Below are 72,089 nucleotides of genomic sequence, written 5' to 3'. Positions count from 1 at the left end.
TCTTTAACCACAACACATTAATGCAGATGTATATTAAGTGAAACAAAACCTCTTGACTTTACAGACTAAATGATGAGATATTATTATACATAGTGTGCTGCTCTGAGGTGCACAGATGAGATTGTGGAGACAAATAAAGTCTGCTACAACTTTAAAATTCTCTACTTTTTCTTATAAGCTCAAAAGCATAATGGGGACTGAATCTTGCCCTCAAAGACCAGAAAGGGCATAATAATTATTCAGGGCAGCCCTCTATGTTCTCCACTAGTAGAATGTTTTCCATAAGTTGGAAATTGCATCTAATTCTGCTTTAAGGAAACCATAACTATTCCAACCCTTCCTATAATTCCATGTATTATTTCTAGAAGAATTATCCTAATTTCAATTCCCTGTAATTACTTTGTGTTCTGTTTCCGACTACATGATCCAAAAGCTCAGTTCTGTCAGATATAAGTCCTACATTTAAACACGTATTCTCATTTATCAACCCATCTCTTAAACTTCCCTTCAATACAAAAGATAAAGTTAATTACTTACACTGTAATGCAAGATTCACAGTTCTGAAATCTTGGTTTTGGGGCTGCTGGGTTTTGGTTTGGTTTGTTCAGTTTTTTTGGGGGTTATTTGAGTTTTTCTTGCCAGGGGTGGGAGGAAAGGGAGGTTGGGGGTTCTTGGGGGCTTGGGGGTTTTTTTTGCATATGTTACCCAGCATTTCTCATCTTCATTCCCCTTTATTATCCATTCAAAGTTTTTTGTTAGCTCTCTTTTCACAGGAGCACGGAAAGCTCAAACTGAGGATATGATCTATGGTAATACTTAAAATCTGGTTCTAGTCATTGTTATTTTAAGACATCTTTGGTATTCTGTAGATGCAAAGTGCTTTCATGAATTCATGACATATTCCTCTTCAGTTGAACATATTAAATTAATTTTTAACAACTCAAATCACTTGATTTGGATTACCATAATTGTAACCATCCATTGCATTTCATTAGCCTACAAATCTAATAATTAAATTATTATATATATAATAATTTTCAAACTGTATGCAATATACACTGATAAAGCTAGCTTCTTTTTAGCAACTTTCATAATGTGAACCCCCGAGTTCCCTATTTCCTTGTGGAAATAAGAATTATCATGTAACAAATCCAAACTTTTTTTTTTTTAGTTACTGTTGCATACAATTTATGAAAATATTTTATTTGTTCATGGATCAAGGATCCAAGGATCCAGAAACCAGGGCTATAAAATATAGGTAGAGAGAGGTTAGAACTGGAACAAAGAAAGGTATCCAAAATATCCTAGATATCAATCACAAAACAGTTTCTAATCCTGCTACATCACATTTATCAATTTCATAACATACAAGTATTTGATTCAAAAAACTTTTACCTCATGTAGTAAGTGAATTAAATCTGTTTGCTATCCCATAGCCTAGCCAAAACCAAAACCAAACAGAGAGGTAAGTCACAAAACAAAAAAGGCAAATAAAAAGGACAATCTAGTAGTAATTATAATCTCTAGTTCATTACCAGAAAAGTTACAAATTAATTAATCCATTATATGCCTGAAATGGTGGGTAGGATAGTTAATTTCTTATTCTCTGTTATATCCTTTTCTGGATAATAGGACAATTTTTGCAAATCTCACTCTTTCCCAGTTTTCCAAGACAAGTTAAAAATTGGCAATGATTCATTAATTCCTTTGGGACTTCTGAGCATAAATTACTTAGCTAGTTCATTTGCACCATTCTCATATGGGAGTAGATGTTGTCTTATCAGTGCTTTATTTCAGATAAAAAATGTTGTGTTTCCACCAACATCCAAATAGTTTGGCCCTAAACCAGCCATTATCTCAGCTTCTCTTACTCTAAATGAACTTATAACCTTTCTGAGAAAGACACAACACAATGTTCAACCCTCCTTTTTCCTAGTAGATAATTCTGTAATCTTAGAGTTCAGATGAAGTAAAAACATTCAGTAAGTTGTGTACATGCTTGTTTCTCAAACACAGCTTTCTCTAGGAGTTCCTCTCTCTTTCTCTGCTCTGTCCTGTACAGGACTTTCCTTCCCACCTGAGCTTCTTGGCAAGAAATCAGAGTCCCACTTCTAAAAGAAAAGCTAATCTTATTTTGTGTTCATCTAGTTTTGTCCCAGATAATGCAGAAATAGACACTGAAAAATCTATATTCTATATTGGTCTCTGCCATGCTGATGGCTTCTTATAAGCTGTGACTTGATCAGACAAAAGACTTTATTAATATGTTCAGCTTGGGCTACTTCAGAATGAGAGGCAAAGAAAAGGACTCAGAGAAGCTACTTACTTCATTGGAAATGTTGTCTTGGGAGTAAAAACTGGATGTAATGTTAATGTTTTAGAGCAGTACTTTGGCAGGAAGACACTTTTAGTATGTGATATTTCAAAATCTGGAAAACATTCCTAGATGATATTACATGTTTTAGAGACTCCCTGTGCTGACAGTGTTTTGTTGATACTTTTATATGTATTTGGATGTTTTTGTTGGCATCTGTAAATTCCAGAATTATTTCTGCTATCGAGAGAATAACAATAGAAATGCCTTAAGACTGCTCTTTTTTTTTCCTTATTTTTTTCCTCCCACTAAAATAGATATAAAAACATCACACCATGTTTGGGGAGACAGCTGATTTTTCTAGAAAGTTCCCAGTTTCATAGTGGTTTCTCTGGCTACAATCAATGATCCTTCAAGAATTAACCAACTATACAGGAATTTGCAAATAAAAGCTAAGAAATCTAGTGACTACCTCTGGGAAGAGAAATGTGATCATCTGGGGTAAAGAATTTAGACTGAAGACAGAGCAATAGAGTAAGAAATCTGTGGGATTGGAGAGTGAAAAAGGAGGGAGAGATGGAATGGGTTAGCAAAATGTTGTCAGCAGACCTATAAAATTCTGAAATCAGAGCAAACTGACTTAACTGGACAAAGAGAAAGTGCAGGACAGATTATGCAAAGAAAAAAAGTGGCATTGTAAGACAAATTGGGATGAGAAAACTTTGGAAGGCTTGCTAAAGAAACGGTTAAAGAGATAGGAGTATGAAGACCAGAGCAAGGACAAAAGAAAATGTTTGGATGGAGAAATTAAATAAACAATAATACTAAATAAAGTATTAGTTATTATCAACCTAAGACTTATTGTTACATTTTTCTTAAACCCAAAAAAATGTGTTTTTCTTTGAGTCTTCATTTTTGCAGTTTTATGTTAAGGAAACAAAATTATTTGTATAGGATACAAAATTATTTTTAAAATAATACATTCAAAGGATAGGTTAGATAAGACCTTGAACAACCTGGTGTAGTGATAGGTGTTCCTCTCCATGACAGGGGGTGGGACTAGATGATCCTTAAGGTCCCTTCCAACACTTAAGTCCTATGATTCTATGATATGAGGACAGCAAGATAGAGCACTCAGATCTATAGATCTATATTACAGCTATTCACTATCAAACTTACAAAGTTTACATTTCCCACTCCCCCAAACTAAAATGCTGTGATACCACCTTTGATTAGATTGTGCTCTTCTACTCTTTCCACAGAAAACAACTCAGCCAGATGATCAGGGTATTGCATGTATGAATGAAATTAAACCCTAAAATACATAAAACAAGAGATCACTGAAGATCTTCAGGCCTACAAAGAAGCCCCCAGAAACATAAAATATGAACTAATATACTTAAGGCTTCAACAGTCTCAAATTTACATGTGTTTTTCTAGTTATTTAGACCTAAATTAAATACTAAATTGAAATAAAGTAAAATTAAAGTATCAGAGAACTGTATTTTACACCTAGACTTTTGAAAAATCCAAATAAGAGCAATTTATATTATTTCTTTTCAGAGTTCTTATTTAAAGGCAACACTTTCCACTCTGAATACACTCATTTTATGTAAGATCATTTAAAGTTATTTACATGCGTGTTTTAAATCTCTTCACCCTAATTTCATTCTGGTTTATTGTGATTTTTGCTGATGCATTAAGCTCGTTTAGTCTACTATGTTATGATAAAACTTTAAAAAATATTGACACCAGTCAGTTTGTTCCAAACATCTTAATATGTTTTCTTAAAAAACAAACTTCTTGAAACAATGGCTTCACCTCTCTGCAATGGAATGAAATAATGCATCATTGCTCTGAAGTTAGTATTTTGAATGTCTAATAATACTTAGGATGCACTAAGAGCAAGCTTAATATTCATTTTTCTGACTCAGTTATTTTCCAAAATGGCCAGTTTTAAGTTATTCTAATTTTTAAAATAGAACAGCACCAGGAGAAATTAAAAGGAAAAAATGCATGATACTGTATGTGTAAAAGCAGAAAAGCAGTGAGCAAATAATGATAGACTCACAAGACGTTGGCCCAGATACAGAGGAAGAAATACTTGGTGCAAGCAGTAAGGTTTAATTAGGCTGTAACTTTTAACAATTGAAGTCAGCTGGGACCTGTCCTGCAGTAACTCAGACCACAAGGGTAAGCATTACTTATGCTTCCTCTCACTGGACAGCTGCTGCTAGTATTCACCACTTCACAGCCAATTTCTAGGACCTCACATATGAGAGAGCTGTGAAAGCTGTAAACCTGTTTTCTCTTTAGATATGGCCTTTCTTTTCATCTGCTTTAACTCTATTCAAGCTGCCAAGATGTGACAATGTGTGCAGCGCTGTAACCCACTCCAGCAAGCTGTGGCCATAGGGATGGCAAAAATACCGACCATTTGCATTCTGGAAGCATGAGAAATACTCTATTCCCCTTCCAAAGAAAGTGAAGGTGCAGTGTCCATATAAATGTACATTTTAATTAACATAGTAATTATTATCAACAGTAATTGTAATAATAATTCTATAGTAGCCATATCCAAAAGAAAGGACTCAGTCTGGTGGTGAGGACTTTTGCTGCCTTTTCCTCATGCTGAAGAGATTAAAAACTGAACACTAAAGAAGAGAAAATAAAAGTGTTACATTTGGGCACTTACTCCTTGACAGTTTTCCTAAATATTCTATTCTTATTATTTGAGTGGGCAGATTAATGGCTGCACAGTGCCTACATAAACCCCTGTAATGATGTTCAAAGTCTTTTTCATAGGCTTTCTTCCTATTTCTCTCTCTCTCTGCTGGTACAACTGCCTATGAGATGCTTGAAACACACCATCCATAGTAAACAATGAATAAGAGAAGAAATTCTGTTAAATTCCAAAGAAGAATGCAAATCAAAATTTTCTTATTATTTCTCATTAAAATGTATTAATCTATAGTGTATCTTAAAGAAAGGTTGACAAATTGTTTTAAGAAGTTTATTAGCAGAGGCCTAAGATACAGCTTAGCAATTTTATATATACCTTTAGTTAAGAAATTAGGCTGCAGAATATTAAAAATAATAAATACATCTTTAATCTCTAATGTTTTAAAATTACAATGAACTAAGACGGAATAAAGAAAAATAGTAACCTGTGAAAAAGATCTACAAATTTTTTTCTCTTTGGTCAGAGCATAAATACAGTAGCAGATTTGCCTACTCTTTCCTGAAAGTAAGGTCAAATTATAAGTATTTATAAAAAGCACAAAGTTTGCTATTTGAAATTCTTCAATGGGTAAATCTCATGGTATTTTTATTTTCCCTTTTTCAACATAGGGAATATCTCCTTTTCTCCCTCCTGGAAGGAATTTTCCTCTGCTTTTCTATAAAAATGACTAAAATTGGAACCAGTGAATGTATGAAACAGGAAAAGAAACAGAGTATAAGAAAAGTAAAAAGTTTGAAGGCAACTGGAAATTGACAAACAAGAGTAGAAAACTATGGCAGTTTGCCAACCAGCTGCGAAAACTAATTCAGCTTTAGATAAAGAGATTTTAAAGGGGAAAAGGACAAGAAAACTTCAGAAAAAGGAAGAATAAAGGAGCAAAGAATAAATCCTTAGAGCTGTGTTAAAGAAGAAACATAGGCAGTGCTTTGTTGTTTTAACTGCAGAACTGCAAGAGGGGCTTTTCATTGAGACTTTGAATAGCACCAAAGACAGAATAAAGTGGAAGCACTGAAGTTTTCCTTAATGCAGTAGCTTATAGACAGCCATCCAAAAGGGATTTAAAATAAGCTTTTCTAGACAAATAGAAATTATTAATGTCAGTTAGAGCTTTCTTTGCTAGTCTACATATGGACATAAAAACAACAGTGTTACATATGGTCCTGTGTACAATTTCATGGTGAGAAGTGACAGAGATTGTTAGACAAAGAAAATTAAGTAGCTGAAAATATCAATGGAGGCCACCTTTCGTTGGAAGAGAAAAAGTATTTTATATTATCTGCAAGATTTTTAATTTTTTTTATTTTTTAGGTACATCATGATTTTTATTTCATGGTCAGAGAGCATGTAAAAGAATGAAGTGATGAGTGCTGTCTGGTTACAACAGCAGACCAAAATAGCAAGCTGGCATATAAAATAACGTGAAGGAAGGTGGTCGCAGGCTTGTCTTCTTGTCTGTCACTAGGCCTTTTCATCAAGCTGTGAATAGCAAGTCAGCATGACGTACAGCTGCTGGTTATTGTGTAGAGATCTAATGACTGCATCTACTGTGCCCCACTGCAGCATACTTCGAAGTTCCCTTAGGACAGCATCTCCTGACCAGTCAGACTATGCAGAGCGTGTGGGCCACTCAGGGGCCCTCCAAACACCACCTCAGAGCTCACAAGAGGATTCCCTGAGAGCGCCAGGCCCTGAGAGTGAGCTCACACATGCCCTCTGTATGAACCAGATCCTTTCACCTCCATTATTCATGGCATGACTGCTGCATGAAATTCCCAGGGCAGCATAGCATGACTCTGCAGCTTTCATCTTGCATGGGCAGGAGATACAAGTTCACATTACAGCATGCACCTTAGGTACATAAAAATTCTGGCATTAAGAAGACAAGGACAATTTTGGCTTGCATCAAATAAAAAGACTTGACGTGTAACTGCTATGGAAGTTGAAGTCTCTCATTTCATACAAGCTTAAGCAAATGAGGGATTTAAGCTACATTTTATTTTTTATGGCTACATTTTCCAGCAGTCAGCTGCTTCAGAATAACGATAAAATTCCTAATTATAATTGTTTCTCTTTTGGGAAGTTTCTTTGGCAGTTTTTATATGCTTAATAGTTGTTCTCATCAGTGCTGAAGGCTATACTTTCACTGGGGTATAACAAGTGAGTATGTTGCCTTTGTGCCATCCATGACCTGTAAGTTTCCAAACTTTTTCACCATCCTTATTTTCTGCTGTCTCGTCCCCTTCCTAGTTTTCATTCTATATTTCTACTAATGTTTCACATTATATATTTTGGATTTTCTGAATAGAAATTGCTTTAATAATCTTTTGGCATATTTTTAATAAATATTTATTCCCTTGGGTATGCATATCTTATAATAAGTATGTTATTTGAATATGTCCCGGCTGTGTGAGTTATCCATACCCAATGATGAATTGCAAGAGAAGGAAAATTATTCAAAAAATGTCACTTTTTGTTCACATCCTTCCTGTAACATGGATTTTTTTGCAAAGTCTTTTTGATACATCACCAAAAGATGGGGGGGGGGGGGGGGGGGGCTTGGGGTGGAAGGGAAAGAAGAAACAAGTTATTTGAGACAAATTATTCTTCTCAAATTATTTTGAGATGAAACAAATTATTTGAAACAAATTATTTGAGAAGAAACAATTATTTAATTGATTAATTGATTAATTTACTTTTCTTATTATTTCCTATCTGGGCTGGAAAATCAATCTCACAGGTTTCAAATGGCAATCTTCCCATCAGTGTCAGTGGGTTCATCAGAATGTCTTCCAAATTATTTTCTGCCATTTGTGATGAGGAGTGCAAACTCCTTGGAGTAAAGACAATTTGTATATAGCATTGAGAGCACTTACACCGCTTAGTAATGGAAAGGAATTTTATTATTATCTCTTCTAGCATTTAAGTGCTGTTATTTGTAATTTGTATGGTAAAGATGATGCTAGTAACTAAATGAGAATTTGTGAGTCATGAAAAAATAACACGAAGGCATCTGTTGTGACTTTCCATCCTGTTATTCTAGATATTTAATAATAATTTCTGAAAGTGACCAGGGATATCTGTCATTCCGTTGCTCCATCAGACAAATACCTCCACTGACATTAAGGATTTTACTAATGTGAATAAGATTTTGTGGACACAAACTTTGCTTCTACAACTAAAGACCTTAATCTGGCAGTGACCAAACCACAGCTCTGGTACCACAGGAAGAGGAACAGTTGGAGAAGTGGCTGCCCATGTGTGCATCAAGTTCAAAACATTTTACATGTGTTTCAGGATACTGGGGGTGTTACTGGCAGGCCTGGTATCTCCCAAATGCACAAAAAACACATTTACACCATATGGATTCTGAATTCCTTTTTAATATGGATGTTCATGCATGATTCACTACTGTATTACTTCTGGACTGTTCGTTGAGAAATCGCATGCCATATTGTTATAATAATGTAACCTTATCTCTGACTTTATCAGAGTTCCTTTTTTTTTGTTTAGATTTGTCAGACCATAAAACTGAAATGTTAGTGTTGCCTTTAACAATATCTAATTAGTCAGTGTTCGTATTCAACAACTTTCTTTATTTTTATTGGCTTGAGTTACACTGTGTTTTTTTGAAAGTGTTCCATTAACTGACTTTTTGTACTTTCTTTAAAACTTATATTTTGGATGACACAGTAATTTTCATTTCTATATTTTTAATCTGCTTTTATCTAACTTTTTACTTTGGTTTTTCTCTAGAGAAGTGCATATGTTTACTCATTTATTTAGATAACTTTTAATGGAAACTTGTATTTTCACATGGACATCCTAATACTTTTAGATGAGTTGTGTTTTCTTTCCTAAAAGCCATTTTAAAGGCTGGCCCTCTCCAGTCCCCTTTAAAAGTAATGAAACTCTCCCTCTGGGATATAGCTATGGTCCTAGGAGGTGAACAGATTAGCAAAAAAAAAAAAGAAACACAAATAATTTGCAGCCATGTCAGATAGCTTGGATAGTCTCTGTAAATCATACTGGAGAGTACTCTTCTCCATGACTCAAACAGAGAGCTCAGGTACTGCAAAGATTGGCTTCTTCTTGGAAATATAATTTTTGCGTCTTAAAGTTACAAATAGAAGCTGAAGCCATGTATAAGATGGGCATCTTTATGAGAGTAGTTTGTTAATTTTTTTCTGCCTGTGGAACAGTTTGATAAATTTTTATAACATTTTGCAAACCATTTTGCTCTGTCTGTATTCATGGCCTGTTGTGTCTCCAAATCAGAGCTAGAAATAACTTTGTCCTTTTTTGGATATTTGATGTTTTTCATAAGGGCCTGAATTTTCTGTACCATGGAGAAACCTTTAAAGAATCTCTGTTCAAAATATTTTCTTTCTAGCATGTTTAAGCTTTGAGAACTTTGAAAATGAATGGGTGGCCTTAGAGTTTAGAGCTATCTGTTATAAGGCTTAGAGCTGTCTGGTTAGAAACCAAACAAAAGGTAGCAGAGGCACATGAATTATAAAAGCTCATCAGAGTCCAGAACTGGAAAACTCCTATAGAGAATTTAAAGAAAAAAAAATTAATTACTTTGAGCATGCTAAGATTGCATTTATTGACTTTCCTTAATAATATTACAGTTGAACAACAAGGTTGTTTCATTTAAAAAAAATATTAAATTCTTTTAGATAAGAAAAATTTTTAAATTATGAAAAACCTGATTCCCTTTCAGTTAGTTGAAGGAACTAAATCAAGTGGAAATCTCACCAATAAACTCACTGCTAGCATGTAAGTCTTAATCCATGCCAGTAGAGCACTGCAATATTTAATCTTTTTTTGACAATCTGCATCATTATTTATAAATCAGTAAGTGTGGAGAGCTACAAAGCAAGTGCAAGAAGTATTTTTGATTGCAGCTGTTTTTTGGTAACATATCTTACCTGCATCAGAGGCTTCAGTTAATAAACAGTCATTTAATTTTCTACCCAGTTTTTCTTGCTAATTTTTCCCTCTTTTATACTTCATGGAAGGTAGAGTGCTGCCAGTGTTATACCATTCCAACAATGCATGGAATATCCTGGAATACAAATATATAATAGAAATACTGCTTGTTCAAGTTAAAGTTATTGATTTGTTTCTTTGTCAAATTTAGCGCTTTTTTTTTGTCTCCCAAGTTTTGGTTTATTACCTAAGGCATTAAAGTTATCTGGCCTTTTAATTATTTTTCAAATTTATTTGGCCATTGATAGGATACAGTATTAGTTTTGTAATCTGGAAGTCATTTTTGTCAACTAAATAAAATATTTTTAAAAAAACCTAACTCAATCAGAGAATTCTAATAGGTTTATAACTGTATTAGTTTAGAATTGAACAGGCTGAGAATGTTCATAAAATCCACATGGCTGTTGGAACATGCAAGAAGCATCTTCTCCTCCTTTCTAGTGCATTTCTGTTCAGCACTACCTACAAATCATTGTGTGCCCATCACACTGGTACTGGATGTAGGAGCTTAAAGCCTGCTTAGATCATGCTTTAAAACCTTGCAGTGTCTTATGATCTCTGTTTCTCACTCTTCTGCTCAGTGAGTATCTTGCATGAATATATGTAGATGCAAATTAATAGCAAACCAGCTCATAAGCAGAGCATAATTATTGTATTACAAATTAATACATATTTTCCCCAACATTTAAGTAAATTACTGATTACAACAATTAAAAATTCTTCTTTTCCTGAAAGATGTATTATAAATGGTAACAATATATTAATAAAGATATTTTGCAAATGTGCCTAAAGGTGCCATGCAGCCTGGCTGCTCCCTGGGTGGTTGTAACACTGGGGCTTTCCACAGATGTCTGGCACTCACTGCCTGTTCCAGCCCCTGCTGCTCTCCTCTGGGCAGGGGGACAGCCCCGAGGGCTGGGCTGTGGCAGATGAGGGCAGTCCCAGCTGGGTCCCCCCATGGACTTGGGGGATGCTCAGGGAAGTGCAAGCAATCAGTGCTGTCAGAGCCATTCCAGTTGGAGTGCTATGGTCTTTCTGGTTTTGCTCGCTTGTCAGGTGAAATGTCATCTACAGTAATTGCATAAACGGTATTAGTTGAAATTAATATCTTAGCCTGTCCATGACATTTCAGATAAATAAGTAAGTTTATATACTATCTAAAATTTAGTGCACATATTCACTACTGGTGTTATGGACTTGTACTGAAAAATAACATATCACTTCCACAATTTTTTTAGGATCCTTTAAAATAAAAGTTACATATTGTTGAATTTTTTTCTATGTGTTCATTAGTTATTTTGAATTGATGACTTTATGAATTTCACGTTACAGATGACAAGATAAAGCACTGTTACCATTTTTTTGATCTGTAGACACTTCACAAATCTTAAGAAGTCCTTACATAGATAGAATTATTCACATGAGTTTGCTTCTTTCAGTTGATTTATTAGTCAAATTAATTTGTTACTTAGATGCTGCTTTATCCTTAATTATTTACTAGAGCAACCCCTTTCACTAAATAATCTTTAGAACTGACTACTAAAAAGCAAAAATATAACCTATGTTTCAAGTATTGGATAAAAAAAAAAGGTCTTTGTGTGATAATATTTGTCTCTGCAGAGTAAATAAACAAATTATTTTTAATAGATACATGCAGTTCTTCAATTTGGTAGCTGCTTTTGCCTGCACTACCCTTGCTTTGTGATTCATTGAGTCTAAAAAATTGCTCCCAGAAATCTGATATACTGTTTTTATCCAATTAAGTCAATAATCACAAGGATTTGGAGTTCTCCATTAATACGTTGTGGTACAAAATTGGTTGGTACTAACCTGTCAGCTCAAGTGGATTAAAAGCTGGATGTCATTAGTAGGTTGTGGAAACGCTCTTAATCCATTTTAGAATGAAGCCAGACAGGTTAGTTTAAATCATCTTAGCTGGGTTTCAATTAGCCTAACCCCATACTACATACCAGTATGATGACATCCACATATGTCTTTTTAATCTATATTTACTTCAGCTGTTTCTTTCTCACATGCATTAGTCAGCATCTCTCTTTCGAGCATAAGTGTCCTGCCATGTCTGTCAGCTGAGCTGTTCTGTGTGCTCATATCTGCACGCACTGCAGTCAAGTTATCAAAATGTCATTATGAGTTCAAGTGTTTCTAAAGTTCTTCATAGGGAAGGTACCATAGAGGTTATATGAAATTAAATTTTAAAATATTAATTAAGTATTTGAGCTATGTTAAATTTCCTCCTGGCATCTAAAAAGTTTGACAGAATGAAACTGCATTTGTGTTACAAACTGTAGGGAGAGATCTTTGCTTGGAATCCTTCTGTGTACCTCCATAGATATCAGTGGACCTATACTGATACACATAACTGAAAGTGAAGCAGGAGCATCATAACAATGGACAATGCATCAAAATGCATGTTTCATGTTCTGGATATTTATAGGACAATAAGAATTCTTCTGTCCCCTAATTAAAACTACCCTATAGTAATTGTTGGAAATAATTTGCTAGTCCAGCAATTTTCTGTTGTCCCTTTGGGCAACCTTTGGGCAACTATCCCCTTATTTACTAAAGGAATATGTATTAGATGCATTCTGATCTCCCACAGCTCTATATCATCCCCCCCATAGGGATGTAACACACTTAACATGGTTTGACTCAGAAGGCAGCACTTCAGACAGCTCAACCCTTTTGTTTGGTGATGGATCTCCCCTTCAGGCTCATCTCCTTTTGTGCCCACCACCACTCTCATTCCACTTTCTCTCTGTTATTGTGCAGTGATTCACTCAGTCATTAACTGTGTTATCATTCCAAGTGGGCCTTGGTTACAGCTGCTCTGCAGCTTCTCAGCCACGTACACCTCGAGTCCCGGAAAGTGAAATGGTCACTGAGGAAACATCTCAAGAAATAGCTTAGGCTGAGTCCCAGCTATCTTGTACATTATTAGATATAAACCAGGCATGAAAGGTTACTTTTTGCAAACCCTTTATCACTTGAGGCCCAGCATTAAAACACATCTGATTTTTAGTGTTTGACAGTGTTCAAGCATAAGACAGAAAAGGTAACCAAAGTAATTGGTTTAAGTAACCAAAAAATCCTAAATTGCTAATATAGCACTTAAATTTCATAATAGCTGGCTGTTTTAGAGCAGCAAGGATAGGGTTTGAATGGATTCAGGAGACGGATAGAAAGAATGAGCCAGTAATGTCAGTCTGCTTCATGGACTGATACAAACAGTGGTCCTTAAATTACAACTTGCTGTTGCTAAGTTTCTGTCCTGCTCTTTGCTTTCTGTCCTACTGGAAGGCGATTCCTTTGAATGAACAAATGAACATTTTTGGATTATACGTACATAAACAAAAATTTGGAACTATATCTGCCTTCAGAAGAGAGAGGTTTTTTCACTGGTCATGGCTCTGGAAGCCAACCTAACACTGGTGGTTGTATGGAACTGGACAAGGTAAGACTCCCTTCATTTTTCAATCCATGTGGAAATATATTTCCTCAGCACTGCAGCCTTCACCATGTGATCTAAAACACAATGAAGCCTGATTCATCAGAAGGAAGGATTCTGCAAGTGTCAGCCCTGCAAACATTATCCATCCCTTTTGGTCAGTTGGTAATAAGAGTCAAATTGCAAATCTTTATCAGCCCAACTTACTTTCACCAAGGGGAAATTCAAATTTCTTTTCCTCAGTAAAATGTTTGTGCAACAGTATAAAGTTGTTTTCTGCTCCAATTTCTGTCTTCAATTGCACTGTATCTTCCTCCCTCTTCTTTATTGCAATTGGAAATGAAGAATAATTTTAAGAATCTTCATGATTTATTTTGATCTTGCATAATTTGAAAGTTAGAACAAAATTTTAGTAATTTTAATAACTTTCAGCTATAGAAATGTTTGATTTGTTAAAGAAAGAAAAGAATATACTAAAATGTGTTTATCAGTGCCCTGTTTTACTGCATAATTCTGAAGTACTTTCTTTGAATTAACAGATGGGATGAGTTACATAGTTACAATACAAGATTTCAGAGTGCAAGGCCTCCACACAATACACATTGTTTGAGATATTCTTCATGTCTTGTATTCTATATCTTTTAGAGTGTCCTCCCTTGTAGCATTGAGAAAGTGCTTAGTGGATTTAAAAAAAAGAAGTTCTTGGAAATGAAGTGAAGCAGTACTTATAGTATTTTTAGGGTAGGGATTACTTTTTAGTTACTTCTGAGGAATATAACAAAGTCTAAACAAAAATAATGCTTCATGCTTACTGAGACAGAAACAAATCCAGAGTTAAGATGTTAGATGCTTTTATTCCAACAGTAGTACATCTGGATCTGTTAATCCAAATGACATTGAACTGAACATCACATTTATGTTCTTTAAATGTGTTTTGTTCTTTTGTTCTTTAAGGTTTTCAATACATAAGAATACTATGGAGATTATTTAAAAGCCTGACACGAAAATGAGTACACAGCTTACTTATTTACATGTTTTATTTAATGTAAAAGGTAGGATGTTTTCAATCTCTTGGCATACAGTTAATGTTTATGGTAACATTATTGTGGCTGAGTCAAAAATACAAGAAAACAAAACTTTTGGGGTTTTTGCTACATATTTTTAAGCAGTGTTCAAACAGTGTGATATTTGTCAGTACTGAAGTATAATTATGTTCCAAACAAGGCACAACATGGTTTAGAGCTCAAATAATCTCTTCTCAGTCATTTCTGGCTCTGTGATAGGCCAGCTGGACTCTGGACTATGTTTACTGGGAAACACAAGCCCTAAAGAGCATGATGCTGAGATATCCCTATAGCTTTAGACTATGACAGCAGAATTCAACTTAGATTACTGGTTTGGGCACTTGGCCAACATTACTGGAGCTTCTTGCAACAGTATGAGGGAAAGAAAGAAAGAAAGAAAGAAAGAAAGAAAGAAAGAAAGAAAGAAAGAAAGAAAGAAAGAAAGAAAGAAAGAAAGAAAGAAAGAAAGAAAGAAAGAAAGAAAGAAAGAAAGAAAGAAAGAAAGAAAGAAAGAAAGAAAGAAAGAAAGAAAGAAAGAAAGAAAGAAAGAAAGAAAGAGAGAGAAAGAAAGAAAGAAAGAAAGAAAGAAAGAAAGAAAGAAAGAAAGAAAGAAAGAAAGAAAGAAAGAAAGAAAGAAAGAAAGAAAGAAAGAAAGAAAGAAAGAAAGAAAGAAAGAAAGAAAGAAAGAAAGAAAGAAAGGAGTCAGTAATGAGCCCTGGAGCTGGAGCAAAAACTAGTGACAGCAAATTGTGATTGAAAAAGGAAAGGAAAAACACTACTGAAACACTGCTATGCTACACACTTTGTAAGCGTTTTAAAACTTCTTTATTTCATAGAGAAAAAAAATACATATTTGCAAGCATGCATATTTTTAGGGATGTACACACACACCACACACACATAAATAGAAATATATTGCTGTATAAGCATTAATTTCACATTTAGTGTTCAGAATACCAGGTGAAATTCCAGCAAGAATTTTTTATTAAATTCCCAGAAAGTGTGTTGGTAGACATTTTTGAGAGGAAAACAAAGTAAAATGGATATTCTGAGCTACTGCTGTTTTCCAAGCTGTTCAGTTTTATGGAGGACATCTTAGGAATGTATAAATAAAGACAAAGTGGCAAAATATCCAAGTGCTTTCAGATTTAAGGAAACAACATACATTCTCCCTGCCCCAGAAAGCAATTATTTAATTTAAGAATGCTTACTGGCATCAGTGTTGATTTTGCCGGAAGACAGTGAGTAAACAAGTTATAATGCTGTCTACAATATAAACTCTTAAGCCTAAAGTCTAAGCTTGCTACTGTCAAATTCAAGGGCAAAGCTCCAGTTGACTTCACTGAAGCAGGGATGAATTATGTGACTAAATAAAGTTCAAGCTAGCTTGAAATTTATTGCACAGAGATTCATTTTTATTGTTGTAAATATTTCCTATAAACCCGTTTTCTCTACAAAAAGAGAAAAGTTTCTGAGCATCTGTTTAGCATTTGTACCTTACTCAGTGCAGCAGTTTCTATTTCTACCACCAACCTAATTTTTCAGAATTCATGTAAGTAACTTAATTCTATTTGGTTTGACACTATATTTTGGACTTTTAGCCCCAAATTGCAGATGTTTACAATAAGATATGCATAAGAAGAATGAAAGTTTTAAAAGTCAGTTTCCCTTAGAATATCTGCTAATCTACTTAACTGAATCCTTCTTTCTCTGACAATTTACCTTATTTGTTCATTTTTTCTTCAAGATTTGTGGTGGAGCTTATACAATTTTTTTCTCACCCTATGTATTTTGTCATGTTGAACTAATAGCCTTCAAATTTCTTAGATATGTTAATTCTTGACTAACTTTATATCCAGGGCTGGGTTGCCTTTGAAGTTGCAGTTTTGTTTCTATTGTCACCTATCCCAATGCTAGGCTTTTTTTTTAGAGCTATATCTAAAAAGAAATAGTTTTTATAGCTTTAAATCAAAACTAGAAATAGGAAAGTAAACATACAGCATGATCATAAGTCTATGTCCTCAGGTTCTTATTCAGTTCCTATTTCTTTGTGTTCTGTTTTTTAGCAATTAACTGGTCTTTTTCTTCCTGTAATCCCTCCCTTATAAACTTTCTCTCAAATTAGGAAAAAATTTAAGGATAGCATTGAGTCTAATCCCAGTACTTTAAAAAATGGTACAGTGTGTACACAACCAGCACTTTCTCATGCAGTTTTCCCTGCAGATGGTCCAGAACGACAGTATGAAGCCCACCTTCTTTCCTAGCACTGACTTTACACAGATTTTAAAATCAAAGACCAGTGCATTAAAAAGGTTACTTGGAGTTCCCAACGCAGGTTACCTTGTGACACAGTTACTCTCTGGTAAGGATAAAGCATATCTTTGTAGGGCAGATCTGGATTAAGGTATTATTTTCTCAGAGAGTTAAGAACTACCAATGTAGTCAAGCTCAACTGCAAGGTGAATTGATGTTACTATTTTTCAAGGAGGTTAAATGACCTATTTAAAGAAAATGAAAAAAAACACCCAACAAACCAACAAAGTAAATAAGCAAAAATCCCACCAATCAAAGTAAAAACCCCAAACTAAAACACAAGAGAAACAATACACTCTTCCAATAGAGAATCAGAAAACAAATGTCCCATTCCCTACTACCATACCAAAAGAAGCACACAATTGCTTTGATATACAAACACTTGTGTAAAATAGAATAGTCCTACTATACTGAACTCTCTGATAAATAACAATCTCATAGAAAATCACACAGCTTGCATAATACTTTGGAAATCCCTAATTTTATTTTTTAAACCCACTGTTTTACTGTAAGAAACAATATGTAAATTGCAAATATTCCTAAAATCAATGAGAAATATCTAAAGAGCCTTCACAAGACCCAGGAATTTTAAGTTTTGTATTGTACTAAGACATTAGAATTCTCTGCAACTGTGAACCTCAGTTTCTTTGCCTAAACATTAAGAAAAAAAAAAAAAAGGAACAGTGAGAGAGAGAGCAAGGGTGAAATTAAGAAGAGAGTGTTAGGCAACTATACAGGAAGCATCTTTTTTCCCCTTCAAACTACATAAATTACTTGTCCTTTAGCGTACACTTTTTCAAGTGTTATTTAATTAAAATAAATGAGAAACATTCAAGTTAAATTTAGCATAACAAATTATATTAGCCTCATGATATGATATGAACATATATTACTGTTTCCAACACTTTTTCTGGTGGATTTATTCTGTTGTGTGAACATCATTCTTGCTCTTCATTTTAGGAAAGGAACTTATCTTATTGCTATTTAAATCCTTTTCAGATAAAAGAGAACATTTAGATAAACATATTTTATTATGCTGTCTCTATAATGAATTTTACTACACTGTGCTTTGTCAAGTGCATACATGTAAGGCATTGTATGATTTATAACTTTGGAGAGGTTTTGCATACTTTGATTGGTCACAATTAGAATATATATATATATATCTATATATATATCTATATATATATCTATATATATATCTATCTTCTGATCCTAGGAAACTGGAATCTATGTTCATTTTAAGAATACAAGAAGAAAAACTACCCCCAATTATTACAGAGGTAATTTATCTGGATTATAAATCAGAGTTTTATACATAAATATATGCTTTTGCAAAATAATTACAAACTATTCTCATAGCTGCAGGGGTTTATTTCTTGTACTTTTTTGGTCCCAGTAGATAAATATCAAACTTTCTTAGTGTACTTAAAAAAAAAAATTGCAGCTGCTTAAAAAGGTAAAAAACTCATCAGATACAGAATTTAAGGTCACCCCAATAGGGTGTATCTTTAAACTCTGGCATGCCAAATAGATATTTCCTATTTATTTTTAATAAGTGTATATTTCTAACTATATTAATAAAGAGGACTTTTTTCCTCTTTTTAGTCCTCTATTGAAATTTGCATTATGAAAAATGAATACATTTGTTTAGGAGGACAAAGGAATCAATAGAATTATGTACTTTGACTTATCTATCTGCATAAAGTCAATTGGATGGAGGGAAAATATCGGTAAAGAATTCCTCAGTGTCTAAAAAAAGAGAGTTACTTGATAATGTGTAGGATGGAAAAATATCTGGTTTGGACTTAAATTTGACTTTTTAGGGTGGCATGAATTGCATGGTATGGAAAACATAGAATCAGCAGATATATCGTGTATTATATGTTGTACAAATTCATTTACACTCACTAATTATAACTTATATTTTTTATGTCTTCTAATATTTTAAGATTTCTAGACAGCCCACTGGGAGGTGGGGTCTTTCACAGGCTGAGAAACAAAGTCTTTAGGAAGACTTTTCAAGGAGGCTTTAAAGATATCTTTTTTACCCCACTGGCTATGTAGAAAATTTAGGTGTTCGGTCCAGAAGAGTTAATTCAGGTGTCGTCTAAAATTTAGGCAGTGCTAGAAGCCTGAGTAAGATCAAATGACTCCTAAGAAGTAAAAGAGGCTGCTTAGGAGTCTTATTCTTCTTTAAAAAAAAATAAATTAAAAAAAATCCAGAAGCCACTAGCCAACTGAAAAAAAACCCAAACCCAAACCAAACAAAAAACCCAAACAGCCAGGTAAGGGTTGTCTTTCCTGTGCCAAAAGGGAACAGGAATTTGGTAAAAGGATTTGGCCACTCTGGAAACCCAAACCAACTACTTTTCTTTAATGCAGAAAGCATTTTAAATTTAAAGTTTCATGTCCATAGTAAAAAAGCATTTCAAGCACAATATGAAGAACTATCCTTAATGAAAAACTGGAGAGAAACATAATCATAAATTGAATTAATAAATAAAAAGAATTAACATACCCTCTAGACCTATCAAAATTATTAATACATTTATTGAAATATAATTAGAAGAAAAAGAGTGGGTATCTACAAGAAGCAGGAGACTAACTGGGATAGAGGAGAAAGCTGAATCTTTTCTCTCTAGGTATTTCAAAAGACAATTGGATAATTTCAAACACAAGTAGTGTAAGACAAGGTTAATTTCTTGATCTCAGAAATGCTATGCCTTTGAACACCTATGTATCTGTTGAATAACACATCCAAAATGTTATATTTTCTGCTAATAAGAAATATCTGAGAGTTCATATGTCATAAATCAATGTTCCAACTGTTCCCTTTGTTTTCAAGAATGATTCGAAATATTGATGCTATGCCCCTGTAGATCTCTTGTAAAATAATTCAGATATCTGAAGAGTTTTTCATCTGGGGAATTTAGGTTTTTGTGGAACTGCTTTATTAATAATAGTCTCTGCATACTTTTTTCCCTTTCATTTCCAAGTCAACAATCTAAATTTATAAAAAAAGACAATGAATTAAGATAATCACCACTTCTCTGTTTGTGAGAAGGCTTAAAATTATCCTCCTTAAAGATCTGATTTCTCATAGAAAAGGAACAGTAGGAAAACAAAGATTTTAAGCTGGAATTTTCCAAGATGAAAAAGTGGTTAAAACAAGAGACAAGGAGAAATCCATAGGACTTAATTTGCAAACAAGCAGAGTATGTGTTTGGACATGCTATTTTTGTTTTATATTTTTTTTTTGGAAACAAATAAATTACAGTGCAGTTATACTTTAGTAATCAGGAGCATGATCAAACTGTGCAGAACTGTGTTAAATAGGTTATCACAAAGTCATTACCACCATTCTTGGTTGACTCGGCCTTGACCAATGGCAAATCCATCCTGGAATGGGCTGGCATTGGCTTTGCTGGACATGGCAGAAGCTTCTGGCAGTTTCTCACAGGAGCGACCCCTGCAGCCCCCCGCTACCAAAACCTGGCCATGCAAACACAATACAAAAACTTACATTGTCTTTGGAAGGATGTTCTGAAGATTCACTGATGGCCAAATTTGCTCTCTGAATAAGACTGTAAGCATCAATGAGACCCAAATATTGCTGCAGGATATTCCTTGTTATGTGAAACCAATGTGCTTAAATACACTCATTTACTCTGTGCTGCTCAAGAGGAAGTTTTTAGAACTGAAATGAGCTTTTCAGAAGACACAGCACTACCGAAGATATTTACTGCTCCTAAAACTTTTGAAAGAGCAAGTAGTTATAGCCCTTTCTCACCCAAATGCAAGGTTCTGTCCTTATTGTGATTGGGCACATTAGTTGTCTTAAATATTTGTTGTTCTAAAACTTGTAATTTAGATGGAAAATATGCTATGCTGTGTGCAAGAAGCAGGATAACTTTGTCAGAAAGAAATATTTTCTGAGATCAACAATCAGAAGGGGAACTTCTCTACACTTGACTTATTTATTGTCTTTAGCCTAGAATATTTTGTTTTCAGTCATCTTGCTGCTGCTGATCTATAATGTGCCTAGACTTTAATTTTTGTCTTGTCACAGCTACTGCTTAATGGTACACTGTACATCCACTATGTGTTTCCCCGATGATGTATAATGCTGTATGTAGTTGTGAATATCACTTATATATACAAGTAATAAAAACCTTTGCGGTTTTATTTTCTTTCTTTCTTTTTTTTTTTATTCAATAGCCAATTTAATTCAATATGTGCCAGCTTCCAGTTGTATGTACTGGTTTCCCCTTCTTCAGACCCAAGCTGGCAGTTCTCATCCTGAATAGCTTTAAAATTGCTCATAGCAATCAATGACAACTGAGGCATCACTAAAGAATTTCGCTTATCTCCAGGCTCCAATTTGGATCAGTCATTAAGCCTGAGTAAGCCTGAGCTGTCATAGCATTGTCCCTCATCACATGCAGTAACCACAGAAAGGCAACTTCAAAATAAAATTTGTTCTATCTCTTACTGCATTTTATAATAGTCTAGTACGGACAATAAAGTTTAGTGAAATAGGACTGTCAATCTTTGGAACACAGGTAACCATACGGATTTTTTATCTAAGGAAGACTACCTCAAATCTGATTCACATGTAATTGTTTCCTTATATTTCTTCTTTCATGCTGTTTGATGTTGTTATTGATGCATACTGTATTGCCGTGTAGAGCCTATTTTATATAGGCATGCATTTTAGAAACATGAAATTAAAACATACATTTAAATATGAGAAGGAAAATATTTAAGTGTTTGAAAACCTATTATATCAAACATATGAAGAATATGGGTATTCTTCTGCAATGTCTCTACAGAAGTTTTCTTTCTTTGGGAAAGTATTTAGTCTTAAAAGTGACAGTTGCAATCCTCTGCTTAGGTTGTATTTCTGAATTTATACAGAAATTTCAACTGTGTCTTAAAATAAGGCCTGGTAATTTTTTTGATTCTTTTTATTCTTTAGACTCTCTTTTTCTGAGCAGATTGAAGCTGAAAATAAAAATGTGTCTTGAATGGTTTTTTTGACTTTCTGACAGTTATCTGATTGTTTGGTTAAGGCCTAGTTTGAAGAAAAAGCGCTGTAAACTCTCATGATTTACAGTTTCTAAATGTTACAATATGCTTCAAATTAAATATTTATATGCTTCAAGTTGTTTTGGCATTTTTAGAAGATCCTAAATGTAGGATGAACAAGTTGATGCATTCAAATGATGGTTTTTGTTTGTGTCAAACAAGCAGTAATCTGCTGGATTTAACACATTTACCAAGTCTCCTAAACAAGCAGGGGGGAAAAAATAAGAGGAAATTCATGGTGATGAAATGAAGACAGGGAGATCACTTTCCTCCCTTACCTCCTGCCATCACAGGTGAAACAGACTTGATTTGGAGACTATTATTTCCAACCTAAATAGATTTGAATGGTGAGAAATAAAACCAGAATTTATAGTGGAACTTTTACCCTCACTGTCTCCTTTTTTTCCAGTCTCCACTTCAATCCTTCATTCCCAGCAGTGCAGAGGGCTCACGGGGATGTGGGTTGTGGTTAGCATATAACAGTTCCTCTCTGCTTCTTTTTTCTTTTCACATTTTCCCCGTGTTCCTGGGTGGGTGCTCTCCACTGTCCTTCAGGAAAAACTCTGTTCCAGCATGGGTTCCCCATGAGCTCAAACTCTTTCAGGAAATATCTACCTGCTCCAACAGAGAGTTTACCATGGGCTGCACTGTGTGTATCTGTTCCAGGGCGGTCTAATCCATGGGCTGCAGAGGGAATCCCTGCTCCTGGTGCCTTGATTACTGCCTCATACTCATTTTCCAAACCTGGATGTTTGTACTGGTTTCTCACTTTTTCTCCTCTCACTCCTCTGCCTGTCCAGCATATTTGTCCTTTCTTGCTTTAATCCCATGGGCTTGTAACCTACAAAATAATCAGAAATATTGATTTCAGGAATGTCTGTAGAGTAAGGAGCTTCTCAATATGAGTAAAGGCAGGATATGACACAAAAACCATACATTTCTCAGTGAAAAGAGAAAATGAAAATACTATTATAGGATCTTCTGTAAGATATTTTCCCACATTTTTCAGTCTCCCAGTAAAAAAATTAATTAATAAAATTGGTTGTGATTTTCAAATCGTCCCAGAATGCCCAATATTTGTGTGGAAAGATAGGAGCATATAGAGATATGGTTTAGGAAGGTTTTTATATCATAGCTGAACATATACACTCTAATGCATTCATTTATCACTCCTTCAATTTCCCAAATTATATCTCCTTTTAGGTCTTTTCTTTTTATGGAGCTGTTGATTGCAGCAAGTTTCATCCCATCTTAACAAGTGAAAAAGGACATGGCATTTGATGTAAACATAACCAGACACGGATATTTCTGATTACCCGCCATTACCTGCAGTTATAGAAAGGTGAATAAATAAAAAGGAAGTGAAAAGCTTTCAGATGAATACATGTTATTATATATAGAATACACAGAATACAGAGTTGTAAATTGAGAGATTGGTTCTTAACTATAACATCTGTAACCTAGCCACAGTGACTGACAGGTTCATTCTTCAGCTTTCAACCCCCAATGGTGAACCACGAGGATAAACTTTCCAAGGAGATGTATGTAAATACGTTTTGACAATGTTGCAGTGGTCAATACAAAAAGGGGGAAGTAAAAAAAAGGGCACCAAATTTTTCAGAAAATCTTCATCTGAACTACCATTAATGCTTTGAAATTTTTTTCCACAAAGATGTGATATAAATCTACAACTGGGGATCCACAAATACTGTGAGCAGTCTTTCAAAGATCTTGCTAGTTTTCTCCCACACTGCAGTTATTTAAATGTTGGATCACATATTTTCTTTATACAAACAAATATCTACTAACTGAGTCTCATTTTCATAGTTCAGATTTATATGAAAGGAGAATATTGAATTTTCAAAAGCACCTAATGGATTTGATTCTTCTGTTAGGGTTAGCCATTTTAGAATGTGAAGCTGATAGAATATTTTCCATTCCTCATTTTGTGCCTAAATGCTTAGGACTGGTCTCAAACAGGAAAAAAATGTAGTTGAGGAACCATTTTTATTATATATTTATTATATGTATAATATTTATTATAAATACCTCACTGTCTCAAAATGTTAATTACTAGATAAAAAACATATTCGTATATATTTGCTAATCTGTTGTAATATACCTCATAATTCAATTAACTAGAACGCAGTAATTTATATATACATTAATATATATTAAATTATATCTAAATTAATATGTATATATACTTTATAAATATATATATATATTACTCTATGTATATGTACTTTATAAAAAAGCATATATACACACAGTCTAGTTTTTACAGCATAAACCTACCTGCAAGGTATCCTTTTTTAAAATTTTTACTTCTAATTAAGTCGTGTCAGATTTGCTTCGACTAATGGGCTGAATCCTGCAGATCAATAGGTCTCTGAGGGATTCCAAGGCTTGGCTTCAATCCTTCCCTGTGGAAGTAAAGCAGCAAACTGTGGACAGTAAAGCCTGCACAACATAACTGCATGTGCAGTTTGATTTCCATGTCTTTGTTCAGTGCTTAGCAAATGTTCTAGCTCTGTCAATTAACAACATTCCCTGACAGAATCACTTTTGCCTTGTGTTCTCAGTTCACAGCAGCATTGGTAGAAAAATCTAGTTTGTGAGCAATGTGTAAGCACTTTGAACAAGAGTAAATGACGGTCCGAAGTGAAAGTCAGCGAGGATCACGCCTCAGACAGTCACGCTGCTCTGCTGTCTGGCATTCATTTCACAGTCTCAAGTTCTCATATAGTATTACACGAGTTCTGAACCTGGTAAAAGGTGCTTAACTGATATCCTTGGGAAAAGAAACTGAGCAACCATGTCATTACGAATTCTTTCTGTAACAGAAAGACAGAAGATTTTGAATCTTGATTAGATGTCAGTCTCATTTAATTTTGGAGCAAAAGTAGAGATCATTAGCCCAGGTATGTAAAAAACCTTCTAATTTATTCTTGAAAAATTTAGAACCCAAATAATGGAAATATTCTAATTGTATTGGGTTTGGCATCCCTTGGGCCATAAACAAACACAATGGAAAAATAAATGGTTAATAGATAATTTGGGAATTTAATGTTTTTATGAACCCAGTACGTTTCAGATCCACAGGCTATCAGTAATTAATACAGTATAAAGTAGTAATAGACCCACAAGTGATATGGGTCCAGATTATCAAACTTCTAAAGAAGGAATATGAAGATTTAACTATAAATTGTAGCCATTTATGTGTTTAGTTACTTGTTTTGTTACATATTAATATTAATGCTTAATCCTTAAACACACTTATTTTGTTTCAGCTAACAGAAAATGAAAACATGGTAATAATTACTGCTGATACCACTGAGGCAATTTGAAAAGCTGTACTTTTGTATTGCTGAAACTAAAATTTTGTCCATGGTTATTACTTGAGCTAAGAAAATAGTAAATATCTTCTTTCCACATGCGTACAATATAAATATAGAAATTATGTAAACTTAAATGTATAGGATTAGTATATCTTCTGACTGCTTTAGTTGAGTTTCTTCTGTGAACTATTATAGACTCCATTTCTTCTAATGAAAATTTAAAATGCATGTAAAAATAAGGTTACATAATTTTATTAATTTTCAATTATTTTTATTTAAATACATTCTGAAATATTCTCATTGTTATTCTAATGCCATTCTTCAATTCCAAAAGTACATGTGAATTAGATCCATGCCTAAATGAGGATTACTCACAGCTCTTTGCAGATACTAAAAAAAGCTTATACATTACAGTTAATCTTACTAGCTAATACTTGCCAACAACATTTAGTAAGGGATTAAGAACAGATTCAGGAAGTTAGATTCAGAAAAAAAAAATCCAAAACAAAATAATTCCTCAGAGGTATGAAATATTTTTTATTGATATTAGCAAAAGAATTGCTAGAGCCTGCTAAATATAACAAGGGAACCAGACTGACTGAAAAAAAAAAAAAAGCTACTTCAAAATCTTTTTTGCAGAAGCCATTCCAGGGTAGCCCAAGGACAAGTGACTGACAAAGCTCAACGCAATAACCAGTGCTCACCAACACTTTCAACACCCAGGCATAAATAACCATGTCTGTTGTGTTTTCAGCTGGTCTCTCTTAAGTGGCTGCATTGATAAAATGAAGGTGAGCAGCCAAGGAGGAGATAGGTATTTGGTTTTTCAATAAAAAGCAAAAAAAAAAAATTTTATAAACATGTTTGTTACATTCCTACTCTCTCCTACTGTTAAGTCCTGTTCTTATTTGTGAAGGAAAAATGACAAAGAAGAAAAGCCGGTTTCTTCTTTATCATCCTATTTGTTTTCATGTATTTTTCCTTCACTAAAAACCTTCTAAATTAGTGACTATTTTGTTTGCACAGTGCTGACAGTTGCTGAAAACATTTCATCTCATACAGCACAAAGAAGAACACAAAATGAAGTAGTCATAAAGGATTATTATTTTTTTTCAGGTTTTCCAGTACCTCTGCTTTCCTGGTGCTATATAACAATGCACTTTACATTACAGAACAAAGTACAATACACAGAAGATAAGCTTCAAATCGAAGAAACCTTTTAGATAGTTCTGTTTCCTCCCATATCTTCTCCTTCCAAGATAAATGGGCTTGGTAATGAGTAGCAGATAAAATTTGCGTCTGCTTTCAAATCACACTCTTCTTTTGACTAAGAGTTTTCCAGATTATCAGAATTTAGAAGTAAAAAGGCATCCAATCTATCCTTTTTCCTCAAAAAGTTATTTACATCTAATGTTAACAATTTTTAGATACTGATCTGTCCACTGCAGAAGAGTAACAGTGTATTGTAGAAGCAAGAACCTATAAAATCTTAGTTTTATTAAAATATACATTTTCATGTTTGTACCATAAGATTGTTAGCATGGGAGCATATCCACAGACAGTTTCTGAGACATTGCCTTTTGTCACTCAGCAAACAACTTGTAAATGTCCAATCACAAAATGCAAGATCAAGGTGATTTGGAAAGTAAGAGGTGTTCAAAAGGAGACGAAGACTGAACACCAATCTGTATCCACATTCTCAAAGTATCTTTGACTGACAACCTCAAAAAGAAGGGAAAGCCATTCTTTTCCTTCTCTGTCCAAAAGACCTTGTAAGTATATAATTACCTTTCTTGAGTGGCCAGCTGGGACAACATTTTTCTCCACCTTCCTCTTTTCCAATCTAAGTCTGGAATATACTTTTTCCCTCTGGTAATACCGCCCTTCTAAGGCCTCCAGGGTAACAGAAGGTAAGAAATACTAACAGAATTTTAAAAAATACTAAAATACTAACAGAATAAAAAATAATCTTTGCATCACTCATGCAGATCAAGCATATGCTCTTTGCATGTAGCAATAAAAGGGGAATGTGTTACATCTTTCTCAGTAACTATTATTATGCATGACCTGTTACAACTTTGTAAAATTACTGTGTGCTTCAGCTCTTCTTTTAGATATCTGAAGATATCTAGAATACTAATTATAAAGATTTTTTATTTCAAAGTCTTTAACCAGTGTTTTTTTTCCCAAATCATAGTTTGTTAATAAGAAGACCATACTCAACTTCTACCCTAGTATTTGATTTTTAATCAGTAGTGTTTAGTTGGACAAGACTGTCTGTGCCCAGAATACTATGATATTCACTTAGTACTGCCTCTCAGCCTGCAACAGTATGAAGCCTTGAGTGTTTCTGAGCTTGAATTGGTGTTTTTGTCTTTGAAAAGAACATAAAATCTGATTTTCATGGCAATTTGATAACTTGATAGTGGAAACAAAGCAGATATAAGTACCTGAGACCTAAAACCTTGCAAATGTATTCATTTTTGTATTTATCCCAGGCTATCTGGCATTTACTGAGTTTTCTGGAGAATATAATTGCAGAGGTTTGAGTTTACAATAGACACATTATTTGCTTAAGACATGAAGGTTATGAAAGACCTAATAGGATGGTAACAAAGACCACAGTGGGAGAAGCAGGGAGGGGACGTGGTATACAGTGTTGCGTGGCAGCACATATATATACAACAGACAGTGACTTCTTGTTTGTAATTACTGTACTTAGTTCAAAACTTAGTGAGGGCTGAAAATCTTTGTCTCCCTACCATATCACAGCTATGAGGAACAACTCCTGCAGAAAGCAAGAAGACTCAAAGACAATGTGACACACTGCAGTGCGTTTTTTGTGGCTCTGAGAGGTATCTTTTATCTTACACATAATATTGGTTTTTTCCTGGTGTTGTAAGCTTGCACATATACATGGACTGAATATTATGCGCAACCGTAAAACTGGTAGAACCCACTTCTTTAAGAATTTTCCCAGCAATGCTAAATTCTGTCTAAAGAGTTCATACCTACCTCTTGGACAGGAAAAGAGTTTTGAGCAGCCACCTCTGAATTCTCCATCTGTTTGACATGATCATTAATATTTGAAATCCAACTCTTCTTTTTCTACATCATCCTGACATCCTCAACAGCAGTAAAGACCGCAAAGAAGGGAAAAGTAAGAGGATAACCAGAAGCAGCTAAACTAAGTGAAAGTCAGATGGTTGGCAATTCTTCTATCTTGAATTAAATAAAATGTTTGACATGCAAAATGAGGGTCAGGTGGCAGATATAGCAAATCTGCATCAGTGTGGAGAGAGTAGAAATTGTCAAAACTTCTTTATTTCCCTCTCTATCTTTTCTGATGATATGAAAACAAAGAGGTTTAGATTACACAAATCATTGAAGAAATGGAAGATTTGTAATCTCCTCACTGAAGTAGCATAAAGGGGGATGCAGTACTTTTACTGCAATTTTACTGCAGTGTTTTTCCTCTGCAAAGAGCAGAATGATATAGAGCACTTGATATTTTATTTCATCTTAAACTATGTAATTCTTTGGTACAGCAGCAATTTCTACTTGTCCTAATTGATCACAGACAATAAAAGTCTGTTCTTTTGGCCAGCACTTTGATAGAAAAGCTTCTGAGCAGACCACTGATTTGCTGCAGCACAGTATAGTCAAAATATTTTAATAGAAGTTTCCCTTGCTACCTCATATAGTATTTTAAGTTACAAGGTTTTATGTATAAAATTTCTTAAGTAGATTCATCCATATAGATGCAAAGACATTTTGTATGCAAGCAAAAAATCTGATTTAGACCACAGCCTGGACATTTTGTAATTTTAGCAGGTATCTATCAGTGGTGCTGTAAATTACCTGGAATTGTTTGCCTCAAAATGTTCTCATCACAATGAAAAATTTTATCCTACCTTTATTCATGAAAGGGAATTTAAACTAACATGCAAAAACCCTCAAAATTTCTTGGATACATTAATATTACAATTAACTAATGTGTTGATTTTCAGTGGTCTGACACACTTTATCTGAAAAACGAAGTCATAACTTGGATAGTAAACAATTTTTTTATTGAAAATGTTAAATATGGAAGAAAAATCTGCATAAAAATGTTATCTATGTAGAAAATATTTTGCTCTTTCAAGTTTCTTTTTATTCTTTTCCAAATGCAAAACAAACCACATCATCATCTGAGTCAAAATACTAAAAAATAGGTCAGAAATTCTGTAAAAGTGAGATTTATTGATAGTGCTATTATCAGTGTGAAAATATTATTCTGTGTTAGTTTAAGTCTTATCATAAGGCTCTTTGTCTGAACTATAAGAGCTGCTAAAGAGTGTTCCACAAGAACAAATGAAGACTTCACATAAAACAGATACCTTAATCAATGGAATCAATAAATATGTGTGAAAAAGTGAAGAAAAGGCTGCGGGTCCAATGGATTCCCAGTGGGATATACCTAAACCTGCTTTCTATCTCTGTACAATTCTGCAGTGACTGAAGAAAAATGACATCACATTCAGTTGCCTTGTTTATTTGGAACTTCTGAAGTGGACCACGGTCTAATAGGCTGGGCAGAAACTAGTTTCCTTGAGTTCCATCTTGGATTCAGTAGCAGCTTGTCCTTCAAATCTCTTAATCCTGTATGTGCTGTTTTCCCAGTACGCAGATATTTTCTCACTTTCTCACTAGGGCTTAAGGGAAATAATGTGAAATCATACAAAAGTGAACATGAAATCCCAGAAAGTAGGAGTCAAATTGGAAGAAACCTTTACTAATCATTTTGTCTTGAAGGCAGCCTCAGGTGCATTTCTGTGATGAGGAATATATGTTTTTCTAAGAGGTATTTAAAAACACCTAATTATGGCCATTTTGCAGTCTCCCTTGGCAACCTGATTAACAACTTAGGAACAATTTGTGTAGAGCTTTGGTTAGGAAAAGTCATGAAGTCTTCTTTTAGAGGCAAGAGAGCTTCTTCTGAGCAGATATATGAAAAATTCTCGCAGCCATTCAAGTCCCTCTACTGAATCCAGCAGAGTGTAAAGGATGATGACACATTTCATTTGGAAATCTCAGTTTACCCTCATGCCAGTACGTGCAACTCAGGATGCTTGTGGGTCAGATTCTATTCTTCTGATGGCGTTCTGTCCCATGTAGTCACTTTCAGCAACAGGGCTGGGCAGCAATATTAAAAGCCAGGGAGGATGATCCTTCTAATTGCAACTTTTGACAAACATCCAGTCTGATTCTTTTAGCTTGTATTTTTTTTCCTTTTCTAATTAGCCATCTATCTATCTACCTATGTACAAATGCAAATTTATGCATAGTGATTTTTTTGTAGTTTCTGGTTTTGAATATTCCAATAATCTCAATAATCCACTCACAAAAAATAAAAGCAGTTATCCTTACTTAAAATTCACCATGGGGTTTATGCCCATAGACATGTCTTTCATTTGAAGATCAGCAGGGTGTCCTTTGCAGTAAAAGAATCATTGGAAGAGTTCAGCCCAAGTAGTATTTAATTAAAAAATGTTTGCATAACCAGTGTGAATAAAATCTTGGATTTACAAGAGGATCATGAGGAATGCATATATGTAAACATATACAAAAATATCATATAAAGTAATTTTTTATTACAAGAAGTTTTTAAGAAAAAGAAAGTATGAACAGCAAGTTTAAACAGCAGCACTTTGAGGAACTAGTCATGCTTTGTGGTATGAAATACGTACAAATATGTGTGATGTAAAAGACAGAAAGAGAAAGAAGAAAGAAATAGAGGTCGTTCAGGGCTTTAGCATCCCAAAAAACAATTTAGTCAAATAATCCAGGAAACTTATGACTTTCTACCAGTAAATTTGATGTCTTAACTGTCATTAAAAATAATTCAGTATATATGGTGTTTGAATGCAATTAGTACTGCACAAGTGAAATTTATATAGTGAAAATCTCTCACAGGATTAAATTCAGCTTTGATTTACCTTTTGGAAATTATCTAGTTCCTAGTTGGTCTTCACCTATATTCCAAACAATACATATTCAAGTGTTGCTAAATTTTCATTCCTCTTCACCTAGCAGATAACTGGGGATTTTGATGTTTTCAACTCCATATCTTTTCTTCTCTTTGATACTTATGAAATGGAAAAAAAAATCAACATATGAAATGAGATAAAAAGACCAAGTAATTGTTTCTTAATCCACAAAAATAGTAGATAGTGATAGCAATTGGGAAGATAGTGATTGGGAGGAAGAAACCCAAAAATGTCCCCTCTTCCTAATAAAAAAAAAAAAACAAACCTCAAGCTCAAACTCACAATACACCAGAACTAAAAATTAAATCTGGAATAAAATAGGAAAACATCATTATCCACAGCAGTTCAAAACTCCTCATTCAGTTCTAAATCAAAATGGTTTCCAGTTAGACTCCTATTGGATTTCAGGGTGGCATTACGCTTGGCATGCAGTATCCAAACTAGGCCTCTAAGATTTTCTGCTGTACTTTAGATATGGATGACCAAGAAACTCATCAAAAGTACAAGTTCTCTTACATTTTATTAAGATATGGGTTGATATATTATTTAAAGTGTAAGTTTGCTTACTTTTTACTTCACACTGTAAATTCCTTCCTGTTGTAAGTATTAACTTGTTGGAGATTTTTTCCATAATTTTTCTATTAGTACATGCTTTAATACTAACTTAAGGGTTACCATGCTCACTATCAAAGAAGACTATTCAGGATAAGACCAAAGATTTTTTGCCTAATTATTTTCTCCTTCCTATTCTGTCTTACCACAAGCAAGAAGGCATTTGTTCTTGTTTCATGGGGTGTTCTAATACTTCCAATAACCCTAAATGTAAGTATGGATGAGCTAGTAAAATTTGCATTTTTTATAACCCATTATATTGTGTTATCTGTAATGTCATTTTTTATTTACCTGCATTCCATTTTGAACAGCTATGAAACGGGGTTCTTAAATGTCAGTAATAACTCATACCACCAAGAATATGAAATGAAGGGCAAAGCTTACGCAAAAGTAAATTAACTGAATTCAAATTTTTTCAGGGATATGTAGGGAAAATGTTTTGCTGTGGATATGATACTGAGTTATATGCCTTTTGCATTTACCCTTATACTGCAGACTTAGATGGGATAAGTTATATGCCATAATATACTATCAGGTAAAAAGAGACATTCTCCAATCATGTTTGACTGCATTCAGTATCATTGTCTACAAGACAGAGAAATTGTCTACTGCAGCTACACAGAGGCATTCAACTCCACAGCATAATTAAAGAGCAGCAGGCTGCACATGTCTCTACACAAATTAATCTGTCATTCAGCAGTACCTAGAGAGCATGGATACCAGGACTTTGTTCAAAGGCTGCCTTTGGAGGGCAGGCAGAAACGCCTGCTGCTGCCTGCTGTGCCACTGTTTGCAGCTACCAGCTATGGGCATCACTGGCTGTAGGAGCCCAGAAGATAAAGCCACCACACGTGTCTCAAACACTGACTGTTGGATAGCCGTGGAAACAGCCAAGGACTGGTGATAAGAATACAGTGCAAACTGGCAAAAAAACCCAGAATGTGCCTCATTTATATTTTAGTCAAAAATATGGAAAATCAGTTATAAGCCAAAGGGTAGTTTTAATACCTCCAATTTTATGGCAGAGTTATTTCCTATGTATTGATGCTTTTTCCCAAGCCTATTTTATAGCTCATGCTGAGCTTCAGTCTCTTGCATGTTTACTGTTATTATCTTCATACCGATAGTTTAAAGCTAGCTCAGACATTTCTACACAGGTTTCAGTCATATATGTTTAACTTCAGTCAACATAATTTAGAGGCCTAACATAAAATTTCAGGCTTAGGCACCACAGTTTTATTCTGCCAGCGAATCTGTAAAATTAATTAAAAATACACCTGTAATTTGAAAATCAAAGTACAGCAAAACATTTGGTGACAAAATTCCTAAAATATAAATTACTAAAATAACATGTGCTTTCCTTCCAGGGTCAAAGCACCGTATTTGCCTTATTGTGGTATATAAATAAAACTATTATCAGTTGCTGAAATTTTCCCTTTATATGTTCCACTAAGGAAAAGCTAAGATTTCCATTAAATTTTATTTTTTACAGCTAAGCTAGGAGGTTTCCAGTATGCCTCCATATTGGTAGTCTGAGAAGAAACGAGTCAACATAGTACAAGTAAAATTAATGTCTGATACTGGTTCAACAGAAAAATCCCAGGCCTCTGCATATGAACCCACAACGGACAAATAGATTAATACTTTCATGAATCATGCCTCCTTTAAGGTAATCTGAAACCAATCTGCACTCAGAAGTTATCTAATCTACTTTCCGTGTTGACCGATTTTCTGAAGTTAGACAACTTCAAGTCATCTACTCAGAGATGTGCTTTTGGCAGAGAATATCTATAATGTTTCTGTTACCCTTTTCTTCAACCAAGAATTCTAAAGTATAATCAATAAACTGCATTTCAAACTGTCCAGAAATACATTGTTTGAATAAATTAGGAACAGCTTCAACAAATTATTTTTATATTTCTCCCAAAAAAATGCCTTTATGCTGCAGCAACTAATTACTTGGGTTTTTTTCTCCAAATACAAATGTTCTTCTTGCTATCATGCAATTCTATTGCCATGAAAAAAGAATTACAGATTTTTTATTGTATGGGATCCATTTTTGATACAAAGAAAATATGGAAAACATTGTTATCCTTCTTTTCTATTATATAAGAATCCTTAAATTGGCTTTCCCTTCTACTTTCAAGTTCTTTGGAGAGCACAGGTAGAACTAACAGTTACAACTGTTGCACAGTTGACACCACAAAAATCAACAGATCAATAATCATTAATATGAATTTATACACAGGCCCTAAGTTTAAATACACAAATCTCTAATGCTAAAATGTACATTTATGCTACCTTTGTAAATTTATAATAGACAAAGTTTTGCCATGTGTACCACGTGTGTTTCTAAAGCAAATTAATTTTCTTTTGTTTTTCTCCACTAAATCATTAATCATGTAGCTAGTTTATTCGATTAAAATTTCCCAAGCTAACCTCTGCAGTTCTTGGATTAATGCTTTAATACAGAAACTTAGAAAGTCTCATCAGCTTTTTCTACACTGTTCAGTGGCTTCCCAATTTGTTGATCATCTTTAAGTGAAGAATAATTTTTGACAGACTATGAATCTTTAGCTGAACAACTAGTTAGAGAAATCAGCTGCTTAGTTACTACAAAAGAAAAAAATCATACTTATTCAAATCAGAAATACTCAGTGAGAGAAAGAAAAATAGAAGTACAATATTATTCTCCCCCAGTATAATCACAATGAATGACATAATCTTTAAAACTAGTTTATTTTATGCTTCTTTTTTCAAAGGTAGTGTGTCTTATAGATAAAATACTTTTCTTTCTTACAGGATCAATCCTGATAAAATTACAGCAATCATTAAAAATATGGTCCTGGTTAGAAAATTATTGTTTAGAAGAGAATGTGTACCATTTGGTCACAAATGAATATGGACTTAAAATTTGAAATAACTTGACTTTCTTTTGAAATAATGCTCACATGACTTGTTGAAAAAGATTTTTATGCTGTTTTCTTCTGTCAATGATTGTTGCCTCTAAATGAATCCTAAACATTTAATGAAATAGATTTAAAACAAATCCATGTAGTTTTGGAATCAATGCACTAACTGTCATATGCATACATAATAGTCTCTTAGTGAGTTTTAAAAAAGTAAAAATTTTTTGCTCTATGTGTTATTTTCTCCACTAATAAATATTAAATAGGAGAGACTAAACTTAGAGCTGAATTAACATTTCTTAACTTTCATCTCAACAGCTTTAACAGTTTTCAACTCAACTGCAAATATTTTCATAAGGCAAAACTTGACATATAATCTCAGACTAGCTTTTTTTTTTTTTTTTGGAACATGATAAGAGACTAAAAAATTTTGGAGTGATGTACATACAATTTTGAAAAAATATACATAAATGTATGAAGAATGGAGTATTATTTTGTTAGCTACCATAAGTAAAATCCAATATTTTAATTTACCTTGTTTTGGTTACAGCAATGATCCATCCTGACATGAAGTTCATATGGTCTGGGAGGTGAAAAAGTCTATTTTATGCAGGGACTTAAATCATATTTCCTGCCTGATCTCAATTATGTAGCCAACACTTATTTTGAGGTTAACTAACACTTCTCAGAAGCACTGGATCAATTTTCCTTAGCCTGTTTCACCACCCGCTCACTCATGACTCCTTTCCTGGGGCATGGATGAGATCTTCTGGACCTTTCCACACCACATCATAGCTGCCTTCTGCGCGCTCTGTGCCAGCATGTTGCTCCTACCTAGGGGTCCATAGTCACATTTCATGCCTTAAATTTCTGTTCTAAAACAGTTAAAAAGGGATCAGCACCTAGAGAATCTCATGAAAGTATTTCTCTCTCTTTTCTCTGTATTTTAAACTATCCCATACATCTCAACATGAATGCTAACTGTTAAGAATGGTATTTACTCATGAAGTGAAGATACTGTCCTAAATGGGAAATAACCATATTTTTAGATATAAAAAGACCTTATTGTACTGTATAAATTCCAGGATAGATGTTAAAGCAACATTAATATCTCCAGGCATTAAAATATTAATAATGAAGCCTCACAGAATATATTCTATTTTCTTAAAATGCTTGAGATTATAATAAGTATTCCTGGGTCTTTGATTTCTCTTGTGGATGATATTTTTTAGGTTGAAATTATAAACTTATCTTAGAAAGACATTTGCATGTTACTTTGATGGATAGAATAATTTACATGATATTATATTAAAAACAAAAAAATAAAAAGAAGAAAGATTCCTACATAATTGCATGGTTATAGAGGCAGGAGCTTGACGGAAAAGGACCTAAAATTCAGTACAAACCATAAGAGCAGAAGGAAAAAATAGAAAGGCAGAGAACTTAAGGTATCAAAGGAAGCAAACAATTTGTGGATGAGCTGGATAAATCTTTATGTATGCAAAGAAAAAAAAGTTATTTATTGGTCTTGTAGTTTAAATATTGAAAAGTCACATCCAAAACATGAATTAGCCAGATAAGTGAACACTATGAGTGAAAACCTAAGCCCCAAATCTGGTACTACTATTGAAGTGGAATACCTGCCCTAGATTAAAAACTAATTAAAATAAAATTCCAATGTCTTTTCTTATTTGGCAACCAACAAGTTGCATGTGTGATCAGTTTTATCAGTTTTATCTGACCTGGGTGAAATCTTCTGGAATAAGATTCTGATGATAACTTACAGGAACAAAACTACCTGAATGGGGGACCCCAAAGTTAATTTTATATCAACATTAGCAGGTGTAAACCTGAAATATTTTAATACCTTTGGAAAAAGAAACAAATAACACAAGCAAAGATAGATAGATAGATAGATAGATAGATAGATAGATAGATAGATAGATAGATAGATAGATGCATGTGTAATATATTTTAAAGGCAATCCTGAGGGAACAGGGATTGGTGTAAAATCAGTGGTGGGGGAATTGTATTTAAAAAAAAAAATAATAACTTCTTTGACTAGCAATACTAAATGAAAAAGATCAAATATAGTTAACATTAGCAAGATAAAATATCTCAGTAATTTTGTTTTTATGTGACAATTGTTTCTCTGTTTTTGAAAGCTTAAAAATAGGGTTTCTCTGATTTAGCATAAGAAACAGCTGGATGGTAACCCAAATTGACTGAATAAACAGAACAGTGTTTCTTCCCTGTGGTCTTTATGTGTGCACTGGTTTCCATAGGTGTTGGAGGTTTTTTGACAGATTTATCAAAAATGGTGGTAAAGAAACCTTTATTCTCTTTTAGTTTATTTAAACACTTTATGGGATTTCATATAATATGTCCTGTTTATACAGGACAGTTTGTTTAACTTCTATATACAAAACAGCTTAGGTCTTTTAATGAAATCTCTTTTTAAATTTATGCCTTTTTTTAGTTTGACAGTTAGCCAGCCAGCTGTGTCAAGCTCAAACATATTCTTACTCTAAGATTCTTAATATAATATGTAGGAAAAATGAGCACTAAGTATTGCTACAAACAATGTGTCAAAAGCTTTTGTCAGGTGATTTATAAGTCATTACTTTACCTATTTCTTTTCTGAGCTTCTGACAAATGAGACACTGTGGGACTCATGGAAATTAACACCAGAATTAGCAGCAAACTTGAATTGGTATGGTAACATTGGTTGATGAATTTGCAAAATGCATAAGAAGAGAGAATATGGCCAAATATCTCTTCAGAGACTGAAGACTGATTAGGTGGCAACAGCAAATGGAGAATTCAGTAATATATTCTTTCAGCAGTATGTTTTATTTTTAATTTGAACTTATGTGACTGCAAATTCCAGTTATTGGTTTTCATTAGATGAGCTTTGTAAGCAATCACAACCTGATTTTAGAGTCAATTTTTTTCTGGTGAGGGTGCCTTAACAGACTGGAAACTTCATGCCTAGAACTTTTGCAAGTGTCAAATAGTAATCTCAAGCCCAAGTTAACTACATGCACTTCAGTTTATGAACATTAATCATAATATTCAGCATAATTTAAATCTAACGTAATCAGGTCAGTGTAACTAATTATCAGTTAGGAGATGCATGGCTGCATGTCCCCTTTCTTACAATGAGAAACCAAGAGTGTGATGGAGGCTTTTGAAATTCTGTCCCCTTGTTAAATAGTCAAAGCATCTTAAGATATTTGAAACAATCCACGTCCAAGTTTCCCTAGCTATACAGGAAGATGGAAGGGCTGACAAATGACTTGTCAATAAACAATGGCATATAAGTAGCATATTTGATGTTAAATTGAGGGCTTTATTGCAGAAGCAGAAGCTGAGTTGGGAAGGAGATCACAATTGACTGATTAGACTGAAATCACACTTTTATAGCTTGGGTAGGAATATCATTCATGTCCACTTAAAAACAGATTTATACCAAAATGATAGATTTTTGTATTAATTCATGTGTTCTCTGACTTCATATTGTTGTCCATTACCATTTCTTTCAGCTTAGATGTATTTTGTGTAGATATTTTGCAGAGCTTTCAACATCAATGCTGTGATATTTAAGATTACATTTATTGAAAGAATTTGAAAGCTGGTGATAAAAATGGTGACAGCTTCTGGCTTTTGTTCGTGCTGCTTTTCTACATTGGCACACAGGGAATGCTTATTTTTCTGTTGTTGCCATGAAGACTGAAACCCTATCTTTTATTCAATAAAAGCTTAGACCTTTTGTTCAATAAAAGTTAAGTATTGCAAGCTCACAACAACACCTCGCAGTTTGCAAAGATGTATTCTACATACATTTTTACATACATAATTTAAAAAGAGACATTATTGTTTCAAAACCAACAGTATTTCTCGGCTTTGTTCTCATCTTTGTTATATAAATGTAAGTTTATGGGTAGATCAAAGTCAATATACTATCTACTTCATCCAGTGCTCTGGTAGTCACTGCCTTCTTTTACTCCCTGTGTTCATACTCATTTACAAAAAGCAGAACACAGAAAAAAATCCTTCTACAAAAGTGAACTTGTTCTGCTTATTTAGAAAAACATATTTATGTTATTGCAGTTGTATTAAAGGTATTTGGAACAGTGTTCAGTAGCCATCAGCTGTATTCAGTTTTCAGTACATTATTATGATAATGTTACTTAAATTAGTGCTCCTGCTGAAAAGCTTAAGATAGCTGAAAATGAAAAATAAAAATGTAACAAAAAACAGCAGAGTAAGAGAATCAGAGGAGCAGGGGCTTGTAACAAACTGCTGGAGTTGATATAGTCAAAATGGTTAAATATATTTGAGGGTTTATAGGAATACAACTAGAGACTTCTGAGCAGAACAGAAGAATGACAGGAAATAGACATTGCCTCACATTTAATGTTAAATTTTCAACATATCATGAAACTTGGATGATTTGTCAGTGGTATTAAAAATTCCTATGGACTTTTAGGCCAATGTTGTGATTTCGTAGCATTATTGTTATGATTTTTGATCTAGGTGTGTTAGCAAGACTGCAGAATCTTCTTTTACATGTTAGCTGACTCAAGAAAGATTTTAGGAATCAAATCTGTGAATAGATCATTATTTTTCTTTGTATTTTGCTGCTGATGCAAGAAAGGAACATTAAATATTATTAGTATACTTGTAAAGTATACAACATTCAAGAGTACACTGCAGTATCTTCTGTGGTGGAAGGAGGCTGAATTATGTCAAAGTGGAAAAAAATGCTGAGAAGAGGCTAGAGCTTAAAATGAGAATTTTCCTTTCTAATTTTGTTGTATTTTCACCCAGGTTATCACTTGGACTGCTGCTTCTGAATCTTCTGGAAGCACTTAGAATGCTCCTAATAGACCCCTAATTTTAGTGGAGATAGTTATACCTAACTTAGGTGGCTAGCAAAGTTCAAGAAAAATGGTCTGAGGACGTGCTCTAAGTTGTCTTTGTGGCCCAAGATTCCTATGGCCTAGGTCATACTCAGAAGGTCATATAAAACATATAAAAGACTAGAAGTAGTCTCATCTTGCACCTTTGAAATCACTTTTCTGGTTTATAAATCTTCCCATGAAAAGAGGCTATATGATTCTGTGAGGCATTAATGGAGACACACATTTTAAAGCTTCTCCAATTCCTTCTTTTTTCAATGTTTCTTGAAATGCATTCTGAACAGAATAATGCTGTAAGCTGAATCACTTTCACAGGCCATGACCCTTGAAAGATTCACATTACTAGAGAAGATGCTTCCAATCTATTGACATTTAATCAGTCACTCTTTGGAAGGGGAAAAATTATTCAATTGCTAGAAATTAGCAAATAACACAGGTAGGCTTTAGGCAATGTGTGAAGGCTGCTTCAAAGATGTGCTGAAACACATGATGACATGTGAGAGAGCCCTGTATCTGTAATCTGAGAAATCAAAACATCAATATTGCAAGAATAATTGAGTAGATTTCTGGAGCTGTGCCATGTTTGCACAACAGGAGACTGCAATGGGCTGCTCTCCTCTCTAGGTTACAAAAAGGTTTAAATTTGTGATAAGTATGTAATCTTACTATCTTCAATTATATTGTTTATCCATTGCTGAAGAATTCAATCTGGATATATGCAGAAACACAACAGTCTTTTTACCACACATTCATTCTTGAACTAACTCAGGTTAAAAGCAAACATTGTTTTCAGTACAAGAAACCAGGTTTCCATCAGGAATTATTTAAATGAGTAATTACAAATTCTCTGTATGCATATACTCTTATGTCACGTGAAAACAGCAAGAGAGCAGCACATTGCTCTCATTACATGCTGAGTGATTTGCACCAATAATTGGTAAAATTTCAGTACTTCAGCCTGACCAGTATGACTTAATTGCTGAAGGTGAAAAGCAAAGGTTAGCCCATCCACTCTTACAATCGTGCTCATGGAACAGATTCTAGAACTGGGAATGGGAAATCTTTTCAAATGGCCACCACTGGGCTTAGCCCTGGGCCAGCCAGACAGTTTGCAACTTTTTTACATTTCTGTAGTGGGATCTTACCACTATGCTTTCCACATTTTTTCAAAACATTGTTTCATCAAACACTCCTGAAAATCAAAATCTTTAATGACTCATGCAGTCATTGTCATTAAAATTGACTACTTTTCTGCTAATATGTGAGGCAGTAGAATCTAACTAACATCCCCTTAATTTTTACGGCTGACAGTAAAAATATGTTTTGAGAGTGAAGTAACAAATATGACAGACAGGGAGAAATGTTAGAAGCATATATAGCAAATAAGAGTGCCATTTTTCCCTTTTTACATAAAAGTTTTATTGACCATAGTGGCAAGACAAAGTATAAGAAATATAAGGGGCCAGCACATCTGATTTAAGTCAAAATCACAAGTCAAAGCTCAAATGAGGACATTGCTGGTATGTTTTCAAGATCACTGATGTTTATCAAGTGAGTTTAGTTATTCTGGAATGCAAGGGTGAAAAAAAGAAAATCAGGGATGTTGGTCTGAAGCAATTACAAATGACTAGAAATATTTCAATTTTTATCTTTAGACGTAAAAATTTATACCTTGGAAATAATTGATTTTTAATGTGCTTCGGATATCAGTGAAGAGATTGCCATTTGTTTATTTCATGAAATAAGGTTAAAACAGTTTGTCTTTTAAAGGGTGAGTGGAGTTCGTCAGACTATGTGTTAGAAAATCCTTAAGTATATAAAATCCTAAAGTAAATAAAATCCTAAATCTTTTTTGCTTGGTCCTCTATTTTTAGGCGTGTGTAAACCCTGAATGGATGTGTGCTCTGATGATAAAACCAATAAAACACAAAGTGCTGTGAGAAAACAAAGAAAATCATCTGTACATTTTATATTGAACCACATAATTCCATACATAATACTTTTTATATTATTAATTTAAATTTGCTTCCAGGTTTTCTAATTCTTAAATTAATAAATTTATTAATATAAATAATAGGGAAAGTGATTCACTTTTTAGCACTCAAATATTAAATTTATTGAGATTAATATAACTGGTTTCTGTTAATCACTGTTAAAGTGGTATCTGTCTGTCTATCTATCTATCTATCTATCTATCTATCTATCTACCTATCTATCTACCTCTCTAAGTGGACTTACCTATTTCAGAAGAAGTACCACGTTACAAAAGACTGTGGAGTAAATATGAAAGTCTGTATAACAGAACCAATTTATATGATCTGAAAATAATATAGAAATTCATACACAGCAAGTAAAACCCACTGAATTTAAAAATATTTGTTTCAGCTATGATGACTAATTATTTACATGGAAGAACAGTTATATTCTGCATATTGAAGAAGTATTTTTGTGAAAAAAATCAGAGATTTTAAAAAGCCTCTATTGACAGCAGAAAAACTGAAAACAATATATTTTTTTCTTAATAACGAAATATTTTCTAAGAGAGAAAAAGTTGGAAATTGATAGAGATCAGTCATCCTTATCTGGGAGATTGAAAATATTCTGATAAATGTTGATAAATTGTTTTCTAAGCTCAAATTTGGCTTTTTTTTTGGCAGGGGGGAGGGTAAAAAATAAACCAACACCCAAACTCCAACAGTAACAAAACTCCCACATCTATCTAATCCATGGTTCTGACATTTTTGCACCAAATTCTTTTTGTAAGGCCTTCTAGAAGTCAATTCATTGATCTCACTGGACTTTGCCCCTACCTTTGTATTTATTAAGTCATAAAAATATTCGAATGTCATGTAATTTCACCTGGTTAATTACTCTTTTCTTTATTAAAAGGTATAAGGTATGTTAAGCAAGAAACACGAAAATACTTAAAGTTACCTGTCATGGGTAGCTTTATTACAGTTAAAAAATTGCATATTATAGAAAATCCAAAAATTTTATTAGCACATCACCTTTCTTAGCACTTGCTTGCTGAATAATATCCTTTATAAGTTATCACCCCCTGTAATTACTTACTGTATCCCTCAATTTCATTAAGAGGAGTTATAGCTCTAAGAGAAAGAAACAAGGAAAAAAAAGGAATGCAGCAGCAAGAGACAAACACTACAAATAACCACAGTAGAAATAAATGACACTATCTATATATCCTCATTGTGAATAGAAAGGTGAGGAATTAAAAATATTTGGTACTTTTATTTCTCAGTGAAGACAGAAAGCTATAATGATGTGTGAAGTATGCTATTTCAGGAAAGAATTAGTCATAGAAACTTTCTCCCTCTGCTTCCTTTTTTTTTTCTTTTACATTTGTATTTAATTATTGTGGCTATTCATTCAGTGAAACCCACTAACACTTTACAATCTTTCTTATGCCTGGAACAGAAGAAAGTAATAAATTAATTTTATATTTTTTTTAATAAAGCAAGATTCAGAAGAAGCTTTCATAATTATCAAGCCTTTTTACACTGGTCTGAATTTTGCTCTCTGAAAGGTTTGTGCACGTTTATCAAAATCAGTGGGAAAATCCGCTAAGTCGGTGACAGGGTGCCATGATGATCAATACTGATTTAACAACAGTATTTCAAGGATTTCAAAGATTTGGGCAAGGGCCATACTTAATAAAGTGACAAACAGCAGAAAGACATTTCTAATTCCTATGTAGCGATTAAAGAAAAAGCCATTCTGGAGGAGAACATGGCCACCATACAGCGATTTGATTACACAATAACTGAATTTATCAAGCTGTATTGGAAGTTTCAATTATTCTGAAAGGAATTCACAGAAGGATCTGAGGAATAGAAATATGAAAATGAGGAAAATATTGAGAAATAATATTTCTGACAATAAAGAGGAATTTGAAGGAAGTGTATCAAACTAACATGATATAGAAATCTACGGAATCTTAATGTGTTAGCAAAACCACACCAAGTATACTTATTAAATTATAATAATTTAATAAACCTTATCAAAAGAAAAAAACAGAATTAAGACCATATCTTATATTTTTTTGTGTTCTCTCTTTCTTCTTTCAAGTGCTCTGGGACTCATTTATGATGGCCTGGGTCAGTTGCTCCCAAAAAATTGTAAAAAAAATTTGCCAGAAAATAATGTCATAACCTGCATAATATGTAGCCTTCCTAACCCTTTGGTTTAAGAAGTATATCTCGTCTTACAGAAACTCTTCATTTTATTTTAGCAGAAATCTCTATATGTTTTGAGAGCACATGGATAGAAGCATCATTTTCCACGCCTTTGTCACAGTGCCTTTAACTCATATTTTCAATGCACTTTCTATGGACCCTCTTTTTGCTTATCTTTTTTGTCATTTTTCTCTGAATATTTCAGGTTTTTTATAATTTATGGGCAGGATAACCAGAAATCATTGGCATTCAAGGTGGAGCTGTATTGTTGGCTTACATAATATCTCTGTGGCATCTCTAGTATTACTTTCAACTAAGGCTTTTATATATATGTAAACTATTTTATTCTTGTTTCTTCTCTGATGTCAAGCAATTTTCATTTTTCATCTTTTCTTCCCCTGAATCCTACAGTTCAATTGTAGTTGGTAGTTCAGTAAACTCCTTTACTCTAATAGGTTTACTTGAAATTGTCACAGTCATGTTGACACAAGCTAAAAATTAATTTGAATCATTTCAGACTTTCTGCTCCTCTTCTCTGCTCTGCTGAGACCCCACCTGCAGAGCTGCAGTCAGCCTGGGATGCCAGCACAGGAAGAACATGGACCTGTTGGAGTGACTCCAGAGGTGAACCATGAAGAACAGAGGAATGGGGCGCCTCTCCTACAAGAAACAGTTGAAAGAATTGGGTTGTTTGGCCTGGAGAAGAGAAGGAAAAAAGATATTGGAAAAAAATTCTGTATTCCTGCGATGTTCTAGAGCACAGGACATATAGTGCTAATGCAGCATCCTAAGGGACAGTGCTTGAGCCAGCAGCTTTACCAGCTGTCTTTTGTCTCTGTCCATGAGACAAGTGCAGGACAGGAGACACACAGCTCATGTTCTGACTCAAAATAAGCACAGGTCATCAGTTTCTGCCTGTTGCCACTTGTCCTATTGCTTGACACCACTGAGAAGAACCTGGCTCCATCCTCTTGACAACTCTCCTTCACATATTTATAGTCACAGATGAGGTCTCTTTCAATCATCTTTTATGAGGCCCTATTCTTGATGTCAAATATAGAGGCTGACTTCAGGTTTGCTAGATGGAAGAAGCCTCATCAAGCAAGTGGGTGTAAACCTAACAGGGTTGTTTGCCTTAACTAGCTGGTGGAAGAGTGTGCTGCTTTTTGTGCAAGAAAGCTAATTGAAGTGTAGTTATATTAAAACTAAAAGAAACTCTACTATAAAATGCTTGCCTGTATTTACTATATGGAGAATGAAACAGGAGATTATGTTGAAAGACTTGTTTCAGCTGATGCAATAGTGAAGAGTATATCAGTCATTTGAAGCAGAAAAAGTGCCTGTGACATAGGACTTGCAGGGCTCTGTTCAGATGTGTTTTTCTTTGAAGTACATCAAATGATTGTGATGAAACAAACATTAACCAAGAATGTCTGTATACAGTCTTGTCCCCTTCTGCTGCAGAGTTTTGAATCACCTGCAAATTGATGTATCACTTTCATTTAAAGATGTAACAGAAGAGATAGCCTGCAGTCATGAACAGACCAGAAGTGTTCTCAAGAGTACTCTAATGCAATAAATACAACGTTGATATCCTCCACTAAAAAACAAGAAATCATTATGTACTATACTCACAGAGTTTGTAAAAATATTTAGAAAGGCATTGGATGAAATTAAATGTGTATGGCATTCACTACATGTGCCTATCTTTACAAGACAAAAATTATTTAGATGGCAGTGGGTGTTGTTCTCTTACTTTCAACAAGCAGTATTTTATTTGATAATTTTTTTGTGAAAAATCATTATTCATTTCCCTGAATTAAAATTGTAATCAACTGCCAATTTTGAAAGGCTGTTTTACAAGAGATTATTTTGAAAACCCCAGAACAACTCACCACTGAGGAGTTTTTTGCTAATTTCTTTAACTCTGTTAACTTATAAATTGATAAAGACACATAGGTCCTTTGGAAAGGACCTTTAAAATGATGTAGTCATGGACAGGGATATGTATTAAGAGATATTTGTTCAAGGATATGTGTTTAAGAGATATTTGTACAACACTAACATGATTTAATTTTTTGTCAGCCCCAAAGTAGTCAAGACCCTTAGATGGATCTAATCAGGTCTCATGGACTTGTACACGGTCTATAGTGGTCTCAAATCTGATCTTCTTCTGAAATGGGTTGGATTTCACTTCTCAAGTCCCTGCCTTGAAATTCAGGAACTTAAAGGTGTATGAAGAGCAATTGCCTTTGAAAACTGAAACAAAAATGCTGAGTTTCAATGTCAATTCTCACTTATCCCCCATATAGTTTATTATAATTCCATTAAACATGAGATAGGGAACAGATTTCTCTCATCACCCATCCTAGAAAGGACCATTTGCATGAAAAACCCCACAACTGTCTTTTCTTTCATGCAAAATCTTTTCTGGATTGTAGTGATAATGCTAAGAGAATGTAATTTATTTCAACACATAAAAATAAAGGCACAGATAAGAAAATGTGAGCTATTTTTGATCTAGTTCTCATCACAGACTAATTCCTTGTGGAATTTTTGTCCCCTTTGCAAAAAAGCCATATAATTTACCACAACGGAAAGGTTTTTTCTGTGACAGGGACACAACTGAAAAAGCTGACATATTGCAGGTGAGAGAGATGTGTACTACCCTGGCAGAAGTTACATCACATGCTAATTCTCTACAGGGACCAAATACTGTCATTGAATGCATATGATAAAAAGTCATATTAAGTTCTGTGAGAACTGGTTATTCAGTTTTAGGAGGATGGTTTTCCTCATGCTTTTCTGGATTTGGCAAAAATAACTTCTTTATGACTACTACTAATAATTTAGAATGGAAGAAAAGTTCTCATAAGTAAAATTTTTCCATCTAAGAAGTCTTAAATGAATGGAATTTAATCCTAAAGGTACCATAGAACTGGGTTTGATGACAATTATTTAACATATCTTTAATGCTACTCTTTACATAGTGCCTGGTATAGTGCCAGTATTACATACTGGAATTTATGTACATGCAAAATTATTTATAAAATCAAAGTGATGATATAAATACTTATAGAATAGATCTGTGTACTGATAACGAAGCTGACTTTAAACGTCTACTCGTTTCTAGAATAAAGGGGTTTTTTTTTGGCTTTGGTTTGGGTTTTTTTATTGGAAAATAAGGGAACAGTAAAATTTGAAATAACAATGAAGGAACTGGGCAATGAACTAACACTTTTTAATGGTGGCAGATACTAGTGGCAAAGACTTTTACCTAAAGCTGAGAACTACACAGACTGAATTTCATCCCTGACAGAGAATCAATACACCATTAAAGTCTGTTCCAAGATCTTCTGTGACATCTCAGAAGTACATTGATATTTTTCTGGCTTTCTAAATAAAATGAAACAGAGGCCATCAATACACACATTTCATTTTGGACTTAAATTTATGCATGAGAATTGTCTTGGTGAAATTCATGTTCATAATTACATCCTTTACCCATAAATGACTTATGCTCAGCACTTTGGAGGTGTCATTCCATGAGCCAAACAGAATTACCCTACTGCCAGACATCGCTGTAGACCAATGTAGACAAACTCAGAAATACAAGAAGCAGTGAATTTTCAGGTTAACCTGACAAAGACAACTGTCAGTTTGTGTGGTTCTGTTCTTACATCTGCAAATAAAGAAAGTGTCATTCAAGTCCTTTGAGATCTGTGGACAGAAAAGTGGGATAGAACAGCTGATTATGCCATTAATATAATAACCAGGCCAAAATGCAATTTGTTAGGAATGATGCCTTTTTACACATTAAAACCTAACACAGGTTTTCAGATATTTTAATCATCCTTATTTTGAAATACATATTTGTCTCCATTTGAGATAAATACATCATGGAAATTACATCTAACTAGATTAACTAATTTGGAAGAAAACATTGCAGATATTATTGAAGGGACTGATTATGAAAAATATACATTCCCAGAGATACTTTTCCCGTTCCTTTTATTTATTTTTTTTCCATGGGTATTAAAACCCCCCACAATTAAAAGTACTCGTAAGTATTTTTCAGTTGCAAAGAGAGCTTTAGGAGAGTGTTTACACATGATGGTACCAGTTGCCTAGAAATTAGCAAATGTGACACTTATCTACAAGAACATCTGCAAGGAGAATTCAGGGAACTTCCTGAGTGCCAGAACAGGTCACAGCGAAGATTGAATGCCATCATGTGGCACATGTAGAATTATAGAATAATTTATGTTGGATGATAAATTTAAGTCCAACTGTAAACTTAGACCACCATGTTCATCATATTAGCAAATCTTCAGTCAGCTGGGATGTCCCTGGTTGGCCAGGGCTGCTGGGAAATGATTGGAAGTGGCTTGGTGAGCTCTTCTGCCAGCTCCTTCATGACCCTTGAGTAGATCCTGTCTACCCCCATACACTTGTGGGTATCAAAGGGACAGAGCAGGTCATGGAGCATTTCCTTCTGGGTTATGGGGACTTCCTTCTGTCTTCCAGCTCAGAGGGCTGGCACCCTAAGGATAACTTAGGGTACCAGCCCTAGGTTGGTAGGATGTTGCTATTAGAAACTGAGTGAAAGAAGGAATCAGCCTTTTCCTTTTCCTTCCTTTTCCTTTTCCTTTTCCTTTTCCTTTTCCTTTTCCTTTTCCTTTTCCTTTTCCTTTTCCTTTTCCTTTTCCTTTTCCTTTTCCTTTTCCTTTTCCTTTTCCTTTTCCTTTTCCTTTTCCTTTTCCTTTCCTTTTCCACCACTATGTTTGCCTTGCATTCAGTAAAAGATGGGGATTTTCCTTAGCCCTTCTTTTGTTGCTTATGTATTAGTAAAAAAGGGGTTTGTTGTATTTATGACAGTAGCCAGATTGAGTTCTAGTTGGACTTTGGCCAACTTGAACCTCATGTGACCTGCTGGCCATGGTTCTTTTTAAAGCAACCATGGACACATTCGTCTTTTTTGGGCTACAAGCACACATTGCTAGCTCATTTTGAGCTTTTCATCAACTAAAGTCCCACCAAGTCCTTTTCATCAGGGGTGATCTCCACCCAGCCTGTTTTTGTGTTTGGGGGTTGTCCCAGCCCAGACACAGAAGAAAACCATTTCTGAAGAAATGTGTTTCCACTAACTTGAATACACACAAAAATTGCAAAAAGACATAAAATCTCACAAAAAGAAATACTAGACTCAGACCTAATGGATATGATTTTTTTCTATGTGAGCTAAATTGGTGTATAGAAGTGAACTTGAATGCAGACAAGTTATTTCATGATATGTTAATTTTTTTGTCCAGTCAAATGTGCATCTTGTTTAGCAGTATCCATCTAAACTTCAGGTATTTTTTAAATCAAGGGATACTTGTTAACTGTAGTCTATAACTAGTTGTAGCCTGCTACAGAGCAGTGCACATCTCATGGGTTTTTTGTTCTGGTGTTTCCCAGATAAGTTCAGTAAAGTTCCTTTCTGCTCCTTGGGGAGGATAGCAGCTGAAAATAAGTTGTATTTCAGTAAACAACATACTTGGGAAGAGCTGTGGGGATTCCCTCTCTCTACCCCTTCAGTTCCAAAGGAAGCATTTAGGAGCAAACTGAAAGGCAGATGATTTATTTTGTAAGATTGGAAATCTGATTAAATGTTCTCTGGATAGAGGTAAATGCACAACCCATTACTATATGCTCAGGTTGCATAACTTATTTTGTGTTCTGTGACTACTTTTCATTGCTTCATGAGTAGTATTCTTTCTAAGTTGTCTTTCTGCAGCAATACTGTGCTATGGAAGAAAACAAGTGTCTTCATATAATGAAGTGTTATTTTTATACATTAGTGAAAATTCAATATCCATGTGCATACAAGTTTACCTGGGAAAGGATCATGGGCAAGACTGAATCTCACAGCCAGTGACAAGCATAATCTACTTTCTCCCAAATACTTCTGAAATCTTCACACGTCTCTCACATCAAGTGTTTTTAAGATCTCCCAAATTAAATCAATCAATTTTAAAGTAGAAAATATTTTTTTCTGCTCTTGTGTTTTCCATATTGCTCTTGATGCTGTTCCTTTAATCCTGAAAATGAGAAGGCAGATTCTCTCTGTTTACATTTTCTTTCCTTTGCCAAATGATAAGGCTCCTTTCTCAAATAGCTGAAGTACACTTCTTGTTCTTATCTCTTTTTGTATTACACTGGAGAGAAGAAAAAACAAGTGTTCAGAAGGGGTTGAAAATACTTAACGCTAGGAAAGAGAAACAACAGGCCAATGTCTATTCATAACTCACAGGTTATTTGTTTTATTGGGCTACAAGGTGATGTACTTTCTCACCTCCTTTTCAAGTAGAAAGATACCCAAGGAAAAAAAATGTGAAGTTCAAGCAGTGGGGATCTTTTATGGTTTGGGCTGTATTTGACATTATATGTGAAAATGTTCTTCAAGACTATGCTTCAAGGTTTTTCAAGATGTATTATGATATGTCTTATGTAAGGTTAGGGAAAAACTAAATGGTGAAAAATAAACTTAAGACAGCCATATAAAAATAAAGACTAATAATATGATTATGAACATAGCACATGACATAGTAAAACAAAAGTGTCAAAATAACAATATGTTGTAAACTACCTCATAAATGTATTAAGAATTATAAATGACCAACGTTGAATTTTCATAACAATTGAAAAATCACCCAAATTTGAGTACTTTAAATGTAATACTTCAAAATAGAACTCAAGAGTCTCAGTACTGAAATCCTAGACCAGCAGAAAGAACCTTGGGAAAAAAACTTCAGAGGAAAAGAAAAAAACCCCAACCTTATACTCAGCAGAAGCATAGAAAGGTCACAGAAGAAAGGATATTTTATGTTTTCAGTTATACTTACTTGAATAGGTGAGGTGGCCAACAGGGAACATGCACATTATGGATGGGCAGCAAGGAGTGAAACAGTAACGACTTGCAGCAGTGATTCAGTGCTAGGGTAGAAGAACTAATTTTCTGTCACTAAAATGTACCAGTATCTTACCAAATTCATGCAGAGCTACGTTAAGCATGCTTGTCTGCTGTGCAAGAATGTACCTGTTGTGATAGAAATGCACCTGAACATTGTGGGAAACGTGAAATATTAATTGTTGTCCACATTTATGAACTGACAACTTTTCTCATGCTGAATATTTGTATCAAAGTTTTTGGGGTTTAGTTTGGTTTCTTGGGTTTTTAATTTATTTTATTTTTTTTACATTTCTGGCTTTTAAAAAATATTTTCAATTGATATAATTTATTTTTCTACTTTAAAATACTTTCTTTTAATGAAAAATTCATTGACTTATTTTTGCCCTGTTTTCAATTTTTAAAGCAGAAAACTATTTAATAACACATTTGTCATGTGAGATTTCAGATATGAATGGTTGATATTCCTGTCCTGAAATTTTAGAATTCAGACTTTTTTTTTAATAAAATAGTCATTACCTTAATATTTTAAAATAAGATAATGGCTAATATGAATTTCTTTACATAGATATATATGAAATGCCATAAGAAAATTGTATTTTAAAATGATCTTTTGGGAATTTTTTGGGTATATTTTCCATCCATATTTTAGAGAAATAGTTGGAATTTTAAAGATTTCAGATCCATTGATCTTTTAAACAAATGTCTCTAGAGAAAAGTGGGGGAAAAAAGGTAATTAGAACTGGTGTGAGAACCCTAGCAATGGTATGAAGATGGCGTCAGAGTCACCTGCAAATCATCACTGAAAATATTCTTAGTTGACACTTTAATTATACTTGCTAGCACTATCTTTGCTACTTTATTTTTGGCCCATTATAGAAAAAATCTGAAATTCTTTAAGAGGTGGAGTTCCCTAATAAAATACAAAATTAGTAGCCCAGTAGTGAGTAAGAAAGAGAATCGATAGTAAGGCAATTTCATTTATTTAATAAGTTTTTTTAAATTGTGACATAGCTCACAATGTACCACTGCATTGTTTTTTACAACATTTCCTCAAGGCTGCTAAGATAGTTGCTTCTTGTCTGGAATAGATCTTATTCCTTCAAAATATCTTGAAATATCATCTGAAGGGTAATCACAGCTGACTGTTTTGTAGAATCTATTTTGTTATAGAACTTGTTTTGTGCGAGTAAAGACATAGTCACATCCTTTTTGTATTATAGAAAGTAATAGATATACTGGAATTTAAAAATAGCTGAAATAAAACATAACTTGAAAATTAAAACCAGATTTCTTTGTTTTACTCTCACCTCATTAAAAAAAAGAATTATTTTTTCCTCAAACATACAGTAAAACTAAGCTTTTAGCTTAGCTTTTAGTGAAATATCTACCCAGTAAGCCTTGCTTATGTTGCAGACAGCTACCCTGAGGAGTGATTTGAATTTAAATGTGATTCCCTTATTAGTTTCTGCTAACTGCAAATATCCCAGTCTCTTAATTAAGTGGCTGAGTAATGTATGAATGCTCACTTCTTCTTGTCATGCAGAACAAAGTGATGTATTTAGATTCCATGCACAATATGAAATTTAATGACACAGGCAACAGTAATTTAGAAAACATTTTGGTTTTATTATCCTTGTTTTTGCTTAGCCAATTTCCTTGTAAGCGTTTGGCTGCAACAATGTTACAAAAGTTTGCCCAAACACTGGATATTAGCTAATGGATTTTTAGATTAAACGATAATGCATTACAAATGCATGGTTACCAAATGCATAATATGTTGTTTATATCTCCCTCCCCCCCTCCAATTTAGAAATAATATACAGAAATCAAAACAAACCTTGATGAAAGCTCCTTTCTTGGTTTGGCACAGAATCTAGTGTTAGATTCAGAGGGATTCTGAATGGACTAAATAGCACACTGTAAGGGGTTTTACAAAGAAGAAGGAAAGAAGGAACAAATCAAGCTTTTCTTCTAGTGCTGGTGGTTCCTGCTAGCTCCAGTGACTTTCTGCAGTTCTCCTGATGTCTTTACAGATTTTATAGCTTATATTCAGTCATCAAATCTGCTTCTCCTCTGGTATTCAGTATGTATATTTTTCCCCAGGGCTATGATGCTAATTTTTCCCTATCCTGAAATTTTTTGTCTTTTCCTGATATTTTCTCATGCTCAAAGAATCCTCTGTAGACTCATAATATAAATGTATGTGTGTGATTTTGTAAAATCAGAGTAGCACATATGTACAGTAATTTGGACAGCTGTTCGAGTTGTCAGAGTTTTGTGTTATTGTCATGTATAACTACATGAACTAATGTTCTGCTGCTTTAATTTAAGCTCTAGAACTTGGCTATCCCTTTAATTAGAGCTCTAACCATCTCTCATGTGTTGAAATTCTCATTTAAATTGCCTCAGTACTTTTCTCAAGAAATCTTCAGCTGTATTCTTGGCAAATTGGTGCTCCTAAATGATGTAGGTTTTAAACTCCCTGTATCTCCAAGCAGTGTCTAATAACAAAATGTTTGCCAAAGATATTTCCTGTAAATATTGTCATTTACATCTGTAGAGATAGATTTAAATAGTTGTAATTTCTATTCTTTCTAAGGACTAATAAATAAAATTGTTATTTTTATTACAGTGGTTTTTACCAGTCTTGACTAGGCTCAGGACAGTATATATTAAATGTTACATTAAATTTTTATTTGCCTTTGGCAGTAGTACTTACTTGGACAGTAACCTCCGAGCTGTTCTTCTTACGTCTCTGGAATTCATATATTTTGTTGACAGAATGCTCAAAATTTACAGAAAAATTGATTGAAAATATGATTTATCACATTTATCTGTAGCCATTTTATAAATTAGACATGCATTCTAAGCTAGTCATATGAGCATTTCTTAAGCCAAAGGGAGGAAATAATATATTCTAAAACATGATTCATCTCTGCAAATTTAACATGTATTTTAGGATGTCAGGAATTGCCCTCTGGTAATGCCTACCTGCATGGCCCACAGAGACAGCTCGCTTAATGAATTCAGACTAAATACTTTTAATCTGAAACTACTTTGGAATCACTTCTTTATCATTATTTCTACCATGTATTTGAAGATTGTAAAAAAAAATTGATGAAGTGCATCTTATCTTTTCAGGTGATTTGAGATCAAACAGAAGACAAGTAACTGGGGTAGAAATTATATGTAGAACACTGTCATTGGACCCCATCCTGTCAGTCAGAAAAAAAAATGTCTGCTTTAAAAACTTTACACTATCACACAGTTCTTAATTCTTGTTCCCATGAATTGCCTTTGTCCTGTGAACTTTGGCCATTGACAAGCTCATTAGAAGAACATAGAAGAACCATTTTCTCTTGCTGTATTTTCTAAAAATAGATTAAAAATGCCTAAATAGACGAGTTAAATAAACAGTGGAAGAGCAGACATTTAATTTTGTATGGTTTACAATCACTTATAAATGTGATTGAAAACCATTAACTAAATACTGTTAGTTATTCTGTGAAATTGGTTTAGCTAGATTTATAAAATTAGTTTAATTGCATCTGTAAAATAGATCAATCAGAAGTGAATTGTTTGAGGGTTTGGAATTTTTTTTTTTTAATTTGGATATTTTCATACTATTTGCCTGTTCTACATCTTGACATAATTTTGGACATGTTATAAATCATAATTTATTTATTCTTTCTATAAAAACACTGACTAAATATTCAATCCACATATACTCTTTGTATTTGCTTCCACCACAAATTCCTTATCATTATTTAAAAAAAGAAAAATAAACCAAAAACCAAGCAGAAATATTAAAACTACATTGCTGTAAAATTCCAGCTAGTGAGAATATGTTACATAATTCATCCCAGATCTATTTACATAAAGAATATTAGTTCTTGTGTATCTCATCTGTCATTATAAAGCACACCCATATTATGGAGCTCATGGAATGACTAGCTATACATACTTATCCCTCAGCTTACTGCTTAATAATAGAACCAAGGAAAAGTGTTCCAACTCTCCTGCCCTTCCTCACAACAAGGAATTAAGGCAAGCGACACAAATTAGTTTTCAAGCTAAGACAAAATTAAATCTGCAAAAAGTAAGGGCTTTTTTGGATCAGAAAGCATGAATCACTGTTTGATTGCACAGTTTGTACAGAACTTGATTTCTTCAAACATTTATATTCTTTCTGCAGTCAGAAGTGTTCTACCACTGGTGAACTTCTGTAATTGACCATGAAATTCTTAGCACAGTCAACTCAGCAGAAGAATTACAAAGAGCAGGGCCTTAGATGCTGGCTGACAGAACTCTTATAGACTTTTTTTTTAAATTGGGTCTTCTTTTTCGTTAGGTGTTTTTGACTATGGATAACTTGCATTGTTGTTAAAGTATTAGAGTCACATTGTACCTTAAAGCATTAGAGTCACAACTAGGGTAGAACATGATGTTGAAAAGAACCTGGTTTCACCTAGAAGCAGCACAGAATTCCAGCATAATTTCTGTAGATTTTTCCATCTACTACTGACAGTCTGAAATCCTGAAGTACACACCCTCACTATAGACAGGAAATTTTAGACAGGAAATTTTGTTACTCTTTTATCTACAATGTCTAATCTTGGCAGTTTTTCACTTATTGCTCCGTCAGTCACAGTATATTGTAATGTAGTACAATGAACAGTTGCAGAGTTAACTGACCCCAAATGAGCTATTTCAATTATTAAACCAGTAAAGGTATGTTAGACATGTGCCCCTGAGGAATTAATTTGTTCTGTTGTGAAGCGCTGCCATGCTAATAAGACTATCCTTTATTTGGTAGCTAATTTAGCAGTGAATGCTAACTGAAATACCTGTGCATTGGAGCTCACTGTGGCTGTAAGTAAATGTCTTTAGACTGACTGCCTGACAAGTACTGATCAGAGAAAAAAATCACTTAATATCAGTTATTTATCTATATAGTCAACTGTTATGTAGTGCAGGTGCTTTGACAGTTTGTGTTTCTAAAATTAGTTTGAATTGTTATGCCTTTGAGCTCAGGAGTTTATTCAGAAAGTGAGTGGTATTACAGGCCATAAATTAATTTCTTATCCATCACGTGTAATCTTGGCAATTTCAGCTGTTTTCTTACATTTCTCTTACAAAGCCAATGGTTTTCCTGGTTAACTAGAGGATGTAAGTGCCATATTCATTCGTCTTCTATGACTCATTTATGTGAGGTTTTTTTTTTGCTTAAAGAATGACATTGCTAACCATACAGAAATGGCATAGATGCAGATAGAGAGAAACAACATGTTCCATGCACCAATATTTTATTCTTTAACTAGTCCCTGACATCTAAACTATGCCAAAATCAATTGCTTTTATACTTGACTGCCACTAGTCAAGTTGCATACATCAAATATAACTTAAAATCATCAGTCCATGACTAGCATAAACATATTTCTTTATGCAAACATGTAGAAGCCTCAAAAAATCTAGTGTGTGGACGATTAATAAGCACAAATAATGATAAAAAGTCTTCAATTAGTGAAGGGAGCCAGTTCTAGTGTGATATAACTAGTGTGGTGGCAATAAAATGTGATAGATGGTGAATTGATCTATAATGTGATAGATATTTACTTTGAGAACATATAGCTACTATTTTAACTGCATGCAGAAGCTTCATAATTATTTACAAATTTTTGTGTTCCAATATAATAAATATAGTTTACTGTACATTTAAAAAATTATCACATACCTCAGAAATGTATAACTACAGAGTTTCTATGAAAGCCACACAAGTATTGCCTGATAGAAGCTTCTAGGCTGAAGTAAGTAGGTATGACTCCAAGATGTACATCCTAATGGTAAACAAGATTTGAATATTCATCTAAGCAAATTTGTAGTTAGGAATATCACTATCTGCACTAGCATTGTGAACATGTCCTACAGTCTCAACCAAAATTGCAATGTAAACATAGCTTGTGTTGGTACAGAAAAATATGTTTAATAAACCCATGAGAAAAGAGAATTTTTTCCATAACTCAATTCCACGCAATTTTTATTTTTAAATATTGAAGTACTTAATTTAAAATATGTCTGGTAGTTTTGTTTTAGTAGAAAATCACATTAAATGAAAATTTCCCAAGATCTCTTCCAGTCCCCTCTTACTTGATTTTGTGAAATGTATCAAAAAGTTAAACTTCTATTGATTTGTTTGGATTTGTCCCCACAAAATGGAAAGCCCAGAGGGCTTTCTTCAGTAAGACATCCCAAATCTGACATTTGACATTCTTATATGAGAATGAACATTAATTTCATAAGTCCTTCCTGAGCTATGGTTGATACTTTTAGCAACCCAGTTATAGAATGTATAGACAGATATATATGTATTAATGTTTTAAGATAGCATATGATGTACCTGCTTATATGCTTGAAAACTAGTGTTAAAAATGTGGTTTGGATAATAGTCGTAGTTAAAAGAAAATAGCAAAATAAAGTGCTGAGTTCTGATTTTCAAAGCATATATTTTTCTTAAAATGCCCTTTGTGCATCAGAGATTCCACGAGCAGAAGTTTTCTTCATTCAGGTAAAAAAAAAACCGCAAAAAACAAAACAAACCCCCAATCACAACATTAATCCTTAGCTTGCAATCAGCTTATGAGAAAAGTTACCAGAGTCACAATATTATCTTGTATCCTGCTTTAAGTCTTGGGAGTTCCTAATTGTAATATTAGAACACAACAAGTAACTATTAATTCAAATGAAAAATGTTGCTTTTTCTCCTTTTCTAGTGAGTTATCTCCTAGAGATCTGAGACATCTATATGCAGGGAATTTATGATTCATGTTTTTACATATTTTCTGTGTTATGTGTGCACGTGCTAATGTGTTGTAATTAGTACATTAACCCAAGGCCAATCTAATCTGAAAGCATAGGTTGTTATTTTCAATATGTTAGACTGAGAAAACAAAGGGGTTTTGTGCCTGTAAATTTGTTTTTTTCCTCTAAACTTAGGAGGGACTGAAAACATTGCAGAAAAAAATTTTGGGACAACCCTGAGGAACTATTCCAAAGGAAGAGTTTAAAAATAAAGGATATATATTTACACATACGCATACACATAAGCTAGTCTCCTCGACCAGCATGATCCTGGACAGGTGTAAAGTCATGGTTAAAATTATGCAGTGCAGCATTATTTGTTGCAAGAATTGATACCATAAAATAATTGGTTACTTCATTTCATCCTCATGTGCTTTGCTTCCTGCTGGTTCTTTTTGCTTCAATGTAAGAGTTATTTACAGTCAGTAATTCCATTGCAAATGGAAATCCAGTGATATAGGTACAAAAAATATTCTGGTTTTATTATATTTTAGAAGAAAATGTAAGTATAAAACCCATTCTGCTAGTAAACAAAGATAAGCTAAAGCCAGTATGAAATTGGTTCAGCTTCTGCAGTTATGTGCTTACAGCTATAGAAACACTTATATAGATATGTCACCCTATATTGCCTTGAATAAAATGACTTGTGTTTCTTTGGAGAGTCAAAATAAACATGCAATTTTTCTAAGTCTCTTGAAAATGTTGCATGGTCTTTTTATAGTCCAGGCATAATCATTGTATATACACTTCAATCATTAAAGAACTGTTGTATGTACAGATACCTGCACACATACCTACCCCCCACAGCCTCCATCCCCATTATGTGGAAAGGATTTTTATTTAATAAACCTCATGGAAATACGGAAAAATGTGTGTCTAATATTTTTTTCTGAATAAGCATGTGGACTTTGTAAAGTATGTTAAGGGTCAAAGTTCAAAATCAACTCCCGATTATGTTTAAAATTAGGTTTTATATAATTTTTTAGTTGACTTTGGAGACAAATACTTTTTTTTACCTTCTTCAAGAGCTATCACAGGAAACCTATATGTGGTTTCTCACAGGAAATTACTTTCCTTTCTTGATTTTGGAGCAGAGAAAACAACATATTCCCCAATAATTCAGATACTTCATTTTCTTTGTGTCTTAAAACTTTTGATTCACACCTAAGATAAACCTAAGAACCTAGTAACACAGACTTAAGAGTTATGCACATTGATACAGAGGTATTCTTCATGTTGCTCCAGGGTCTATTCTACTAATTTATTTGGGTTACTCATTAAGACCTACCATTAATGAAATGGAGAATTTTCCTATTCTTTTTGGGTTCCCGAAATCATTATTGTTAAACTAATTTCAGTAGGAAACTGGACTCAATATGGACTTGAAATATCAAAGAGAAATTAAAGTACAAGTTCTGAGAGAAATGGCACCAATATCAGGGTTAAGGTTTTCTGTCCCAGCACTAACATTATTACCTGGCCTTTAGCCCCACTGTGGCAAGCTGAACATCTGCTGAACTAGCAAGCACTGTCAGAGAAGGTAAACTAGACAGCTTGAATTTAGTTAAGAGCAGTAAGGATAGATTTAAGTAATTTTTGAAAGAGTTAGCTAGCTATTATTCTTCTGACAATGTTTTATGTGATGTTCTTAAACATACTAACACAAGGAAAAAACTCACAGAACTGTCTTTCATGTATTGTTTTACATATATGGTAAAGTTTGTTGAAGAACAAAACCAGCAGAACCCCTGCTCAGTTACAAGAGAGGGAAAAGGAATTCAGCAGTAATATTTGTGCTAAAGCAGTAGCTATCCAGCCTTTATGAAGCAGCATAGATTGAGATTGAAAGAGATTGAAAGCATTTTGGACCCATAAACCAAAGTTGTTTTTTTTTTTAATGAAATGAGATTCATATATTTCAGAGTTGAACATATGTTTCTACAGAGTTGGTTCTATTAAAAAATATATATTATGCAAATGAGTATTTAGATTTCACCACATCAACAGTTTTTAGAAAGTAGATAGTGCATGAACTAGCTTGTGTTTCTGGAATGATGACCTAGTGGCCATTTCAAGATGTTATTATGTTGGTTCCTTAGGTGACCCTAAATGCAGTAAATATTAATTTTTGTAATGCAATATGCTTTGAAAAAGGTAATACTACAGGTTGTGCCTCACATTCTCATCTACTGTTAAACCAGCTATTGCCTTTTGCCTTAACTTGCACCATCTTAAAAATGTATGCCAAAATCTGCCACAAAGTCAAATGTTGATGAGTTATGTTTTATACACCTCGTGGAATAGTGGAGGACTTCTTCTTTTAGCTAAGTGGCTGTGGTCCAGCATTACCCCAGACTAAATTTATCTGGTAAAGTTAAAAATGCCAGTTTGCATTCAGCTGAGCTTTTTATAGCTTTTATGATAGATAAATCAACTACATTTATAACTATTCAGTTTATACAACTAGAGTCATGACAGTCTGATACACGTGGAACTTCCTTTTTATGGAGAATTATTAGAAAATACTGAATATATAAGTGATCTGTAAATATATATTAAAATAAATCTCTGAAAAAAAAAAGAAAAAAACCAATAAACTTCCATGAATAAAATAGTGCTAATAAATACTTCATGATGGAGGCTAGCCTTCATATAAAATACCAAAAAACTATTATAGTAAGAAGGTTAATAGCAAATTATGTTAATTTTGAATCCTATAGACTGAAGTTGCTGGTCATTAAAAACATGCAGAAACAAATTGAGATAGAAGTATGTACATGTAAAATTATATTGACAGAATAGGTTATTTCAAAGAGCTTAGTTATTGTTATTTATATGATAGAGTATATAGTTGTAGCTTAGTATTTGTGTATAAACATATATTTTTGTGCATGTACATATTCAGATAAGTGTACACTAATCTTTAACTTTCCATTTTATGTAAAATCTATATATTGTCTCAGAATGAACAAGGTTGATAACAAGGAACACAAGCTTCTCATCAATCTTTGAATTTCAGATTACTAGGAAAAATACAAATTCAGTGTTTTTAGGAAAGTTGCTCAGTGGTCTTAATTTCTTGATATCTAAGCTTCTATCTTAGGTTACTGGTGGAAGTAAGTGAAATTATCTGGGAAGTCCACTTAAACTATGCACTGAAGCAGAGTTGACAAAAATATATCTTTGAATTCAGTCTTTTACTTAGAATGTCTCTAAGACACATGTAATATTGTAGCTGTCAATGCAACCTGGGACAAAAATTGCATACAAATTGGTAGAATGTAGAGTGATACCAAAGATCTACAGCCTAGAAAAATACTGGTATGTCATGCAAAGAATATAAGTAGCAGGCAATCAGTTACTCCCCTTTATCCCCTCCAAGAAAAAAAAAGAAAAAAACCCCAAACACAATGAAATATACCAAATATGAACAACTTAAATAAAAAATAGCTGACCCAGAACACCTAACCCACATATAAAATTATATATAAGAGAGACTGCAAGTGTATAGATAGAGAGACCAAACATTACTGGATGAAATTTACCCCCAAATATAACAATATAGCACTTCCCTTTATATGAGGTTTTTTCAAGAAACATTGGGTTGGGCAAGAACTTATTTCTTTGCTCTAGTCCTGACTTGCATGTAACACCTAGATTGTTAGGGGAATGCAATAAATATAATCCTTTCCGTAGGTATTTATTAAATATCAAGGAGTAATGGAGTCAGAATATCCACTGATGGAAAAATGAAATTTAGCAACAAAAATCTGCCAGGGTATATAAGGTATATATATGAATTTAAGGTATATTTATGAATTTAGAAGATAGTTTCAAAGGGCATGATTAAATGGTTTACAAAATATCTGAACTCCATTATAATATCTGAACTTCCATTAATGAACATTGTCCTCCCTATCCCAGATTGGGCTCCTTAGAAAGCAGATGATGGGTGAGGGCAGTGTACCAGACTGGCCTGCAGACTGGTGATCAGCATTCTTAGCGAGGAGAGAGGGTAAAATGTGGTCGAATTCCTTCAAGTGAATGGTGAATCTCTCTCAGCTGTCATTCCTCAGAAAAAACTAATTCAATGTTGTCATTTCTACCCATAGCAAGATGCCTCAAGCCAAGAACATTTAATACAAAACATTGCAGCATTAAAATATCTTTACAAATATATTCCTGAGTGCAATCATTTGGAAAATGTTATTTGTTCCCACTGGTAGTAAATTAAAAAAAAAACCCAAAAGTTTAATAGTTTTCATATTAACTTTTTTATATCATTTATTTTCTTAAGAAACTGTTCACAAAATATTAACTGCTAAAATGATTTTTTTCCAGGAATGTATTAACTTATATGTACATAGAGACACCATTGTAAATGTTTTGAAGCATGTGCTACAGTACTTACCCACAGGAGACTTCTGAAGCAGAGAAGGAAGATATATTCTTATGAATTATGACAGAAACTACAGAAAAGAATAAACAATAACACCCCTACACTTTACCATTGTTTAGATGGCTAATTAAATAACACATTCATATAATATATGCTTTAAGAATAAAATGATTACACAATAATTAAACAGTAATCAGCCAAATATATTATTCTGACTTTCTGACTAATGAAGACTTTACTGAATGATATCGCTCATAGGGGGTTTATAATCTAATGAGAAGTGAAAACTTCAGTATAAGATTGAAATGAAGCTTTGCCTTAAACTATCCATTTGTGTGAAAACATTAGAAACAGCATAGGTTTCAGTAATATGTTCCCTAGCTTCTATTTTGTCATACTGCATTTTATTTTCCTTTATATAATCATTAGATATAGTTCTAGCTTTTCCTTAATGATTAAACTTCTGAAATCAATGCAAAGAATTTGGCACATGGCATCTCTTACTCCTGGGTCCTATCACAATGATTTTGTCTGATTGCTTCTCAAAGGGAAAGATATGTGGAAAGATTTGAAATTCCATGGATAGTTTAAACACTGTTATAATCTATTAGATTGAATATTCAAATTAAACATCCTTGTCTACAATGTTTCTGGATTAAATTTATATGGTTTCTCTGGAAATCAAAAATACCACATACCACTATGGTTAGCCAGTACTATATCGAAAACTCTAAAAAATATTATTGCTACTATTATTATTATTATTATTATTATTATTATTATTATTATTATTATTATTATTATTGTTGTTGTTGTTGTTGTTGTTGTTGTTGTTGTTATTATTATTGTTATTATTATTATTGATATTTGCATTTGTTTCTGTTCATTTGTTTCCCAGTAGGTGTCTCTATGCTGCAGCTTTACTGAAAAAGAAGGAAGAAGCAGACTAATTGCATAAAAATATTTTTTAAAATTAAAGAAATAAAATGGGCAAATGAAACTTTACTATGACATCACACAACATCAAAGGAAAAAAATCTGTAAAGTGAGGTTTCTTATGAGCTTTTGGATACCATCATACACCCATGTATTCAGAATGAAAATAGGCTTAGCAACTACTGCTTACAAGAAGAAGAGATGTTAAAAATGGTGCACCAAAAAATCAAAAACTAAAAGCCTGAGTTTCTTGTATGTATGCTGAAGAATAAGGATCTCTCCAATTTTCATATATATAAATATATAACCTAACAACTGCTGGAACTTATCTCCAGCAGCAGCTACAGTGAAATTATTGACATCTCACAAAGAAAGTGTTTCAACCTTTGTTGGGTACATAAATGGGGAGGTTAATGAAGACTGCAGGGGTCTGGAGTAGTGGAGAGAAAAAAAGTACAAGTAGTAATTCAAAATTGTGATTGGAAATAAGAATTCCAGTTTGTCTTGACTCAGGGCAGACCAGAGTAACTTCAATTCATTTGCATCAGATGCAAAAATTTAAAGAAAAATCCCTTAATTGACATACAATCTCTTTAGACAAATAAACTTAAGCTTTGATGGATCCCACTTGTATTTCTGCAGTGATCTAAGTTGAATAAAAAATCCTAACTTACCATATAAAAGCACTAGTATTCTGTTTAGCATTTGATTTTAATTGCAGATTTCACAGACCAGAACACTGAGATGAATAACTGATGGTGCTGGATTGAAACAGCTGAAATTCCATGTATGATTCACAATATAGAATTAAACCTCTGAAAAGTTGCATTTTCAGGTCTTGCTGTTCACAGAAAAAGTGTTTCAAGGTTAGCAAAAGCTGATAGTCCCCAGTCTGTCCATTAATCAATAGTTCACTGAGTATTTGGTAAGAGCTCACTGAGCCATAAAAAGGAACAACATGACAAGTTTTATTGATTTTCTCATAAAAAGGATAAAGAAGTGACAGATGACAAGCCCAGTTAGACCTTTACAGAAAGCAGTACTCATGCTACATTACTTACAAGAATTTCTATTTTTGGAACAGGAAGAGATAGAAAACCACATGTCATTTGTGTAAAATTTCTCTCTCTCTCTCTCATACACATACACTCACATGTACACTAATAGATCAGAAACTAATTGTGGTTAAAAAAAACAGTAATGAGATTAAACAAGATGATATCACAGCTGAAATCAGATTCTGATCTTGAATTCATCTTAAAGAATTTGGTTTTCTTGTACAGTATTATATACAAGGCATTTCATGATATTTATGTTCTTGCCTTAAATGCATTTTATTTATGGACTTTCACTGTTCTTCAACATTATTTATAAAGATTCTGTCAAATCCCAATGTGTACTCAAATGTGAAGTTATTCAATAGTTTTTGGCCATAAATCATTGTGCTGTTATTAGGACTTTGCTGCCACATTAATCCTTAAACTTTCAACTTAAGGGCAGGGAGTGGAACATGGAAAGTTAATGAGTCAGATAAGACCTTTACCTCATAGTGCTATCCAAATCCAAGAGTTTAAAAGTCATGTTAGGGAAACAACATCCTGCAATAACAAAAAAAGCTCTTGCTGAGAAATTGTTTAAGGGATTCAGCCTGAAATCGTCACACAGATTTTAGATACTTCCATCTAGAACTTTTTTGCAATATTTGATTTATGAACTTTTATTGTGCTTTCAGAGTCTCTACTTAATTACATTTCTCCTTGCTACTTCATTTCTCTTTTACATTTTTACAGGATCATGTCTCACTAAGGAATACTGCCTTTTTCACTGTTGCCTGTTCAGATTCACATAATAAGAAAAATGTACTTGAAAAATAGTTAGACCTGTGTAGGAGTGTGCCCCCTAATGACAAGAATGACAAAGCTAGCCTTTGTCCCCCAAAAAAGGAAAGACGCCCAGAAAAGGGGAGCTGAATCATATGTTTAGTTGGTTCATTCTGCAGTAAAATTTCCTTACTTCCTTCAAATTTCCCAAAAGCAAGTGAAGCATGACTGAGCTTCAATTAGGAAAAAAGCTCACTGACACTTCCTGCTCTAAAAACTGCTGCTTCTGTGGTATAAGAATTAATTTATTTAAGTTACTTAATGCTTAGAGAAGGAGTAAGCAAAAAAACCCTTGAAATTCCTCTAGTTCCTTGTCCATATTGCACCTCTTGCAGCACTGAACATGGGCAGTGGGAACAAGGCAAACATAAGCAGTTCTTTTAAATAATGGCCTAGAGTGAGTAATGGTGTAGCTGGATATCTGCTTCCCATCAAGGCTGCTATACATTGAAAAGGTCCTGATTTGATATATTACTGTGGACTTCTTAATTTTTTTATTCTAAAACTATTGATAAGTCTGTTGTAACTTAAATAAATATTTATTTGCTAATTGCTTAGGTGGGCAGAAGATGTTTAGATTCACGTACAATTAAAATTTCAATCTTTTACACAATTACCTATCCTGGCCATATTTTATTGCTGTAGATGAATTTCCTTATAAAAAAAATTGTTTTTCAGGCTTGGGTAGAGGGGACGGTTTAAGTTTGAATTGTCTATTTAAATAATTATGGGTTTTTTTCTCTTCAAAGACACCTGTAGTAGCTAGTGTTCATTCAATAAATCTAGTTTCTACTCATTGATGCAACAGGGATATTTCAAGATACATCAGAGAGAAGCTGGGGAAAACAATATTGTTAACTCACTTGCACCACAGATTTTATGGTACTGAGGATATACTTGCCAAAAGGAGACTTATTTTGTTGAGCTATCATCTGATAGGTTTACTTTTGCTGTGTACTGAATAAAAGGTGTAGGGTTTCTCTCTTCAGTCACAGCAATATCATCACAAGCCAGCGCTGAGAAGTGGGCATGCCAAAATCATGCTTCAGTTAAATATATGCTGAAGTGCTTTTCTGAATCAGAGCCATAATTTATTTAGATCATAAAGTGATTCCTTAAAGGAAAACAAATCCCAGAATGAATGAAATTTATGAAGGCAAAATTTCTTTCCTGTAGTTTTGTTTTTATGATAGGGTTTACTTCTGCTCTTTTCTATATTCTGGCATCGGTAAGTATATATAAGGGTACTCAATACAAATGTGTTATAAATTCTATGAAAATGGCAGTTTTTGCTGTCATTGCAGAATATCTTTCTTTAAATGTCCCATGTCATTACTAAGTCAAGATATCAGAGTATTTGGAACTATGACCTGGAAGTTAGCCAGTGAGCAGTTTAAATTAGCACCATTCTGAATCCAGTCAAGCTTTCCAATACACAATCTATAAAAGTATACTAAGCGAGTCAGAGATACTGAGTAACATGACTCCATAGATGGCAAAAAGAGGGGGAATGGGATGGAATGACTGACTGGCAGTACTGGCAGTCACAAGGGATCTTGCCTCTAGGATGTTTTCTCATGAATATTCGGGGCTTTTGCCTTCACTGCAGTGATTCAGCTGCTGGACATCCGTTTGCCAGAACACATCATCTTGTTGTGTCCTGCCAACGAATAAGCAGGTGGCAGGGATGACATGATGCCAACTTTGAGAGCATGCAAAGGAGCAGGCTAGGGGCAACATGACCTACATGTTTTGCATAGCACCAATTTATTAACAAAGCTGACACATTTAACTAGGCACTATTCAGAATAGTTTATCAGTCTCAATGATCTGTCCTGGCTGACACAAATCCTGCATCAAGTGTCATCTAAGTGGCAATGTGCTTGAACTGGCTAGAAATCCAAGGGGAAATGAAGCAGAGCAAGGGTGAAGAACAAATTTTAGTTATTGCATTATTGTTAGCCAAAATACTTAGTAACAGTGTTTTTGAGGAAAGTTGTCTCTGTTATTGGTGAGGGTGTTTTTCTAAAAATAAAACAAAGATATGAACTCTGAAGACAGGGTTGGATGCTGAACTGTAAGGCACACAACTGGAACTAAGGGGATTTGGACTGGACCACCTCACATATTTATAACAAAACAAGTTTCAACCTAGGAAAAGGGCAAGACAATCTGTATTGCACACACAAAGAATGGAAAAATGCAAATCAGATAGATGACGATAAGGGATAGCTACAGTAATATGTGAAATTTCCAATAGCCAGAAAATTTATTGACATTTATTTTCCTTTAGATACCTTTGAAATTAAGTTAGAATTGCACATTTTTCTATTTTAAAAGTATTTTTAAAAATGGAATTATTTTATACATTAACACATTAGCAGTGCATCTTTAGTGTTGAACTCTTGCTCAATCTGCTCTTTCACAGACTGCTAATACTGAACTACTAGGCAATTTTTTTAAGGAGTCTGAAAATGAAATATCATTTCACCCTTTATTCATTTTCCATTTTTTTTCTAATATATTTTGAATATCTGCAAAATGAGTACAATGATTGGCCACTGTATGTAACAGCAGCAAACTGAAGAAAAGAAAGCTGAATGTGGATGTTTCTAAGGCAGAAATATGAGGAGAGGGTCAGACTGGAGAGGAGTTTATCTTGAGTAGCTCATCTTTGAAAACAGCACTTTGAAGTGTTTTCTCTAAACCTTTCAAAGGGATAGAGACTGAAAAAAGAGCAAGAGCTAACTAGAGGCTAAGTACTGGGAGGATAAGCCAGCTGGAAGATAAAATTCTTTCTTTGTATCAACTGTGTGTGAGCCCTTTAAAATCTCTCTGATTAGATATGAGGCACAAGAGTTGAAGTGTTAAACATACAGCATATCCCACTGCCTGAGCTCCACACTTGTGCTCATAATGTGAAATGATGGCTCCTCTATACAAGTGGGACTATTAAAAAAAATTTACAATAGCTGTTAACAAAGCCCCATCTGAGTGCTTTTTTAAATTGTAACAACAAGGATCAATTTTTTTAAACTACTGAAATGCAGTCTTTGTTATAGTGAAACCCAGTAACTCTTCTGTAGCACACAGCCAAATGGAGCTGCAGGGAACCTCAGTCAAAGAGAAGGCAGTTCCATATGGGACTGGGACAGCCATGAAAATCTAAGGGCCTTCTCAGAAATAACTGAATTCAATAGCCATCTTCAGTATTCTTTATAATGCAAATTTTTAGAACTACAAGTGTAAAACAAGGAACAACTATAAAGTTTCCAAGTCTAAAGTTTAAGCATACATTAAGAGTTGAAGTGCAATAACTGATTTCCCAGACATAATTTATTTAACTATCTGCCAAACTACTTATTTGCATTTCATGTACTGAAAAGTCAAATAAAAAGTAGAGCTGAAATATAATTTCACCAACATTTAAGAAGCAATTGATACAGTCTTAAAGGACAAAATCTAGATTTTCTGTCTGCTTTAATGCACATAAATTTCTTTAGCTATTGTCTGTGTTTCAACAACCTGCCAGAGTTCAAGAAGAGCTTGGACAACACGCCCAGGCACGCGGTGTGATTCTTGGGGTGGCTGTGCAGGCTCAGGAGTTGGACTGAATGATCCTTGTTGGTCCCATACAACAAGCATTCAACTCCTATGATTTTATGATTTCTATTTCTCTTTAATGCTGGTGAGAAGATTTCACAGAGATAGTTTAAAGCATTGGTTTCACAATGAGGAATATTGGCTAAATAAGTGAATTATGCCAAAAGTTTGCAAAAAGGCAGGCAAGGTGTATCTCAGCTGTTCTCCCAAAGAGGTTTTTATTTCTACAGAACATTTTAAAACTCTCATTCTTGTATAACATATTTGAGTAATTCAGTGTCAGCAAGAATTTTTATTTTGAACTTTTGAGTCCACCTATACTTTTTCTCACCCTACTATTACTGCACTTATGAGGTTTCCACACATCATTAAAATTCTGCTGAAATTGGTGAGCTCTTCTACCATATTAAACATTTTTTTCTCTTTTAGTATTTCAAGGCATTGTCATAATGCTGAGCCCTCAATTTTGAGAATTATTTTTCTCCAGTTATCTGTCCATAATATGAACAGTATTTTTTAATCTATTTCTTTATGCTCTAGAAGCTAGAAATGATAGAGAGAACAGATACATTTGATGGTAGTTTTTGTGTTCAGATATATTCTTTTCCCAAGAACATTAACTCTCATGATTTCATATGACATAAAGGTATTTCAAAATATGAGTCTACTCTATCAGACAGATTGGCCTATAAAATCAAAGGTCTAACAAATATCTCTTGCATATTGATCGCCTTTATAATTTACTCCTACTAATTCTTGAGAAATAATTTGTAGTGTTTTGGTAACAAGAACTTTGTTCTGTGTAGAATTTAATGGTCCTAAATTAATCTTTATTCTCCTTCAAGTTTTATATACATTATGAAGTATGATTTCTTTTGAGCTTTTAAAATAATGAAAAATCTCAGGATTTTTCTGCATTTCCAAGTATTGTCATACATTTCTTTTCATATAGTGCTTTCACACTACAAGGCACATTTGCCATGTTTTATCTGCTTTATTGTTATTTGCTTTACCATTTTTTTTATTTTTCTTTTAATTTTGTTCTAGTGCTCTTCTTTGGCTAGCTTCCTGGTCTTTGGCTTGAAGCACTGAGGCCTGAATTCCCTTGTGCATCTCATTTTTCTTCCTTTATAGTCTTTGCCTCTGTCTCTCATAGATACTCAATTCATCTTGAGCTTTCCTTCTTGGATTTATTTTCATTTTGGCAAAGTTAAGATTGTGACTGTTCTTGATATGACTGTTCAATGTGTTTTTACATTTGTTTGAATATAATCTATTTGATTTTCTTATTCACCATGTGGTGAGTTTGTGTTTGTTAGGTAACATGAGTTGGAAAGAACTAGGTGGTTCACTAAATACAAATCAATGAGTTTCTCATTGTTTTGATGATGATTTCTTTCCAGTGCTTTCCCAATGTTCTCATTTCTTCATTTTAACATTCTAAAGAAACACTTACAGAAGGTAAATCAGGTTTTGGTTTCTTTTGAACAAGTAATGGGGGGAAATGTGGATTTTTTTTTATTTCTGGTTATATTTCTATGTAAGAGAACAGTACAGCTCAACTGACATCCTTCACAAACCTGTTGTTGAGTTTAGTGTGTGTATATTGTACAGTTTAACAAAACTGATGAGGGTCTAGCAGAATGGCACTCAGAATGCAAAGGTCTTGAAGATGTTGTAGTCACTGAAGCATATGTACATGACTTGAAGACTCCTGAAGTGAATTGTGGATTCCTACATTCCTATGTCTGGATTCCTGAACAATTGTTCAATGCCCTTACCTATTGATAACAGCAATAGCCTGAGGACTTTACACTTTTGGAGTTTTGTTTGTTGTTTTCTTTTGGAGGGGGGTGGGACAGGGGTTGGTTGGGGTTTGGTTTGGTTTGTTTCCGGAGCATTATTATAGTGTAGAAAATTATTCAGTTCCTCTGAGTGGCCATATTGCTAGAAAGGTAATTTCATCCCTCATGTATAACTACCAAAATGTTTACAGATATAGCCTTCATTCATATTTACATGCATTTTTTTTTTTATCCAAGCTTAGGAAAACATCTATACAAAGCAATCACAGCAGAGCAATTGCTTTTTAATATTGTTGTATACTGTGGTAACAGAGTTACATATTTAAAATATTTTCAAGCAAATTTCAGCAACACTGTTTATGAGCTCACTCAAAAGAAAATAAATTTTTACTTATTACTTGCACATAACTTAGTTTCAGAAGAAGGGATTTGAAAATCCACTGACACTTTTTTCATAATAAAGTAATCGTTTTCTTAAAACTGTCACTGCTTTCAACTTAACTTGAATGTCAGTGAGATTTTGGGAAAGCAATCTCCTGTTGAATTCTAATGGATGTAGTTTGAGACTGCTATGTACTTCCCTCATGAGGGTGTACTTAATGCAGAGGCTTTTCCTTTCCTGGCTCTGCCTTCTTGTGGAACAGTCTCTTCTGTTAAAGAGCAGTGCCCTCAGGAATGCCTGCAAAGCAAGTTCTACTGTGGCAAGTGTTAAAGTTTTGCAAATATCTTAAAAGCTGTTTCGGAATCTGAACAAAAGTTGAAGTCATTGCCCATTGTGTCCATGGACACACAAAACCACTTCAAGCCTCTAGTTCAAATACATTAAGCATTAGGGAGAGAAGTGGAGTTTTGTACCCTTTGTCACAGGATGCTCATTTTGTGCTTCTTAATTTTTAAGACTTCTTAAATAAGGGTATAAAACATTCAGCACATATCATCACACCCTTTTGATTGAATTAATCAAGACAAGTTGCTAACAAACAGAAGTAAATAAGCAGTGAAGAGAGTGTTACAAAACAAAATAGAACACATAAGCTGGTCAGGAATTGTAAACACAATACCATCAGCCACAAGAAGTTAGAACTAAGGGGCTATAGGACTGCTGAACAAACATTTTTAATAAACTTTTATTATAAATTCCATCAGTTACACATTATTAGCTCCACTACACTGCAGAAACACAGGAGGGATAATTTGAACTGCATTATTTGTAATACAACAAACCACAATACCTCCAGGGTGTATATCATCCAAACATTTTCATTTTGCCACTCATTGCTGCTTTTCCTGAATGTCAGCACCTTGCTGCCTTACCAACCGGATTGGTACAAAAGATCTTGCTATTACTATAAGTCAGCCAGTCTCAGTGTTGTTGACTTGACTGCATGTGATCCCCATTTCAGCTGAAGATGAATTCTTCACAAGACAAACGTAATAACCATTTGATTATTAATGATAAGATACCACTTCAGGAAAAGAACCAAATACCTCTCCAAAGGTCATAGGCATTTTACAGCGCAAAACATCACAACATTGCCTTTAAGAAACATTATATCAATGCTGCATGCAATTAATGGTTTAACAAATACAGTAGATGACCAAAGGCATAAGCCTTTTTTTAAAAAGTTACTTCCTTATGAATTTGGTTGTGCTAATTTTGT

At 33.8% G+C, this 72,089-nt stretch overlaps 2 long non-coding RNA genes across 2 annotated transcripts in view; both read right to left on the bottom strand.

Annotated features, from left to right (window-relative positions):
• LOC135302971 (uncharacterized) overlaps nucleotides 1–4,451 on the bottom strand; it is a 7,984-nt gene extending 3,533 nt beyond the window's left edge. Inside the window, exons 1-2 of the long non-coding RNA XR_010364515.1 lie at nucleotides 4,386–4,451; nucleotides 3,541–3,629 (exon numbers count right to left, since the gene is read on the bottom strand). This is a non-coding gene — a long non-coding RNA (uncharacterized LOC135302971). The remainder of the gene's footprint in view (nucleotides 1–3,540; nucleotides 3,630–4,385) is intronic.
• Nucleotides 4,452–43,140: 38,689 nt separating this feature from the next.
• LOC135302968 (uncharacterized) lies at nucleotides 43,141–52,943 on the bottom strand. Its single transcript, XR_010364513.1, has 3 exons — nucleotides 52,785–52,943; nucleotides 50,880–50,970; nucleotides 43,141–44,688 (listed from the first exon to the last, which is right to left on the bottom strand). It is a non-coding gene; the product is annotated as an uncharacterized LOC135302968 (long non-coding RNA).
• Nucleotides 52,944–72,089: the final 19,146 nt, after the last annotated feature.

This window comes from Passer domesticus, chromosome 6, assembly GCF_036417665.1.
Source record: "Passer domesticus isolate bPasDom1 chromosome 6, bPasDom1.hap1, whole genome shotgun sequence".
NCBI lineage: Eukaryota > Metazoa > Chordata > Aves > Passeriformes > Passeridae > Passer > Passer domesticus.
Note: the sequence above shows the minus strand (reverse complement) of the source record. Positions and strands in the feature narration are given on the sequence as shown.